We start from the raw sequence: 72,089 nt of genomic DNA on the forward strand, positions 1-72,089 counted from the left end.
CAGAGGTGATGCCATAGAACTTTTAAAGCTCCCATATTCTCCACTGTCCAGAGATTTATTTTGTGTCTTGAGGTCCATTCAAAGCTGTGTGTGTGGTGTCATGAACCAAAAACACTCTCAATCCATTTCTCCACGTTCATTTTCCAGCATCTCTCTGAGCCTTACCAAGAACAGGCCGTTTCTGTCGCCGTGTCTTTAAGGCTCATTAATATTAACGACCCCTCTGTTCCGATTGGCTAACCGTTTCGAGAGCGAAACGTGAGACGCCGCGGCCCGGCGGCTACAGGTAGGGAAAACTCTCCGGTAATAAACGATGACGACCGCTCGACCGCTTTGAAAAAAACACTTTGTTAGTCTATTATTTCTTACAGAAATGATAATGAGCGAACCTTTGTGACGCCACAAAGTTACGGAAGTCCAAACGGCTCGTTTAGAGGCTCGCTTTTCTAATATGGATTGTGTGGATTTAGTTTTGATACTTTCACCATGTTTAGATACACATCCAACTCCTTTATCATCACAGAGGAGAGGGGAGTCCTGCTTTACATCATATGGGACATTTAATATCCATATATGGTTCTTTGGGATATTGAAAGGTTCTTAATCCTAAGTTATTGGACGGTGGGTGAAGGCATAAATGTGGAAAATAAACAAGCCCCTCCATAGTTTATATTGTGTAATTGCGAATGAGGCTAAACAAGGACAGATAAACAAAAACAGAGCAGAAACGGTTCTTTAAATAACCAGAAATGGTTCTTCTATGGCACCGCTCCAAAAAACCTTTTTCGGTTCCAGTTCGCACCTTTATTTCATTTTTCTCTTCACCCCGACTCAAAACACTCGCTGCATCTGCTGCCTGTAAGTTCCCATGTCTCTCTCTCTCTCTCTCTCTCTCTCTCTCTCTCTCTCTCTCTCTCTCTCTCTCTCTCTCTCTCTCTCTCTCTCTCTCTCTCTCTCTCCTCTGCACTCGGTCAATCAAGGCACATGTAAAGTCTTACTGTGAAGCACCTTTGCAGCCCGGCTCTGTTATTATTATTATTCTTATAGTCTCAAAATGAGTTCATAGGTTGTTTCTTTCCTTTTTTTTTTATATATTTTTTTTTCCTTTTGATGAAGACTTCTTTCAATAAATAACACAAATATATTCATACATCATATATATATATAGATAGATAGACATGTATAAACTACATGCATTTCATATAATTTAAATAATTTATATGTACAGCCCCCCCCAACACACACACACACACCCCAACCCCCCCCCCACCCCCCACCCCCACCCGACCCCCCCCTCCCCTTCTCATCTCAAAAAAAAGAGTTCTTCCAAAACAGCTTGAGTTTGCAGCACAACTACATGACATATCAGTTAAATGGACCCAAGATCGATCTCCTCAGTAGAAGTATCATTTTATAGCAGAAACGTCGCTCCAGCGCCGCCGTGTCACATAATCCTGCGGCGGGCGGGGAGGAAATAAAATCCTATACAGGAAGTAGAATCCCAAACACGACCCAGAAGTCCCCAGGAGGGCTCCGCCGAGGTTTCGTTTGTTTTTGTTCACGTCCTGCGGTGTTTCCGGGACAGCGCGCAGACGCAGGAGGTGTCGATGCGTATCCACCTCCATCCCACCGCGTTGCGTTCCCGCGTCAGCGCGCGCACGTACGTCTGCGACGTCTTGCACTGCGAGTTCCAGTGCTTGTCGTCGATGCCCCTGCAGCCGCTCTTGGAGGGCTTGGCGGTCCGACAGCGCGTCTCGTAAAAGTACTGTTTCGCCTCCTGCGTGCCGGTGGTTTTAATTTTGGCCATAACGGTGACCGCCTGCCCCCGGATGTCCATGGCCTGGGTTTTATCCGTCACCCACTGGCTCTCGCTGTCGCACACCGAGTATTCCCCGCGGTAGCTCTTGTGCTCAGCGTAGCGCTTCTTCCGCGTCTTGTTCCCCGCCGCGCCGCCGTCCGGGCCCACGAAGTCGTCCATGAGGTACAGCGGCGGCGGCTGCAGCGGCGGCCGGTCGCTCAGCAGCACCCGGGGCGAGTTGTACCGCTTGTTCTGTCTGAGAAGGTCCGAGTTCAACAGGGTGACCGGCTGGTAAACCGCGGCGTCGGCGCGACCCGTCCCCCGCTGCTCCGCGTCGCCCTGCTCCTCTAAGGGGAGGTTCGCCCCGAGCGGGCCCAGAGGAGGCAGCGTGTCCCGGGGCTCGGCGTCCCTGCTCCTCCCCTGCTGGCCCTGGTTCCCCCGGGTCTTTCCTCTCGTCAGGTCGGCTTGGAGCAGCTGGATGATCAGAGAGTTCAGGGGGTCCGGACTCGGCTGCTGCTGCTGCTGCTGCTGCTGTTGCCCCTGGTGACTGCTGTCCATGTTGGTTGCCTGGATACCATAGAGGTACGCGAGGACCATCACGTACAGCAGGATGGACATCACTAGATTCACCTGTAAGATCTGCAAAGACAGAGAGGAGAGAAACTATCAGTTATGAGCAGGGGGATCGCATCCTCCTGGTTTCCTTCTTTCTTCCCCCGATTTTAGAGTTTCATTTTCTACTAAAGCTTCAAAATCAAAACTCTTTAAAAATCAACTAGAAGTCACTCAGTAGAGTGTAAAACTCTGCCAACGCTGAACAATTCTCCAACTTGCAAAGCTGCAAGAGGTGATGATCACAGTTTGTTTTTTTTTGGTCTGTATTTAAGGTTAAAGTTTGGCATAAGGTTGCTGATAAAGTTATGGTCAGAGTTTAAGAGTATTAGCAGCTTTTAAGGCAGAAATCATGTCAAGTTAAAGTTAAAGTAAAAATTAAAAAGAAAATACAGTTTTACCTCCCCACCACCCCATTTGTTAAATGAGAAAAAAAAAAACCCACTTTAAATAAGATCATTAATTAGCATTTTTATCACTAATCAGCCAGATGCATCTCCTCATCTGAATACAGAGGAGGAAAATTGTCAGTTGACAGAAAAATTTGTTGATCAAACATTATCAATTAAGACGCACAAACAAAAAATAAGTCTTTTCTTGCCAAATTTGATTCCCACTTGAGTCTCATTTGATTAAAGTTCAGAAAATCTCCCAGTCAGTGTGGGAACCTCTGGCCTGGTCTCCCTTACCACAATGTAAATATTAGCAGCAGTGTGTGTGTGTGTGTGTGTCCTGGTGTGAACACAGAGTTATGGGAACTAACGTGCTGCTACATGCACAACAGACCGTGCGGCAGGAAAGACTCATAACTCTTCAGACCGATACATGGGAACGCTTGGCACGCACATTTCCCCGTGTTCCCAGATGATCTCTCTCTCACGACTTAACGGCATCAATTACTTATTCAATTAAGAACGTGAAAACATGACCGTCTGAACTCACAAATTACATTAGTATGGAATTGAAAGTAACAGGTAGGAGGAGTCTAGTTGGTAGAGAAGCGGGTTTGTGAGAGGAAAGGTCGCCGGTTTGAATCCAACAGTCTCGGAAAAATTCAGTGAATTGAACGCAAACTCTGATTACGTGTTGTGGACACAAATATTATGAAGATTATGTTCCTTCACCATGAAAGGATTATGTGACAACAGCGGGAACTGGACTCGACATTTTCACCTGTTCATCATGTGAAAAGGTTCGCTAATTGATCGCTAATTGGTCATGATTAGATAAGAAAAACTTTCGGTAACACTTTCTATGAAGCCCGTGTCTATAATACATTATAATCATACTTATAACACATTATAATGCCATCATAATGCATTATAAGTATAGTTATAATCATGCATAGACAGTTATAATGTTTTATAACATTACTCATAATCTGTTATAAAGCTTTTTCATTTAAGTGGTAATGAAAAAGCTTTATAACAGATTGTAAGTAATGTGTTTATAATGTGATAAAACATTATAACTGTCTATGCATGAAAATATAGGTGTGCAGCAAAGTAAATAACCTGAGAAAATAACTGAAAATGGCTTTAAAGTATGCTATAAAAATAAATTAACCGTTTTTAGCCACTAAATATTAGCAAAAGTTATTATTATAATAAGTGAGTGATCAAAAGTAACCAAAGGCCAACAAGCTGTCAATTAAAAAGGGTAAATATAACACTTCTGTTTCCTTCTATCTAAATCTAAACACAAATCTAACAACTCTGGTTTGTACAGAAAGTCGGTCGAGGGACATTTGAAAACGGAAATATTTAAATTCGGAAATTCAAAACAGTTGAATTTTAATTGACAGCAGCCATCGTTAACCTGCTGAAGCTGTTTTTTTGTGCGATGCTTTATTGATCCGCATCAGGAAAGTCTTATTTCACCTGCCCGCCCCTCCACAGGGAGGTCAGAGGTCAGAGGTCGGAGGTCGGAGCTCAGCATCAAGTCACCTTGCTGTGTAATTTGGCTCCCAAGGGCCCCCAGCTGCCCCACAGTGACATTTCTCCTCTCATCTTCTATACAGTTTCCTGGGCGTGACCGACGACCCGATCTGCTCAAGCCTAAACAAGTTCCAGCATTGCGACTGCGAGTTTGTTTGTGTGTTTTCAGTCCTTGTGTTGGGGTGATAGCCACTCCCCGAAGAGCTCTGCAAGTCACATGACAACACCTCATGACAGAGGGAAGTTTTTAATGTCAAACCGAAGTTTAAAAACGGCTCGCTTCATTACATTCACACCAAACGTACATGATACAGGTAATATTTCAGAGGGAATACATGATGATAGCTGAGTTAATTCTGTGTGTGTGTGTGTGTGTGTGTGTGTGTGTGTGTGTGTGTGTGTGTGTGTGTGTGTGTGTGCGTGCGGTTGCATATCTGGCTTCATTGCCACATGCTTCTTCCCAATCAGCACCCTGTGATTTATGGGGCTGGGAATTGAAAGTCCGGGTCAGGATGTGCAGGCGGTGTGTTCCTGCCAGGAAATCAGCATCAGCATGTTGTGTTCAACTCCCAGTCCGCAGAAAAGCTGGAGTTTTGAGATTTTACTTTTTTTTAATTTATTTTTTTAATCTTTATGTCCTTAGGGAAAGTTGACTGAGCACCTCCCTGCTTTTCATTCACACAGTTCCACACATTCACACCTTGCAGCTGCCCAGCACAGCCACAGTCTGGCTGTCGGCCATATTGAACAGCTTCATGTGGGGTTCAGTGCCTTGCTAAAGGGAACCGAAGTCAGGTGTTGAGGGAAAGGAGAGTGTTTCTCAATCTCTTCCCCTGCACAGACTTTCTAGGGATTTCTCTAACCTCTAAACGTATAAAAATAAAGCTTTAAGACAGATTATTTCTGAGAAAATGCTCTGTAATACAACCTGTACATTAAAGCTCAGAGCCTCAGACCCAAATGAGAAATTGTAGTCTTTCATCCTGGGACTCTTTGGGAACTTATTGGTCTCCTGGCCACGTTAAACCGAGCTCAAGTTCAATCTGCTGTGACCCAATCTGGGGCCCCGGTGCCATAATTTAAGAAACAGCTGCACTGAAAAAAAGCACAGAGAGAGAGAGAGAAGGAGGAGAGACAGATATAAGTCGTGTTTGAACGTTTCTGTCCTCCTCCTCTGCTCCTCCACCGCCGCCTGGCTCCGCCCACAGAGAGAAATGTTTGGAATCCGGCTGCGAGTCGCTCTGGGGAATCTTCTGGCTCGCAACAATGCGACCACGCAACTTCTCCTGCGAGCTCAGAGAGGAGAATGTGATGATGAGAGTTTCAAAGGAGACGCTGCTGTTCATGGCATGAATCAAGTGAAATTTACTGAAACCAGACTCTTATTTTAGGATTTTTTTTAGTGAAATCATCTCACTGCACTGACTAATTTTACCGGTTTTAACAAATTTGACTTTTTTTTTTTTCCAGGAGAATGTAACTTGTTTCAGGACATTTTCTTGGTAAAAGTGAAATTGTCTTGGAGAAAGTTTTTTGTTTCCAGATTTTCTTCATTGTTTTATGATGATTTCTTGACAGAAGACATATTGGCATGAAGCAAGTGAAATTTACTGAAACCAGCAGATTATCTAGTTTAGTTTTAGTTTATTTATTAAGTTTATTTGTCAGGGACCATGTGCAAAAGAGAACATTGATCTCAGAGAAAAGAGAAAGAGAAAAGATGCTTTGCACCAGATTATAGCTATTTGCTAATTTCCATCTGCAGTCCCAGGGCAGGTCTGCCAGTGCAGTGAGAGAATTTGACTAAAAATATCATGAAATAAGCTTGATAGGTCTGGAGACAAGATAAAACCACTTGACAAGTCATTTTTTGCACCATGGCACTGCAGCCTGGTTCATGATTCACGGGGAAACACACATGCAGGAGTGTGTGTGTGTGTGTGTGTGTGTGTGTGTGTGTGTGATCAAATCAGAGTTGAGGTCTAAATCACTGGCTGTCGGCTGCATTTGGGAGTGTTGTGAGGTTGTGGACCAGCTGGAATCTGAAACAACGCGGACGGAGCCGCTGTTACATCGACGTTTCTCTGTCAGGGATTGGCTAATAATTTCCTAGAAAGGAACTGTTCATTTCTTGGGAAGTTTCCTGGAAAGAAGCATGAAATGAAGCAGCAGCTCTGTAGAAAGCGAGAGTCGATACTGAACATTTCTCAAAGAGTTTCCTGGAAAGAACTGCAGAACTATAAACTATTTACTGGAAAAATAATAGGCAGAGGTCATTTACCAGAAGTCATTATTCATATGATTATTTAATATAGTTATTTGTTGAATTCTTAATTCATTTTAGTTCATTTCTAATTTTCTACATAACTACCGCATAATGTCATGGTTCTTTCCAGGAAACTTGCTAAGAAATTCACATTTCCTTTCTAGGAAATTATTAGGAAATTGTGTAATTGCGGAAAATAAAGCGTTACCGGAAGAGGAACCGGAGCCGTGTGATTTGTGAGGATTTGGACAGTTGAATTTTACTACAGCAGCAGTGAGACGTGTAAAGACTGTGTGAAGTAACTCCAGCCGGCAGATAAATGCAGTGGAGGAGAAAGTACAAGATCTCCCTCTGAAATGTAGTGGAGGAAAAGTAGAAAGTCTCACAAAAAGGAAATACTCGAGTAAAGTGCCAGAACCTCAAAACTGTACTGAAGCAAAGTACTTTGTAGAATGTACTTTTAGATCATTTCCAGAGAGAGGAACCAGGACCGCTGGGAATAACTTAAAAAAAACAAAAACCACCAGTATTGTCCTTTAAAAAAACTCTATGCAGCCAACGATAAAGTCAAAGAAGCGTTTCTCTAAACGAGACTCCAGCTGTTGTTGTGTAATGGGTACAGTGTGTATGAGCAGGTCTAATGTGGATTTGATGTTGGTGCATTACTGCTGAGTGAGCAGAGCAGGCTGCGGCGCTGCAGGAGCCCGGGTGCTGCAGGAGCCCGGGTGCTGCAGGAGCCCGGGTGCTGCGGCGCTGCAGGAGCCCGGGTGCTGCAGCGCTGCAGGAGCCCGGGCGCTGCAGGAGCCCGGGTGCTGCAGGAGCCCGGGTGCTGCAGGAGCCCGGGTGCTGCGGCGCTGCAGGAGCCCGGGTGCTACAGGAGCCCGGGTGCTGCGGCGCTGCAGGAGCCCGGGTGCTGCGGTGCAGCACGCCGTAAAGACGCATTCACTGCATGCACGCAAAAACTAACAGGGTTGAAGAGTCTGAGAGGAGAATGGAGGTCAAGGATGATAACAGACTGACAGATTGGTGCGAACAGAAAGAGGTCAAGCTCCTGGAACACATAACTACCATTTTATTGGACTGTGTGTGTGTGTGTGTGTGTGTGTGTGTGTGTGTGTGTGTGGCAGTCAGGGAACACAGCGTTGATCAGAGTGACTCATTCCCATTAGCAGTAATATGGCTGGATGATTCAGCTCTCAACAGACTGATGAAGGGATGGAGGAAGAGGGGGGGGGGGGGGTGTTCAGCAGCAATGTCACCTTACAGTCAATGGCTCAGAAAACACACACAAACACACACACACACACACACACACACACACACACACATGCAGTGCTTTGTCATCCCCAAATCATAAAAGCTCATTTCTCTCCAGGTGTTGCTGCAATATTGGAAAACTGCAAAATGACACACAGGTGGTGCACACACACACACACACACACACACACACACACACATTTTAGTGTTGTTCTGGCTGAAATACTGTCATTTTAGCTCCTGTGTAAGACTTTGATCAGACTCGACGGCTGGGACTGGTGGATTGAACTAATGATTGTCTGATTAATGATTATTGATTAACTGATCAGGACTGAACTCTCAGTCTCTTGTCCCTTTAACTGCGTGTCACAGAGAAGAGGCGGTGCGGACGGCTGATTGTAATCGTTCAGGATTGCACCAATCACCTCCTTAATTAGACAGACTTCTCAGCCAATCACATCCTCGTCTGGAGGACCCTCGGCAATCAGCCTATGAGAGGCTGCGGAGGTTGTTGGATGAGACGTTTTCTCTTTAAATGTCTGTTTTTCTGCCAGTTCATATAACTCAACAGTTACAATCCAAGCTCCGCCCCCACACTGTTTGATTGACAGGTGATTGACAGGTGGTCTCTGGGAAGTGCAGCGCAGAACCATAGAGACATACTGGGATTCAAACTGGTGACCTTCCAGTTACAAGTCTCTAACTGATGATCATTTCAAAGAAAATTATGAAAAAAATATGAAAAAGTTATCTGTAAAATCCATAATTTCAAGTCTAAGTAGAAACGTTTCCACTAAATTCTGATCAAATCAACACTAACCACTTATTCTGACATTGAGACAACTTTTGAATTTCACATCACAACTCGGATCCGGCTGTTAAATGGAAACGTTCGCTCAGGAGTGTCTCTCTCTCTCTCTCTCTCTCTCTCTCTCTCTCTCCGGCCGGTGAAACTGCACCGCAGCGCTCAGTCAGACAAATTAATTTTCCCTCCTGCCGCCATAATCGCCGCCATAAAAGCTCTCACTGTGTTTTATGATGTTGAGATTAAGGCTGGCGGAGGCTAACGGCGGGTGAGCGCTAACTTGCTGAGTGGGCAGGGTGATAATGGGACGAACGTGTGTGTGTGTGTGTGTGTGTGTGTGTGTGTGTTGTTGTATTTCTGTGCTTGTTTCAGGACCAAATGTCCTCACAAGGATAGGAAGATGAGAAAACTCCTGCAACGTGAGGACATTGATGCAGGTTCTCACTTCTATTTTTATAAGGATTTAGGATTAGGATTTAGGTTTCGGGTGAAGATTCAAATTAGAACTAGGTTAGGGTTAGGATAAGGTTTATTTATTTATTTATTTAGACTTTATTTTCCAAGGAAGTCCTGGCCAAGAAATGGCAGCAGGGGTCACACACAGTAGAAAAATACAAAAATATTAAAATATGTTAATATGTTTAGGGTTAGGGAATGAATGTCGTCAGTGGCCCTCACAAGTAGAGTAATACGAGTGTGTGTGTGTGTGTGTGTGTGTGTGTGTAACAGAGAGTGAGAGTGATAAAGAGAAAAGGTTGAGGCGGACAGATGTTAATGCTCCTGAAACATAAAATACAATAAAACATAATAAAACACAACGGAGCGCCGCCTCAGGCTGACAGGAGGTGATGAGTCCTGCTGTTTCAGAGGCATCGAGGTGAATCTGATTACACACACACACACACACACACACACACACACACACACAGTCAGTCTGTCTGCCTGCAGGGCTTAAAGCATTCATTCTGAGCCTGAAATGTTCCTGACTGATGGGTGTGTGTGTGTGTGTGTGTGTGTGTGTGTGTGTGTGTGTGTGTTAGTAGTCGGCACACTACACTTATTTCTCTATTTCTCTATAAAACTAGTCCAATAACAAGAACAATGAAAACAATTGACACATTTCTGTGCTGAATGAATGAATATTCAACACACAGCATTATTAATCTATAAACCTAGTGCAATAAGGAGAACTGTGGAGGCCCCCAGGGGTCACCTGGTACAAAAAAAAAATGATGCGGAAATCAGTCGGCACGGTTTTCTTACAATTTACTCCTAAAGTGCCCACGGATCAGTAAACCATGCATCAGATTTGTAATATCTACGTTGATAACATCAAAGAGAGACTTTTAGGCCTTTATACAGTGAGCCAGAGCCGTTACACACTGCTCGGCATACATACAGTGAGCTGTAATAACCGTTAGGCACCTAGGCCATATGTGAACCATAACCATTGATTAATCACATCAGTAGGTCTAAGTTATGATCCGATGTGTGTTTTGGTGACAATATGAAACCCATTTACTCCCTATAAATCATGCTTGTAGAAAAAAGCATGTTAATTAAAATTTATATGCAACTCTGTGGGCCGCTGTGGTGTCTCTGTTTGATGTCATCAATATATATATTACAAATCCATGTGCACGCTCTGCTAATCCGCGGGCATGGTTTACTATTCCGTGCGCATGGACCAATCGGTGCCCGTATGGATTTCCACATCAATTATTTTTTTCTTACCAGGTGACCCCTGGGAGTTAACTGTCGCTCCAGTGTGGTCAGATCAGATATCAGAGTGCAGCACAGCGGCGTTGTGACGCGTGTTTCTTCACCAGCTTTCAGAAACTTCCTTTCCATATTTCAGCTGTGCTACACCACGGAGTCGGTGCTACATGGTGATAGAAAGCAGCTTGCTGTTCATTGGATGAAAAAAAAAAAAACTTGCTCGCATTCCATTGGTAAATGTAAAATATTGCTTTGCTTCGCTGAATATGATTGGATAAAACGCATCAAAAACAATAACCCACGTGGAGTGAGTTTTTTTTTTTTTTTTTTGTCGAAAATAGTTTGTGAATCTAAAACGTCCATATGCCGGAAATCCGGCACCTGGCCAGAGGTCTTTAACCCCTGTGCCTGTCTGTCTGTCTGTCTGTCTGTCTCTCTGTCTGCCTGTCGTCTTTTCTATCTGCCTTTCTGTCTCTCTGTCTGTCTGCCTGTCTGTCTCTGTCTGTCTGTCTGTCTGCCTGTCTGTCTCTGTCTGTCTCTCTATCTGCCTGTCTGTCTGTCTCTCTATCTGCCTGTCTGTCTGTCTCTCTATCTGTCTGTCTGCCTGCCTGTCTGTCTGTCTCTCTATCTGCCTGTCTGTCTGTCGTCTTTTCTATCTGTCTGTCTGTCTGCCTGTCTGTCTGTCTCTCTATCTGCCTGTCTGTCTGTCGTCTTTTCTATCTGCCTTTCTGTCTCTCTGTCTGTCTGCCTGTCTGTCTCTGTCTGTCTGTCTGTCTGTCGTCTTTTCTATCTGCCTTTCTGTCTGTTTGGCAGCTGAAAGTTTCCTGATTCAGATTTTTTTTCCCTCAGATCTGATGTTTTCTAATCAGTGTAAACAACACTTTATCACTTGGATACGTGGTATAAATTCGACTTAACACCGAAATCAGATTTTGTCAGCGTTGCCATGACAATAAGCAAATCTTACATCATTCACCTGAAACACCTGTGGCAGTATTTTCTCCCACAGCTTCTTGTGTGAGCAGCGTCGGGACGGAGGACAACGAGACACAGCAGGGGAAAGGAAGACAAACAGCGACTTGACTGATATTTGGGGAGAAGTAACTGAAACTGAAATGTGTTTGTTTCTACATCTCTGTCAGTTCATATTGATGTGAGATACGGGTTACATCCTAGAATAGATACAAACAACGTCTAAAAAAATCAGATATGAGCAGCGATCTGGATTTGAGCATGAAGTCCTGCAGTGTGAACGGAGCCGGCGATCCGTCTGTTGAATCTGCTGTTTGTGTGTGTCAGTCCAGCTCTGATCGTACAAATCACTCATTTGCAACGTCATTTCCACTGCTTTCTATCACACACACACACACATACACACACACACACACTGTACCGGTGTAAGGAAACTCGAAAAACCTCATATCTCCAAAATATCAACTTTTCAGGAACTAGGGAAAACATCCAGTGGGGTTTTGAAAGCGTTTCGTAACACCAAACGCTCGGAGAGTTTTCCCAAGCCACACAGCAGCATGTGATCCATCGATTCGCGTGAAAACATAATCGCCCACAACTGGATTTACGAGGCAGCTATACATATAACAGCTATACACTGTGTTTTCACGAGGTACAAGAAATAATTACATACATGTTTGTTTCCACTGTCTGTCTCTCCTCTCTTGCAGCCTAATATGAAGTTTAAAGGTCGCCGAGAAACAGTAATTTCACTGATGATACGGTGCGATTTTTTTTTGCAAAACACTGCTCCGAGAGAAACCGCTCGGAAGCACAAAGCCTGCACTGCCTCGCGGCTCCTGTGAGGAAACACACAGTACGCACACTGTAAACTTCTAAAAGCAGCAAGTTTGGGCGAAGATAAAGATCTGAAGCCTCGGGGAAACTGTCGAAGGATTCCTCACATTCACATGCAGATTCTGCAAAGTTCTGCTCAGGATAGGAAATGCACAAATAGTCACCGGGCTGTTTTAGTTTCTTTTTCAGTTTCTGAAATCTTACAACATTCTGAAACTGCATTTTTTCCCCCTCAACAAAGAGACTGTTATAAAGGGAGCAGCAGTCGTGTTTACGAGGCGTTCACGGTGGGCCTCCGAGCGCCGAGCTTCACACTTAAATGGATAATTGCTCAAGGAAAATTATTTTTTCATGTGATATTCAGATGGTTCTTTGGCCTGGAAATAGCCCAGCAGCGGGGTGAAACTGGAACGCGGGGGGTTCGCCCCGCCCGCATCACCCACAATCCCCCATGTGACTCCCATTAATTTAATTTTTTTGTCTGTTATAGTTCTTCTGTATAGGGGGAACTGAAAATACTTTTTTTTTGTGACCAAATTTTTATTAATCCTTTTTTCAACATTGTGTGGTTAGACCATATCAAACAATATACAAAATAAACGATGAAGGGAAAGAAAGAAAGAAAGACAGAAGGAGAGAATATATATAAACTGAAAAGACAAAAGAGTTTCCCATTGGAAATTTGCTGCCATCTGAAACTTTCTGGTAAAATGCAAACTGAGTCTGTGTGTAAATAAACAAGTTCCACAAGGATTTGGTTTAGCGAGTATGAATCTTAGGCAAAGTTACGATACAAAATATGACATGAAACACCACAAAACGGACAGGATCCTGAAAACCTCTACTGTGACACATCTTTTGTTCATTTTCAGTCCTGGCGCTCCGTGTAACACGAGCCCAAACTAAAACCAGCTGATGCTAATGAGAAATTGCCGATGACAGATGTTCCACAACACTTCAGCACTTCTGAACCTGCCTAACCCAAACAAATCAGCGAGAAATTCGACCCGACCAAACTCAAGTCTGCTGCGTCCATCAGGTTCAGATAAAGTCGTCCTGACGTGAAAAACATGAAAAAGCAGCGACGTTTTTTTTTAATTATCTGCACAACATTCATATTACGCAAATGGCAGAAAAATGTGCAACAGTGCAACCAGAGAGTTAAAGCCACCCTGCCAACATGAACTCCAGCTCAACCTCAAATTAATTTAATCTTTATTGCTTTCACTGGGAGGTTTTAGTTTCACGAGATCTACTCTAAAACACTTTATAGGCCCATGCTCAATCATTTTGTTTGCCTAGTGTTCAGCTCAGTTTTCAGCATTTTTTGAATCAGCATGGTGATTCATATCGGTCTGGTCCAGTCCACCACTGATTCACTGACAAAATTTCTCATCTCGACCGATTGGTTGGAGTTAGTTGTCAGTTATCAAAGTCTTTGACCAATCACAGTAGCAAAGCAGACTGACATAATCTGGAAACGCCTCAGAGCGACAACAATCATGGCGGCGTTCACTTCCGAGCTTTTAAACAGCTGATTGTTCCTGTTTTAATTCATCGATATGATGTAAAGCAGGACTCCCCTCTCCTCTGTGATGATAAAGGAGTTGGATGTCTATCTAAACATGGTGAAAGTATCAAAACTAAATCCACACAATCCATATTAGAAAAGCGAGCCTCTAAACGAGCCGTTTGGACTTCCGTAACTTTGTGGCGTCACAAAGGTTCGCTCATTATCATTTCTGTAAGAAATAACAGACTAACAAAGTGTTTTTTTCAAAGCGGTCGAGCGGTCGTCATCGTTTATTACCGGAGAGTTTTCCCTACCTGTAGCCGCCGGGCCGCGGCGTCTCACGTTTCACTCTCGAAACGGTTCGGCCAATCGGAACAGAGGGGTCGTGAATATTAATGAGCCTTAAAGACACGGCGACAGAAACGGCCTGTTCTTGGTAAGGCTCAGAGAGATGCTGGAAAATGAACGTGGAGAAATGGATTGAGAGTGTTTTTGGTTCATGACACCACACACACAGCTTTGAATGGACCTCAAGACACAAAATAAAACTCTGGAGAGTGAGAATATGGACCTTTAAGTTTTAAGGACTGATGAAATCTCTAAATCAAACTTGCTATCATCTAGTTCCTTTGCTGGCTGCCATGTTGGTAGTTGTTGTCGCTCTGTAACACTTGTCATAAGGAGGTTTGTCCCGCCTTCATCCACCATCCAATCAGGTTTGTCGGAAAGTATCTGTCAGTATCTGTCACATTGTCAAGTTCAAAAAGTGAAGGCTGAGGTGAATTATGGGGCAAACAGCTCATTTCATCTTTCCTCTTCCTGTGTTGAAGCCTTTGCCAGCTCCTCACTGACAGCTCAGTGTTTCTCCTCCTCTGATTGGCTGCGGCTGCTGGAGGACAGGTCAGGACCTGAGGAGGCGGCTTTAAAGTGTCAGCCAACAGGACCTTGTTTCTTTATCCGAAATGTCAAAATCATTTGGATAATCTTTTTCACTTCAGGGAATGGAGAGGAAGGAGGAGGAGGAGGAGGAGGAGGGAAGGAGTCTTGAAGGAGAGGAGAGGAGGGGCTGAGACGAAGGAGGGAGGAAGGTGTGAAGGAAGCGAGGGAAGGAGAGGAAGGAAGAAAATACAAGGAGGTGAGGTTTGAGTGTCTGATGACCAGGATGAATGAGATTCTTCGTGTAATGTGCACTGCAGTTAAGTGTTTTTTATAATTCTGGTTTACATAAAACTGCATTTGAATGTTTTGTTTGTTTGTTCTGTGAATGTGTGTGTGACTGTTTTATGTTTTTTTGTGTGCGCTGGCTGTGAACATGGATTTCCTCGAGGACAGTAAACTAAATTACACAACTTACAAAGCTGAAGTGCTTGTTACAAAAAGAGTCACGTGTGAAAACTCACATGTGAATTCAAAACGTGTTTTTTTTTGGAAAGATTTTTCTTTCACATTGTATTCTGACATCATATGTGACGATTTTTACTTCACACGTGAAAATTTCAATTCATTCAAGTGTTTTTCTTTTCAGCATGTGAACATTTTTTCACATTTTCACGTGACAATATTTGCATTACATGTGAAAACTTAATTTCACATACAAAGTAAATAAATCGCAGATGAAAATGTCATTATTTATGTATTTATTTATTTATGGTTTATTTGATCGGGACAGATACAATATACATAGACAAACTGAGAACAGCTATCCGATGCAAGTATCATAGTGTTTATAGCGGATGCTAATTTGCAACACCCGTCCCATTTTCACATGTGAAATGGGGAAATTTCCACGTGTTCACATGTGAAAACCAGCATGTGGGGAAAAAAGCACATGTGAATTTACATTGCGTTTTCACATGTGACTTGTTGGAAAGGAATATGACAGCTACACATCATGACACAGACCGCATGCTGTGTTGAACACGTTAGCTCTTCTTCTTCTCTCAGCAGCGTATTAATAGTCAAACCACATGAGCGGCCGGCCTGGTTCGAACCCGGCGGCAACACATTCCTCCAGACACAACTCTATTCATGCTCTCACATACTTGCTTGATTGCCTGTTTGCTTCGATACTTATCTACTTACGTACTAATTTACTTACTTGTTAACTTGTTTATGTATTTATAGCGCTGTCACTTCTTGAAGTGCATTTTCAGTAGTAAAATAAAGTAGTAAGAAATCAACGGGGACACAACAGGGGGAAAAACACGGGAGACGAAGCTAATTCCAGGCCAGCAGAGGTAAATTTAATAATAATGATAATAATACATTTTATTGGTAAAGGGCTTTTCAAAGATGCTTCACAACAAAAAACAATGTCCAAGCTACAATTTGTGTCTGCTTCCATACTACACCTGACCACTACAACATAGACATTTTAGGTATTTTTCAACCAAATGTTCCAAATATGATGAGTGTTTTCACCAAAAATCAGCATATCAACAGAACAAAGTACGGGGTAAAATACACTTCATGCCACTTCATGTTTAATTTCACGCATTTATGAACATTTCTGCCTCCATTCAGAATCAGAATCAGAAATACTTTATTGATCCCCGAGGGGAAATTGGGTCATTTCAGACCCTGGTACTCGGCAGCTCCAAAGACCCGTATTGTAAAACTAGCATTAATTTAAAATGCTGATACACCTCAAAGGGCAGTTTCATGCGTTATTTCCTTGTGGTTGTGCATGTCTTTTGTAAAAAACAAACCGCACATTCTGTATATGTATAAAAATAATGAGAATGATAATAACAATAACTATATGCAAAAACATATCTTTTCAGCTTTTAAGTAGCCTTAATTTTAACTGTTTAATTCAGATTGTGTTCTATTAATGCAATTCACTTGAATTAAAAGAACATATTCTTTTTATTTTTACTTGATTTTATTCTTTTAATGCAATTCATTTTGCTTCTTTTTAATTTGTTTGCCTTCTATTGATGTAAAGCAGTTTGTTGTGTATGAAGGGTGCTTTACAAATAAAGGTTATTATGATTATATTATTATTATTAGTAGTAGTAGTAGTAGTATTATACTGTATATGTACAACACATTTCTTAATAAAGATACAAAGGGATGTGAATGTGTGAATGAGACAAATACATGAAGAAACCATCAGTGATAAGAAGGGAAGTCGCTCAGCTCAGCAGAAATAACTCCAGACTGTGTAACAGCATTTAGACTCAGGATCTGATGTAACTGTCTCTGTGCTATTTAGGATGGGAAGCTGCTAAAAACCTGGCTGCCATGATAGAGGAAACACACACACACACACACACACACACACACTCACACACACTCTCAACAACATGACAAGCACTTGATACACTTCAAAGTCAGGTGGTTTGGAGACTGTCAGGCTGCGTTCAACAGCCAGCATGTTCTGATCGGTTTCTCTGAACTCCGCAGTGTTTCCTCCCTCAGTTCAGAGGGTGAGAACGATGACCTTTGACCTCTGGTGGCACCAAATAACGGCAGCGAGAGTCTCAGTCCTCCGAAACCGCCCATGAAACACAAGGGATTATGGGTAGAAGGAGACGGACGCAGGTTCCTCATGCTTGGAAAGCCTAGCAGAACAAAATGAAGTCTGGACTGATGCTCATATTCAGATATTTCTTCATGTGTTCTGAACACCACAGAAGAAGAGACAGACAAGTCCGGCATGCTGAGATAAAGTTACAGGAACTACGGATTTGTTTTGACTTCCCTGATGCCAAAATCTCTCACCTGGCAGGACGACCGGTCTCCAAAACTCTGTCCAATAAACAAGCTGCTTGTTAGTCATGTGACTTTTATTTACAAGCCCTGGCTGGCTTCTAATTGGTCAGTTTGAACCTCAATGAACCAAATACAAAAATGCAACAAAGTGAACTTTTCCCTCTGGTTCCAAACAAAGAAATCAAACAGTAGTTGTGATCACACTGTAAATTGCCCTTAGATATGAATGTACATGTGCAAACCCCCCCCCCCCTCCCCCCCCTCCTCACACACATAGATGAAAGATTTATTTATGTCCACATAAATACAAGCATACAAAGGACATAAACACTATTAATGCAGTCAGATACTGAGTCATTCAGTTACATAAGTGCCTAATTGGCAGCCACACAGGATGAAAACAGTGGCAGGTGGAAGGATAACAGACAGGATAACAGACAGGATAACAGACAGGATAACAGACAGGATCCACTTCATGGGTATAAAAAGCAACGCCTTCTCCATATTGAGCGGCTACCAATGATAGCAGATACTGAACAACACCTCGCTAACTGCTTGGCCCTTCTCTTAGGGAGACCGGCCATCTGAAGGCCCCTCACAACTAGCTTGTGCACATGACCCAGGCTGTCAAATATGAAAACTAGAAGTTTACACTTGTAGCCTAGCTGTGAAATAGTCTGCTCCAGCTGTTGATATTTCAGCATCTTGGTTAGAAAGGCTTCCTCTAGGCTGCAGTCAAAAGTACAGCCGACCTCTAGAACGAACACCTCTCTAAGATCTTCATGGACAACAACAACATCGGGGGTGTTAGCTGTAATATTAGAGAACGCTTCTGAATCCTCACTACACAGACTGAACATGCTTCACAGTATAATGCTTATAGAGCATTATAGAAGACCTGAAAATAGATGTGATTTCATAAAACAACAACTTTCTGTCTTGATTCCAGAGAAGTAAGTTAACATGCCGACAGCAGAATTTAATTTGGGCAAATAGGACGATAACTCACTTTGCTGGTTTATTATTAAAGAAATATTTTGTCTAGTGCAACATTTCTCAACACGTAGGATGTGATGTCACTGTCCCTTGTGCCAGAAAAATCGAATTAAATTCCCTTATGAGCCTGTTGTGGCTGGCAAATAAAAGTGAAAGAGTTCAATATCAGGAATGAAATGATTCAACAACCTTTTTCCTCCAACATTACATCACTCCTCTCTCTCTCTCTGTCTCTCTTTCATCTCTGTCTCTCCATTTCTCTGACGGCACATAAGTCTTTTTTTTCCCCTCACAGACAACACTGCTCCAGACCAAAAGCACAAACTTTAAAAGCAGTATGCCAGGGAGGAATGCAACAACACACACACACACGTACACACACACGCACACACACACATTCAAAGAGAAATCAAAACCCAACCCCAACTTCAACGAATCAACATCACAAGACCCCGGTTATATAAAACAGATAAATGAGGGAGTTCCAGGCGCTTCAGGTCAAATCTAACAGATTACTGAGGGAATCTGAGAGGGAGCGATTGTGTCCGGATGAAAAGAAAGCCTTGTTGTCCTGATGGAAGCAGAAGTGTGAAGTTTGATATTTTCAGAGGGGGAAAAAAACACTGAATCCAGAGTGTTTGGTTTGTTTACGGTGGGGGACTTTTCTTTTCTTTCCCCTCTGTCTTCATCTCTCTCTCTTTCTCTCTCTGTCTCCTTCCCTCCCTCGCTCCGTACCTTCAGCTTGCGAGGCTGAAGGTCCATTAAGTCGGTGTAATAACTTGCTGCCCTCTGACCCTCTCATCTCCACACCAGACATTATCCCTCCTTCATCCTCACTTCACTCCTTTTCTCCTTATTCCCTTCCCTATCCGCTTGTGCCTTCGTCCTCCTCCTCTTCCTCTGCGCTGCCCTTTTCTCACAGAAATGCTGCTGTTATGTGAGAACCTCAATGTAATTAATGAACGATTTTACAATTTAGCAAAGAAAAATGTGAAGTTGGCACCAAAAATCCTCTGGATTCCACTGCTGCTTCTATTTTTGTGACAGGAGGAAGAGAGAAATCATTCATGCGTCTAATGGTGCGTTCAAGTGCTGGTGGGAAAGTCCGACATCCGGGATTTCCAAGTCGGCCGCTAAACAGCGTTGCGTTCATGTGTTATTTTGTCGGAAAATCAAACCCGGACGTCCTGCAGCTTAACAAGTTCATTTGACAAACTACAAACTTGCAATAAAGCTGCATTGGTTTGTGTTTTCTTCCTGGTGACTGACACAAAACTTTTTCGCCTTGTTGAGAAGGTTAAAGGTCACCGTTGTGTCGTGACTCATAAACTCAGGCGGCAAAATTTCCTGAGTTTCCGACTTAAATATCCGACTTTGGAGGTGAAATCATGTGACATTTCCAAGTAGGAAATGTGTTTTTCCGATATATCCGACAGCACATGAGTACACAGTAAGAGGAGAAGAAGAAGAACAAATTGAGTGCCAAAACCAAACTGGCTAAAATTACTGCAAATTAGATTTTCACAGGATTAGTAGTGTCAGGAGACGTCTATTTTCACCAGATTACGGAAGGTGATTTGCGCTGGAATTTTTCCTTTTATAAATTAAGGAGACGGCTGATTTGCACAGGATTAAAGTCAGTGACAATCTCCGCAATTATAACATATCATAAAACACCCCCAGGTGATATTAATCCCATGCAAATAGAGATTATGTGTGTCAGTGTGTCTGTATGCATCTATCCAGCCTTCTAAGCTGTCCCTGTCTGTCCCTCTGTCTGTCTGAAATACCTGTGCTAATCATTCCCTAGAGAGGAGAGCCGGGTTCGCTGCCAAGATCCTCGCCTCACCCCGTCTCCATGCCGACTGAAGGTGTTAATCTGTCACAAGTTTGTGTTAAAGCAAAGCTTATCGCTGCTGCAGAAAACACTCAAACACGCAAACACACACAGGTACGTATGAGCAGACAGCAGACAGGGAATATACGGTGGAAGAATCGCCCGAGGAAAACAAAAAAAATCCAACGCACCCCTAGGTACAGAAGACACACAGAGAGCCTGGGAGGGGAGGAGCAGGCTTATGCCCTCTGAGCTTTTAACTCCTGCAGGATTGATCTGGCTAATCAGCCTCAGGAACACAGCGGCGTTTCCTCAGCAGCCACGTGCGGCGGCGGCCTGGAGCGGCAGATCTGAACCGAGAGGCTGCAGGTTTCATTCCAACTAAACACTGCAGCAGCTGATTTTCACTGACTAGCAGCTTCACCCCGAGAGGAGGAGGGGGGACTGGTTTGTGGAATCAGCTGCCGCAGTGTTTTGGTCTGAGGGAAAACCTGCAGGCTCTTGGGCCTCGGTGGCTCATGGTCATCGGTTTGAATCCCGGATCTCAGACCGTCTGGGTGGTGGGAAGCGAGCAAAACAACCAGCTGAACGGCCTTTGAGCAAAGCGCTCGAACCCCCAAAGCTGCGTTCACACTGCAGTAAGGAAGGAGAGTCGATCACGTTGATTCTGAGAATCGGTTTTACTAATAAACAGAATTGGAGTCGACTCCTGTTGCAATCTTCAGTCCAAACTCTGGAAGAGAAGGAACCGTTTAAATGATTTGTAATTAATTAATTCTGATTTAGACCTATCTATACTCATCTGTGTTTGATTGCCTCGGTCTGATCCATTTCACAACAAGTGGGGAGGGGGGAGGGAAAAATTCAAGGCTTGTGTTGATTTTCATTTGGAATCGGAATCCATTTAGAATCGATTCCATCAATTCCATTACAAGGAGTCGGAGTCAGGATCAACTCCAAAAAATGTGGAATCCCTACACTGCAGACTCAATTCTGAATTGCTGCTTACACCGTTTTTTTTTTTGTTTGTTTTTTTTGGATGATGGGAAAATTATCAGACCTTTCAAACTCATTGGATAAACGCAAAACTACATCATCATCAAGTTGTAAACAAAGTTGTTTTTCTTAGTTACAGAAAAGTCAACATTTTGGAGATACAAGGTCTTCACCTGACAGCGACAATATATGAGTTTCCTTAGAGCAGTACAGTGTGTGTGTGTGTGATAGACAGCAGTGTGAATGACATTGCAAATGAATCACTTTTAGATCAGAGCTGGACTGACACACACAAACAGCAGATACAACAGACGGATCACAGGCTCCGTTCACACTGCAGGACTTCATGCTCAAATCTAAATCGCTGCTCATATCTGATGTTTTGGATGACAGTTCATATCTACTCTAGGATGTAACTCATATCTCATGCCTATATGAACTGATTGTGATGTTGAAAAGACGCATGGCAGAGCAACAATAACAAAAGACGTCACATCTGTTTTTGTAGCTTCTCCTGCTCAGTTGTGGTATTTGTCTTCCAGCTGTCTCCATTAATGTCAGTCAAACTACTACTTTCTTTCCTTTGTTGTGTCTTGTTGTCCTGCATGCTAACGCTGCTCAGCCAGGCGGACAACAGTATGACAACTGTCTCAGGTGAATGACATAATTAAGATTTACTTATTGCCATGGCAACGCTGATAAATTCCGATTTGAGCATTCAGATACAAGTCGCCCTGCAGGTCACATGCCACAGGATCCAGTTTTGTTCCACATAGTTTGTTCCACGTTCCTCTAAATTTTGTATAAAAAAAAATGGGACTTCATGCAGCTTTTCACTGTTCAGATCGATTAGAAAAAACATGAGATCTGAGTCACAAAATCTGAATTGGGAAACTTTTCAGCTGCAGTGTGAACGGAGCCAAAGTGAGTGCCTCGGGATCAGGTTTTGTCCCACACGTGATCCAGATCAGAATTGAGAACAGAACTGTGACTCATGCAGCTTTTTTTTTGCTGTTTACTCTGATGAGAAAAGGGAAAAAAATCTGAATTGGGGAAACGTTCAGCTGCAGTGTGAACGGAGCCTGAGTGTCCAGCAGTACAGGACTGATCGTATTAAGCAGCTCTGAGGTGTGAATGTGCAGCCACTACCCCCCCCCCACACACACACACACACACACACACACACACACACACACACACCCCCACCCCCCCCTCTCAGGCCGATGCTTAGGCTCTTAGGCCCCAGAAAAGCTTCTATCTCTTTATTTAACCAGGCAGGCTGACTCTTCCTGCACCTTCCTCCTCTGTCCTCTCCACCTCTCTGCTATTCTTACTGCTTCCTCTCCTTTCTTATCCTCTCTCTCTCTGGCATCATCACACTTACTTAGTCTTCCATTCGGTTTTACTCTTCCTCTGCAGAAACAATGGGAAGACAGTAGAGCTGAACAATTAATTGAAAAGTCGAAATCGCAATATGAACTTCTGCAAATTCCAAATCTCAGAGGCTGCAGTTCATTTCTTCAGAGAGAGTTTGGTCCAAACTGGATTTGTGAACAAGGAGTTTTAGAGCTAATCTTTGGTCCATCAATCAAAACCTTTCATCAGACTAAATCCCCAACACTGACATCTATTTGGTTTTTAATGAAATCACTTTTCTTTAAACAATTTTAAAGTTCTGTTATGACAAGAAAAACTCAAACCGCAATTAGATTTTTTTGTCAGTATCGTTCAGCCCTAGAAGAAAGTGCAAACTGTGCAGTAAAAGTAAAGATACAGCTGTGCGAGCGTTAGGCTTTGTCTTATTCATAACTTTGAATCTACAACTATTGCATCACAAAAGCTAATCTTTGAAGTTATGACTCTTATAACATTCATTTCCACCATCTGACGCCAAAAAAGTTTGAATTTTCTGAACAGTTCCTCTCAGAGCTGCAGCAGTGAAGTGTGTTTACTTCTGATTTTATCTCTTGATGTTTCTAAATGAAACGTTTCACCACAAAACAGGAAAACGGGACTAAAAGCATCTGAAAAACTCACCGACTCCCACAGAGACACACACACACACACACACACACACACACACACAACAACAACAGAACGGATACACCACAGTCTAGAGAGAGAGAGTGTGTGTGTGTGTGTGTGTGCGTGCATTCTTCTATGTTGTTCCCAGTGTAAATTTGAGCAGAGCCTGTGGCAATGTAAGTCAGATCATGTCGGGGTGTGTTTGTGTGTGTGTGTGTGTGTGTTTGTGTGTGTGTGTGTGTGTGTGTGTGTGTGCTCTTGAGTGATGCGGCCCACCATGAGGAATGTAAACCCAACACACATGGAAGAAATACTTTGAGCCGGTGGCCTCGGACACGCTTGTTTAAACTTGTAACAGAGGAGTGTGTGAAGGACACCGGGGGAGGAAACAGAGCGGATTAGTGTGTGTGTGTGTGTGTGTGTGTGTGTGTGTGCATAATGTGTGTATTTCTTACATGTACATGCGTGTTTATGTGTGAGTGTGCGCACCTTCTATGCTTGAATCTGTACCAAATGTTTATCAGAGCTGATGCCAACTTAACCATAAAGTAATGAATCAGAACTGTGTGTGTGTGTGTAGGTGTGTGTGTGCGTGTGTGTGTAGGTGTGTGTGTGTGTGTGCACGTGCATCTCTTACTACCTCTCTATGTCTCTCAATATCACTTCCATAATTGTAAAAACAACACTGCAGTCTGTGTGTGTGTGTGTGTGTGTGTGTGTGTGTGTGTGTGTGCATGGTGGATAATGAAGTGAAGAATGAAGTGTTGCGGTCCAACTCAAACAAACTCTGAACCGAAACAGCGAAGTGTCCTCTGACATTCGATCGTTTATAACGATCAAATATCCCAAACATAGAGTAAACTAAATAATAGAGATAATTATAGTTTTAAAATATATCATTTTTCATGTTATAATCACTTATAATGGCATTTTATGAGCTGTGTGTGGGAGATATGCTTTTTTTAAAGGGGCAGTAAGTAATCCATGACCGCTATCAGCCTCTCTGGGTGATCAATAGGAACTGCGACAACATTGATTGAGTTTTTCTCCTCCTGCAGTCTCATAAGCCCCGCCCACTCCTCTCCCCTTCAGCTACGGTGGCCTGTGACGGACACACACAATAAAGTCTCATTTTCAGAGACAGAGACGAGTAAACCAGCTTTTTAAAAAGGTTTTTTAACATCTTCATTTAATGTGGGATTTTCTGTTTTGCTTAGTATCTTCTTTAAAATCTTTTTATAACATATTTTAATCAAAATGTCTTTTAACACTGTCATGTTGTGTGTTTCAGCTCCTTCCTGTGATTACACTTGTACTGCTTGCTCTTACCTTTGTTTTATTCCTTTATTTATTATCTATATTCTGTGTTTTAATGTTTTTATTAAATTTTTTTTCTTCTCATTTGATTGTAAAGCACCTTGTAACCTTGTTAAGAAAGGAGCTATGTACATAAAGTTTATTACTATATATTAGAATTAGAGCAGAGATTCAAAACAGTACAGGCCAGAAAGTGAATTTGAAACGCAGTAAAAAACATATTTATTGCGTCTTTTAAAGGAAACAAGCCTAAATGAAATGCTCTACTGAGAGAATAATTCAATTTTGTTTATATTGGCTGTGATTTTGCCTTCTGATGATCACTGACTGGAGGTTACAGTTAACACATCTTTTTATTTACCACTACATCACTGGCCACTGTATAGCTGTTTAGAGTGTGATACCTGCTTTAAACACTGTAGAACAGGTACAGTGTGTGTGTGTGTGTGTGTGTGTGTGTGTGTGTGTGTGAGAGAGAGAGAGAGAGAATGTAATGTGAATGTACTGGTTGATCGGAGATGACATCACCCTAATTGGCACAGATGAATAAACACGCCGCCTCGCCCCAGACTCGTTAACTCTACATTTCATTAAAAAAAACAAAACAGGTGAAGGAAAAGTTGGTGTTTACCAGCAGAGCAGCAGCAGCGTGACAGGAAGACAGACTGACTGATTAAACACAAACTGATTACAGACGCAGGAGGCAGCCTGCTCATCGACTGGCAGAGAGGCAGCGGAGGGAGAGCCAACCAGGAGGAGGAGGAGGAGGGGGGGGGGGAGGAGGGGGAGGAGGAGGAGGGGGAGGAGGAGGAGGAGGAGGAGGAGGAGGAGGGGAAACAGGAGGAGGAGGAGGAGGGGGGGGGGGAGGGGGAGGAGGAGGAGGAGGGGGGAGGAGGAGGGGAAACAGGAGGGGGAGGAGGAGGAGGAGGGGGAGGAGGAGGGGAAACAGGAGGAGGAGGAGCAGGAGGAGGAGGAGGAGGAAGGGGAGGAGGAAGACTAGGAGGAGGGGGAAGAAGAGAAGGAGGAAGAATAGGAGGAGGGGGAAGAGGAGAAGGAGGAGGGGGAGGAGGAGAAAGACTAGGAGGAGGGGAAACAGGATGAGGAAGAGGAGAGGAGGGGAAACAGGAGGAGGAAGAGGAGGAGGAGGAAGACTAGATAGAGGGGAAACAGGAGGAGGAAGACTAGGAGGAGGGGGAAGAGCAGGAGGAGGAGGAGGAAGAGGAAGACTAGATAGAGGGGAAACAGGAGGAGGAAGGGGAGGAGGAAGACTAGGAGGAGGGGAAACAGGAGGAGGAAGAGGAGGAGGAGGAAGACTAGATAGAGGGGAAACAGGAGGAGGAAGAGGAGGAGGAAGACTAGGAGGAGGGGAAACAGGATGAGGAAGAGGAGAGGAGGGGAAACAGGAGGAGGAAGAGGAGGAGGAGGAAGACTAGATAGAGGGGAAACAGGAGGAGGAAGACTAGGAGGAGGGGGAAGAGCAGGAGGGGGAGGAGGAGGAGGAGGAGGAGGAAGAGGAAGACTAGATAGAGGGGGAAGACTAGGAGGAGGGGAAACAGGATGAGGAGGAGGAGGAGGAAGACTAGATAGAGGGGAAACAGGAGGAGGAAGGGGGGGAGGAAGACTAGGAGGAGGGGGAAGAGGAGAAGAAGGAAGAATAGGAGGAAGAGGAGAAGGAGGAAGACTAGGAGGAGGGGAAACAGGATGAGGAAGAGGAGAGGGGAAACAGGAGGAGGAAGAGGAGGAGGAGGAAGACTAGATAGAGGGGAAACAGGAGGAGGAAGACTAGGAGGAAGGGGAAGAGGAGAAGGAGGAGGGGAAACAGGAGGAGGAGGAAGAGGAGAAAGAGCGAAGGTGTAGAGGAGTGACGTGGGACTCTGCTGCCAGTAAGACAATACAACTATCAAATACTGTAATACACCCAGAGGAGGAAGAAGAGAAACAGGAGGAAGAAGAGAGAAAGACGAAAAGAAAGTGCTGGTAATCAACTGTCAGTGAGGCGATATAAGGAGCACCAACGCTGTAATACAGCGGTTCTCAACGTGGGGTCCGGGGACCACCGGGGGTCCCTGAGGGGGTTCCAGGGGGTCCCCAGCAAACTGATGAATCGTTAAACTTCAGCATTACTTCATTTCCAAGAAGTGAACACAGTTAGAGAATGTAGAAGAATGACTGTTCTGATCATAGTTTCTCTGTTTTCTCTCTACCTGCAATACAGACAGTCATGGAGTTCTGGACAAAATCATATCTGACAATAAATATATTCTCAGATTTGGGTCCGAGAGACAAAATCTCATCAAATGGGGGTCGTAATGTGGCTCTAATGTGGACTAAATTAGGGTCCTTGATATGAAAAAGGTTGAGAATCTCTGGAGTGTGTTACTGTAAGCAGCACCAAACTGCTGTAATACACAAGGGAGAGAACGTAGAAATAAATGAATATAAGAAAATAATGACAAGATGGAGAAGACCAATAACAAATCATCGGACCTGATATCATCTGAACTCATTAATAAACAACTGAATTAAATAATCCAGGAGTGGGGAGAGGAGGTAGGGAAGGCTAAATAAAAAATAGGTGAAGAAGAAGGTATTTAAAGACGATGAGATGAAGAACACCTCTGACCTCTGAACTGATTTCACCCGGGACGCCGGCCCGGGACGCCGGCCCGGTAATCTACTGGCACTGAAGCACTGACAGGCGAGCTGCTGCGAAACGCTATAAGGGGAAGGAACAAGAGGAGGAGGAGGAGGAGGAGGAAGAGCCCGTGTTTCCCTTAGCGCTCAGAAATCGATGAAGTCTAAAGGTTCGTACACAAGAAATAAGTCACGAGGCGTCGTATAGCGGTCCAACTTCATCCATTTATCCTCCCTCTATCCTACATTAGTGCTGCTGTCAACTCTACGCACCACTAATCCCTTAAAATAACCTTACATCTTCATTCATTTACATTAATTCACCCCTTAATTCATGCAAAATCCCCTTCAAATGATTTAAGGGAGTTATTAATGGAGGAGATCCCATCAAAACCTCCGTAAATCTTGACTCCTTACTTTCTAATTTAATGTAAAATGCAGGCAGACAGGAACTTTCCCTGTAAACCTGCACAAAAGGCATGAAAAATCCCTTAATTACAAGTGTCTCCACAAATCAACCCATGAATAAATCCCTTATAAACCCATGATACTAATCTTAATTTTTTAAAGCTGTTATTGTTAATGGATAATTCATGTTTATGTAATGGAGAAATTAAGGACATTTCAGGGATAAAATTAAGGGGTTTGGATTCATAGTGAAATTCTTTCTTTATTGTGATACAATGCTCTGCATCTCTCAGCCAATTTAAAGCCCTTTGCTGTAACTTTTAAAGGATAAGTTCGGCTATTTTGGACCTATATATAAGTCAGTATTCTCTGTTGGGTCCAAGTGCTACAGGTATGTAAGGGACTAATTATATAAAGGTCTAAAATCACCAAACTTATCCTTTAAGAGTTCAAAACAGAGCAGAACGTGTTTTTTTTTGTCAAGCCTACCAAAATAATCATTTACTGCACTTTGCCTTTGTTGTGCAGCTTTACTTGGAACCACAAATGGGTCGTCGGTCTATTTTCTGCTCTGTCCACACCTGATAAGACCATTAGTCCTGTCTCACTGACCCCGAGTCCAAGGACGAGCGGCTGCACTTCTCTTTCGCCCGCCGCCGCCGCGAGGACACCCGCTCTGAGCTCATTAGCGATTCAGCGTTGCGTGTCGAGCGAGAGCAGACCCGCCCTGACCTCCGGCCGCACAGACCCACCGGCCCCCGAAACTCACAATTAGCCGAGTCGTCCCAGTAGGAGCAGAGCGGCGGGTCGTACGTTTACGTGCGACAGCTGACTTCGCACAGCTCGTCCTAAAAAAACAAACCCCGAGCGTCGCGTGAGAGGAGCGAGGAACAGAAAACAACGAGCGAGCGATTGTCTGAACAAAACCACACGAGTCCGTTTCACGTGTTCAGGTGGATTTCCTGCGGTTTCATGCACTGTAAAAAAACAACAACAAAAAAAAACAAAAACGGTCGAACGCTTGGCAGCACAGGTTGACAAACGTTAACCGTAAAATTACAATTCAGCTTAGTATATTTAAATAAGGTGATTTTTCTGTGAAATTGCACTCATGTATGTTAATGTCAATGCAAATTCTAACTGTAGTTTTACAGTTAATGTGTGGCAGCCCATTCTGCAACATTTTACTGTTTTTTAATGGGATATTATCTGTACTTTTCAATTACAAACAAAAAGCTGTAAAATAACTATGACTATTATATTGGTCGTAATTTTATTGACGTATCTTTGTAAAAAAAAAAAAAAACAATACAATGCTGCTTGTAAAATTAGCACTATTGTCTTTTAAAATAGAGAATGTCGTTACTTTTCAACAAAGGATATAACTCGTGGCAATTACTATAATTTTAATGCAATTTTACAGTTTTTGAAAAATACATGAAATCCTTACAAATTAATTAACAATTTACAAATAACAAATTACAATTTTTTTTTTACAGTGTGTGTTTTTCTTCTGTTATTATTACTATATTACAGACTGTAGAGGTTGTGCACTCTCTCTGACAGATGTGACTAAACGTGCACATGTCTGTTTAGGAGTAATTTTTCGTTGTTTCTGCTTTATTGGAAAGTCTCATATCTTTTTTCTCATATCTTTTTTTCGTTTGCACTCCTCAGTATCGGTTGCTTGTTGGTGATCTAAGCGACTGAAGCTTATTCTACTCTTACTCTACTGTGATTGTAAGTCTCTCTGGACGACAGCATCAGCTTAAAGTCCCCATGAAGTGAACTCCCATGACTTTTACTTCCTGGATAAAGGGCGTAAACAAAAATTCCGACCAATAAAACATCCTGTTTCAACCGGAAACACATGACATCATCGAGGAAGTAAATGGGATCTTTAACGCCTGAAATGTAAATGTGATGTGGAATGGGAAGGAGAAGAGAGGAGAGGAGGAATGTGACTAAAGAGGAGAGAGAGAAGATAGACTCTGCCTCCTGACCACACAACACACACTTCATCACATCTCTCTCTCTCTCTCTCTCTCCCTCTTTCTCTCTCCTCCTCCCTCTTTCCCTCTCTCTCTCTCTCTCTCTTCTTCCCTCTCTCCCTCTCTCTCCCTCCCTCTTTCTCTCTCTCTCTCCCTCGTTCTCTCTCCCCCTCCCTCTCTTTCCCTCCCTCTTTCCCTCTCTCTCTCTCTCTCTCTCTCTTCTTCCCTCTCTCCCTCCCTCTTTCTCTCTCTCCCTCGTTCTCTCTCCCCCTCCCTCTCTTTCCCTCCCTCTTTCCCTCTCTCTCCTTCCCTCCCTCTTTCTCTCTCCCCCTCCCTCTCTTTCCCTCCCTCTTTCCCTCTCTCTCTCTCTCTCTTCTTCCCTCCCTCTTTCTCTCCCCCTCCCTCTCTCTCTCTCTCTCTCTCTCTCTCTCTCCTTCGTTCTCTCTCCCCCTCCCTCTCTTTCCCTCCCTCTTTCCCTCTCTCTCTCTCTCTCTTCTTCCCTCCCTCTTTCTCTCCCCCTCCCTCTCTTTCCCTCCCTTTCCCTCTCTCTCTCTCTTCTTCCCTCTCTTTCCCTCCCTCTTTCTCTCTCTCTCTCTCTTCTTCCCTCTCTCTCCCTCCCTCTTTCTCTCTCCCTCTCTTTTTCTCTCTCTCTCCCCCCAGAAAATGGTCAAAATAAAAATGTTGTTTAGCCGAGAAAACAGTTAGAAAAAGACGACATGCAGACCAGCAGCTGAAGGTCTTGTGTGTGAGTGTCAGCAGAGTTTTTATCTCCACACTTTGAGACGCTATCTGTCCAAATGAAGTTCAGGTGTCAGGTATGAAATCTACTTCTCCACACAGGAAGAGACGAATCAAAACTTCAGAGTGAAATCCAAACCATCCAAGATATTTTCCTCTCTCATCTCTTTGGTTTCCTTTGGTATAAAGTAGGGGTCATCCGATATTCATCATTTTTTCTAATTATCGAAATCGTTATTTTGTCTGATATGATTGCCGATAAAATAAATAGGAGCTCCCTGCACTTTATTTTTCAAAATATAATGTTGAAATGTTTTCTAGTATTTACAGGAAAAAAACAGTGTTTTTAAACAGTAAAATGTAGCTAGAAAACAGAAGATTTCAACATTATATTTTGAAAAATAAAGTGCAGGGAGCTCCTAGCAGCATTTCTTGTAAACTGAACTGAAATTTTAAATAGATAAAAATAATTAACTAAATAGCTCCCCGAAACAGGCACATTTGATTTGTTTACAATGTTAGTCAGGTTTTTTCCTGTAAATACTAGAAAACAGAACTCTAGTATTTAATTAAACATACATACTGTATGTTTAAAGGCATTTAAAGGAAGTTTTGTCTGTAAATTTTCATTTTTACTGCAAATGTATATCGGTTGTTGGTCTCCTTGATTACTAATAATCGGTATCGGCCCTGAAAAAACCATATCGGCCGATATAAAAGCATCATATATAAAGCATCACAGACCGGCCGGGGTGGTGAACAGCTGACTGACCTCGCTGCACGGGATTTCTGGGTAATGAAGTTCAAATTTCTCAAACAGTTGCCTCTTGCTGCTATGTGGAGCTGCCAATATGCAAAGTTGCCTAGTGCTTTTTTTTTAAGCGTGACTATTGAAAACCTGTTTGAAGTGTGAAGTTTAGTGTTTTTCACCCAGCTGCCGTCTGTCTGGACCTCCAGCAGAGTCTGACCCAGTTCCCCCAAAACACTTTCTAAACCAGTCGGGAGCCGTGCGAGGCCGACGGTCTGCAGGTTTTCATCCCCACCAAACTGATTTCACTCATTAATTCCTCTAGTTGTGGTCTGGTCAGTGAAATCAGCTGCTTCAGTGTTTGGTTGGGATGAAAACCTGCAGACTGTCGGCTCTCTGTGGGGCTTTTGGCACAAAGACTACATTTCTTGCCAAGTGACATAATCCAAAATTTAAAAAAAAAAAAGACCAAACTGCCAATATTGGTCTTTTAGTAAAAATCAGATATCGTCCAGTCAGTGTTTTCTGCTTCCAATATGATGGAGGATGAAATATGTTTTTATTTATGTTTTTTTTTATTTATTTATATTGAAGTTGGCTGACCAGAGAAATCTTTCCAAGGCTGTGTCAGGCTGTAAAAGCTGTAATGAAAACCGGCCTCACTCTGACTTAAAGAGCTGCAAACCTTAAAATAATTTACTTAGTCTGGCTCTCCGGCTCTTTTAGTGTCCCATGATGCTCTAAATCCTGTTCCAGAGGCTTTTCCACCCCGATGAGAAGAAGCTCCTGGGGAAAACACTGAATACTTGTCATTTCTGTGGGCTTGAAATCAAATTTAAGGATATTTTTATTTGATCCAACTCTATCCGAAGCTGGCTATAATCGTAATCGGATCCATCGGTGAGAACTTTCCTCAGTAAAAAGCGAGGAGAAGCCGCCAGCTGTAGAACCGCTGAATGTGTCAATTTGGGACCGTGGCAACGGATGGTGTGTGTTGCGGTTACCGTGGAGACCCCAGTGATGATGCGCTCAGGGTGCTTAGTGATGGGGCTTAGCGGGCAGTGTGCCAAACCAGCAAATCCACCAGAGGGATTTTCACCCGGCAACGTCTGAGCCCTAATGCCGTCCAATTGACTCCAGATGTTACAGCAGAGAGAGAGAGAGAGAGGGAGAGAGAGAGAGAGAGAGAGAGAGAGAGAGAGAGAGAGAGAGAGAGAGGGAGAGAGAGAGGTCTACAGCTGGGTTTCCATCCAAATTATGATGTATCAAATTAGAAAACCTAAATGAAAATGGCAAAATTTCCTCAACAGCGCAGAAAAGGTTTTGCGTTTGCTTGAAGTGGAAACATTTTTTTTATCAATAAAGAAGTTATGTGGTACGCAGCGACATGTGCTTGGCGTGATCGACCTGATGATCGGCTCAGTTTCACTACACAACAGTTCAAAAGTGGCTTTGGACGTTTCTGAAAGGTCTGAAGAAAAAAATCTGTAAAATATCTGTTGCGTCAGCTGTTTCTGTCTTGTCTGCCTTGTGGTCGCGTGACTGACGCTTGGTGCATTTCTTTGTCTTCATCTTGTAAATATGGCCAACATCAGCTAAAACTAAAGAACAATAACAACTTTTCCAATACTAACAAACAATTCTTTCCATTTTTTCTGGTTTTTCGTGTTTTTCTGACATTCAAGGAAGCCGGTTTATTGGCTTCGACTCAGCTGAAACTGCTGCACTGCACCAAATTCACATTTTATTTTCTGCTCTGCATTTGAAAAGTTTGTGTAAAAATCATTTGTTGACAGTTGGATGGAAACATGGCTTCTGTGTTTGTGCCTTTGTATGTAAGAGAGAGAGAGAGAGAGAGAGAGAGAGAGAGGAGGTGCATTGATCTCTCCTTCAAGACAACTCTCTTTATTTCTAACTCTTGATCTCTCTTCCTCTCCCTCTTTCAATCTCTCGCTCTTTCTCAATCTCTCCTTCTCCATCATCCACCATCTGGTCTGGTTGAGGAAGAGTGAGAGAGGTTTTGCAGGCTTTCTACTGGTCACTGAATTCCTAGAATATCATGGAATTTAGAGAGATTGTAATCGGGAATTTTACAAATGCGTCGCTTCACAGGAACGTATCAGAACGTCTTTTCTAACTTGCATCAGATGCTTTTCAGCCCAACTGGAATGGAAACCAGACTGGAAAACAACATTAACAAACCGGGAAGGAAGAACAGTTTTTAGCTCATGGAAGCGTTCCTGTTTAGTTATGGAAAGTCGTGGAAAAGTGTTGGAATTTAACATCAGAGCCACGGTGGGAAACCTGGTTTTGACGGGAGAGGAATCCACTAAATATGAGCGTTTTACATTGTGTAGCCTGCTAAAGATGTACGCCATCTGTCTCTCTCTTCCTCTCTCCTTTTCCCTTCAGCCTCAACATTATCTGACTTAAATATGAAGATTGTCTTTAATCCCTCCGCTCCCCGGCTCCTCCTCCCTCCTCAGGGCGTCTGCAGGTTTCAGAAAGACAAATTTAAGACGTTTTTAATGCCACCTGGAATTGAATTTAAGACATTTAAAGCTGCGCTAAGCAACTTTGCACGTCGGCCACTCCCAGTGTCAATGAGAGGTAAAAATCTTGAACTTCACTACCCAGAAACCCTGTGCAGTGAGGTCAGTAAACCGTCTGTGATGCTTTACACCAAAGGAAACCAAAGAGACGAGAGAGGAGAAGATCTAACGCTGGTGAGTCCAGCTTTCTCTGCTGCTGTTCAGGAGACGTTTCCATACTGACACCAGAACTTTATTTGGGCAAACAGGGCAAATCTACAGGGTCTCAATTTGCGGGGATAACAATCTAAAAGCCTGGTGCAGCTTTAACACTGTCAGCTAAAAGAGACGTGACACAAGAGTTTAATTTGGGCCAACAGGGTGAATCTGCAGCCTCAGTTAGTGACGACGGGACGCTCTTCTCTGTGATTTAGGTGGATTTTCATATATAAAATCTTGCCTACTGCAGCTTTAATACTTACATTTAGATTAAAACCGCTTCTACCCACCAGTCCCTCATGCGGGTTCATCATTACAAACTCATGTTTCACGGCCAAGCTTTGTTCAAACCCACAGAACTTTATTTTAAATTCTAGTCAAGATAACAAGGTTTCCAAAGACACCAAACATGTCAGGCTGAATTACAGGGAAATGTGTAGAAAATGATAAACAAGACATATAGATTTTTTCCATTTGATGTAACGGTGCAGCCATATAAAAAATGGCATCTTGGGTTTGAATATTTCTCTCAGTATCAGCAGCTGGAGCTTCAGTGAAGCGATGGAACAGCAGATACACAATATGGATGGATGAGACGTTCAGTACAGTATGGAAAACATGTTTTCTCTAACTTTGAAGCTACTTAAGGGGAAATTTAAGGGGAAATTTAAGGGGAAACTCGGGGCGCGAGGTGTTTTCAAGACTTTTTAAAGAACCCATGAACAAACCCTCCTCCTCCCCCTCTCTCCTTTATCCCCTCCTTCCACCTTCTTCTCCTCTCCTCCCTCCTCATCCTCTGCCACAGCCTCCCCAACATCTCCCCCCCCCCCCCCCCCCACTCTGTTTTCACCCCCGGGGCGGTGTGGTGCGGGACGGGGCGGTGCGGGGCGGTGCGGAGCAGAGGAAAGGGAAGGGCAGAATTCCTATCATAACAGTGAATTACCCTCTGAATGTTTCGCCGCCTCGGGCCGCTGACTCATCTGCATTCACAGTTATTATCCCTCCAGAAAACTAGTTTCTACGTCAGTGTGTGTGTGAAAGAGTGTGTGTGTCAAAGAGAGAGTGATGTAAAAGCGTGTGTGTGTGTGTGTGGTGTGTGATGAAGGCTGGTGTGCACGTGTGTGTGTGAAAGAGAGAGAGAGAGAGTAAGCATACATCTTTGTGGTGAAGGTGTGTGTTTGAGGGAGAAAGAGACAAGTGTGTTTGAACACGGCATGACTTTGTGATGTATGATGTGATAATTGCTGGTGTGTGTGTGTACATGTACGTACACATGTACATACCTACAGGTACACATTCCTCCGCTGACAGGAAGAACAAAACAGGAGAACACACACCTCGCAGCGAGTCTGACAACATCGACCACAGACCCGAGAAAGAGAGAGAAATCTCCTGAATATTCCTGTCTGCTCCATAAATACATTACAGTCCAGTCAACCATTACTGTTCCCAAGGTAGTAATGCAATTACATGAATCGTAAATCATTTTAACTCTGACAGAAACCAAACAGAAGGGTCTTTGGAGCCTGCAGAGCGTGCTGAAACATCAGAGGGTTTTCACACTACGCTAAAAACTACAAAACAACATGAACAGAAATGAGCAGCTGCATGGGTCAGGGATTCCCCAACATTTCCACGTCAATTAAATAGATAAATAGTTGCACATAAGGCCCCCATTGGATAAGAATCGTTCAGAGCAACCCCCATCTGATTGTTTTGATGTTCAATGTGATTTGATACAGAAATGTACGACTGTAGGGAGAAAACTGCAGTCATTCCTATAATTTTCTCTCACTTGTCCAATCTTAATATGAAATAACAGTGAAACTGTGCTCTTCCTCATATTCCTGGGGAATAATAATAATAATAACTTTATTTATATAGCACCTTTAAAAACAGAGTTTACAAAGTGCTTTGACAGTCAAAATAAAAGCAGAATAGTCAAAATTTGAATTTAAAAAGCAATGAAACAATAAACAGGGATTCAATTCAGATAGGAGGACAGAGGTGGAAAAGAGCAACATTCAAGTAAATAGTGGGATAACCGTAAGATGAAAACCAAAATAAATGGTATGGATGAACTAAAATCAAAGTAAGATAAAATTAAGATAAAGGTAAAGATAAAAGATGATAAAAAGACGATAAAGATGATAAGATGATAAAAAGACGATAAAGATGATAAGAAGATGATAAAAAGACGATAAAAAGACGATAAAGATGATAAGAAGATGATAAAAAGACGATAAAGATGATAAGAAGATGATAAAAAGACGCTAAAAAGACGATAAAGATGATAAGATGATAAAAAGACGATAAAAAGACGATAAAGATGATAAAAAGACAATAAAGATGATAAAAAGACGATAAAGATGATAAGAAGATGATAAAAAGACGATAAAAAGACGATAAAGATGATAAGAAGATGATAAAAAGACGCTAAAAAGACGCTAAAAAGACGCTAAAAAGACGATAAAGATGATAAGAAGATGATAAAAAGATGATAAAAAGACGATAAAAAGACGATAAAGATGATAAGAAGATGATAAAAAGACGCTAAAAAGATGCTAAAAAGACGATAAAGATGATAAGAAGATGATAAAAAGACGCTAAAAAGACGATAAAGATGATAAGAAGATGATAAAAAGATGATAAAAAGAAGTGCTGGGACCCCGGGAAGGATCCCTGTGGGACGCCGCGCCCCACTGAGGGAGCCGCTGTCGTACACCTGTATCACCTGTCAGCGGAGCATCCATCAGCTAAAACCCGCGCTGGAGCCTGAGAGCCTGGCAGCCCAGCGCAGCTCGTACCTGTGAACAACACGGACGAGCAAGCCGGCTCGAAACAACCTGAACTCTTCCCCCGAGGAGTGATGTCACTTACACCTGTCAATCATCTTTAACAAGAGCTGCGGCTTCGTGCTGCGGCTTCACACTCCTGCTGCAGACAAATCACTCTGGGAAAAAGGTGATAGAATACGGAAAAAGGTGATAGAATACGATTCAAATATTTAAAAAAAAAAGCGATAAAATTCAAACATTTAAAAACACAACTGGGGGGAAAAAAAACTATAAATTAAAGGCGACTTTGTACGTTGACGTACAAAGTCGAGAGGTAACTGTCTGAATTTGGAGGACTTCACTACTGAAATCTCTTTTTTTCCTCTCTCTCCCTCTGTCTCTCTCTTCCTCTCTCCTTTTCCGTTCAGCCAGTCTTTAACCAGAATTTAACATCAGAGCCACGGTGGGAAAGGAATCCGGAGAGAAATCCACTAAATATATGAGCGTTTTACATTGTGTAGCCCGCTAAAGATGTACGCCGTCTTGGATTATACGCCTGCTTTCTGAGTTGAAATCTCTTTTTCCCTCTCTCTCTCTCTCTCTCTCCCTCTGTCTCTCTCTTCCTCTCTCCTTTTCCCTTCAGCCTCAACATTATCTGACTTTAATATCGTGATTGTCTTTAATCCCTCCGCTCCCCGGCTCCTCCTCCCTCCTCAGGGCGTCTGCAGGTTTCAGAGAGACGCATTTAAGACCTTTTAAAGACGTTTTTAATGCCACCTGGAATTGAATTTAAGACATTTAAAGCTGCGCTGAGCAACTTTGCACGAGAGTTAACTGTTTGAAAAATCTGAACTCTAATTGAATCAATTAACTTTGTGATTTAGACTGATAATATTGTATTTTTACCTAGAAATCTTGCCGAGTGCAGCTGTAAGCTTGACTTAAATTCAAGGTAAATCCAGCCTGTCCCGTGCAATCTGTCTTTCAAAGGCGTCAAGCTGCACATTGCACTGAGAATTCGGTGCAAATGTGCAGCTGATTAACTTCAAACCAGAGAGGAGGAACTAATCAGTGAAACCTGTTGCTGTTGTGTTCGGCTGGAATGGAAACCTGCAGACGCTCGGCCCTCAGAGACACATGGCTCTTCCATAAGCATGAGTGCAGCACTGTTGACACACACTCGTTCTGTGTGTGTGTGTGTGTGAGAGAGAGAGAGAGAGAGAGAGAGACAGACTGTATCCATCTCCTTATTACACAACAGGCCCGGCCAAACACAACACCACTGGCCGCAGCGGTAGACAGATTTCTGTGGTTTTGCCCAAAGAGAAAAAGAAAAGAATCCTTTATTTCCTTGATGTGGTTTTCATTCTGACCTACATGTGAAAGCGCGCGCACACACACACACACACACACACACACACATACACACGAGAATGTATTGAATAACAACACAACCTGTGTAAAAGATGTGAAGGATTTCATCCCAAACAGCATTTTGGAAAGCGAATCACCATTTTATCTTTTTTCAGTGACCCCTCGTTTGCTTTAGCTTCACGCCAGCAATCATTTTATCATTTGTCTTCATATAAGTCACATTAGTTTAATGCGACTTACTATGATGTATACTTTGAATACTTTAGCTCATAGAGATTCATGTCAGACGATGAGAGGGAAAACTCTTATTCCTGCAGATATGAAGGAGGGTAAATTGAGTTTAGGTGGGTTTGCCTTCCACTCCTCCTCTGCCTGTGAGAGACACTCATCTTCATGAACATCTAAAAAAAAATTACAAACAGATTTGGCTGAAATTTGGACAGATCGCTCTCGGCCCAGAGATCAGCTGATTAGATTTTGGTGGTGATCTGGATCTGGGATTTCCACCGTTAGACGATTATTTTTTTTTTTAGCCGTAACTACGATGCTGCGTTCATGCGCTGCTGGGAAAGTCTGACATCCGGGACGTCCGAGTCGGCTGCTGAACAGCGTCGCATTCAGGTGCTATTTTGTCGGAAAATCAAACCCAGAAGACAAACGGTAAACAAACATAAACCGTTGGCAGAATGCCTTCCAGTCGCCCTTGTCTTGTTTTTTTCTGTCCTGTTGTCTCTAGAGGACATCCTGACAAATCTGTTTGTTAAAAGTGCTCTAGAGATAAATTTGTCTGGAGTTGACTCGACACTGCAGAATAGCAAAAATAAAATAACCAAACAAAATAAAACGGCAGACAATGGACATCGTCAACATGCCATGCACTGTATAATATGCAAGTATGATATTGTATGTGGAGATAGCATGGATTATTAAAGGTCCATCTGGTGTAAAGCAGGACTCCCCTTGCCTCTGTGATGATAAAGGAGTTGGATGTGTATCTAAACATGGTGAAAGTATCAAAACTAAATCCACACAATCCATATTAGAAAAGCGAGCCTCTAAACGAGCCGTTTGGACTTCCGTAACTTTGTGGCGTCACAAAGGTTCGCTCATTATCATTTCTGTAAGAAATAATAGACTAACAAAGTGTTTTTTTCAAAGCGGTCGAGCGGTCGTCATCGTTTATTACCGGAGAGTTTTCCCTACCTGTAGCCGCCGGGCCGCGGCGTCTCACGTTTCGCTCTCGAAACGGTTAGCCAATCGGAACGGAGGGGTCGTTAATATTAATGAGCCTTAAAGACACGGCGACAGAAACGGCCTGTTCTTGGTAAGGCTCAGAGAGATGCTGGAAAATGAACGTGGAGAAATGGATTGAGAGTGTTTTTGGTTCATGACACCACACACACAGCTTTGAATGGACAGAAAGACACAAAATAAAGTAGAACGCACATAAAGACTGAATACAGGAATCGGTTAACAACACGCCTCGGCTTCCTGAAAATGTTTGGCGAACCATGATCTGTATGTGTGTGTGTGTGTGTGTGTGAGAGAGAGAGAGAGAGAGAGCAGTAATAGGTTATAATAACCAGCCTAAATCAGCCCCAGAGATCAGGGAGGCTAATCCAGTGCCAAGCCTAATAGAATCACAGACACAGGAATAGACTGCAGAGTTAGACACTGGCTTTGACCTTGTGCCTGTGTGTGTGTGTGTGTGTGTGTGTGTGTGTGTGTGTGTACTTGGGTATGAGTGAGTGAGAATGCCCCAAGTGTGAATATATGTGTGTGTGTATGAACTCGTGTAGGAGTAAGTGAGCATGCATAGTGTGTGTGTGTGAGTGTGGATATGTGTGTGTGTGTGTTACTATTTCCTGGATTAATGGTCCAGGAAAATCCTCTGCTACGGAATAACACAGGAATCCAGATGTGTATTTGTGTGTGTGTGTGTGTGTGTGTGCGTGCGTGCACGTATGAGTGTGTGTCCAAGTGTGTGCATATATGTAGTGTGTTTTGTGTGAAAATGTGTGTATGCGAGATTGAAAGAAAATGTTGTTTATCAGTGTATTTTATTACTGTGTTTTAATGACGTGTGTGTGTGTGTGTGTGTGTGTGTGTGTGTGTGTGTGTGTGTGTGTATCTCTGCTGGCATTACAGGCATTTAGCAGTGAAAACCAGAAGCATGTGTGAAATGCAGCGGGTAAATCTTCTCCCACCATTCATCAGTTCAGCGCTGCAGTGAAGCCACAGGGTTTCAACAGTACGGAGCAGAGTGTGTGTGTGTGTGTGTGTGTGTGCGGTGTGGATATAAAGCAGCAGTCGAACAGCAATAACGTGTGTGTGTGTTTTGTTTGCATGTGGCTCTGCGAGTTCGAACCCTACGTACGTGGAAACCCCGTTCAGCCGAGCCACATCAGACTCTCCGGTTCATCAAACGTTAGATACTCATAAACTAACCCAGATAATACAGAGCGGTGAGTTTCCCCTAGTGGATGCTACACACTTTTGAGAGAGGTGTGTGTGTGTATGTGTGTGTGTGTGTGTGTGTGTGTGTGTGTGTTTGCTCTTGTCATTCTATTCTTGTGAGGACATCTGGTTCTCACAAAGATAGAAATACTCAGAAAATACTCATTTCTTTAAGGATCTAGTTTAGTGTTAGGAGTTGGATTTAAGATTAAGATTAGAGTTAGGATTAGGTTTATGTTAGGGATGTAGTGGCAGTCAATGAAGGTCCTCACAAGTATAGTAGTACAAACATATGTGTGTGTGTGTGTGTGTGTGTGTGTGTCCCACCAGGGCCAACAGTGCTAAAAATGTACGCACTAACCGTACAGTCAGGCACTTTGGATATAAGCGTCCATGAAATGCATGTTATGTTACATGTCTGTGCACGTGTGTGTGTGTGTGTGTGTGTGTGTGTGTGTGTGTGTGTGTGTGTACACTCTGAAAAACGTTTGCTATCTCAAATTCATCAATATTTCAAAACAGACGATTCAATTCTCAAAAACAGAACAATTTTGAAAGCGAAGGTCTTGAGATGACTCACAGCTGTTTCACCTTCCTGCCAGCATCACATACTGTATGTGTGTGTGTGTGTGTGTGTGTGTGTGTGTGTTAAAGCTGCTCTAGGTCAGATTGTTCTATAAAAATCTTCTCTACGTGTCTCCTAAACAGCGATGAGCGAGCGGAAGCTGGACTCACCAACAATGTCTGAACCTCTTCAGCACCTCGACCACACACACACACACACACACACACTGACGTCCCATTACATGATTTCTGGGTAATGAAGTCCTTCAAACTTTCAAAAAACCAAACAGTTACCTCTCGCTGCCATGTGGAGCCGCCCAAGTTTAAAGTGATCTAGTGCAAAGTTGTCCAAAACGCCACAGAAAACAAATCCTAACCTGAAACTTTATCATACAATATCAATATAGGTACGGTCTTATCAGCCTAAATTACAAAGTGGGGGTGCAACAGAAAAGAGTGTCCCATCCCTAACTCAGACGCTGTAGATTGGCCCTATTTGCCCAAATCGGAACGGTTTCTGGGTAATGAAGTCCTTCAAACTTTCAAAAAACCAAACAGTTACCTCTCGCTGCCACCTGGGGCCGCCAAAGTGCAAAGTTGCCCAAAACACTACAGCAAATCCTCAGCTGAAGCTTTATCATACAATATCTGCATCATTTAGGAGGATCCATTCAGTAAAAAGCGCTAACATTTTGTCACTCAACACCTTCGTTTACGTATTATCTTTGCGTCATTTGACGTCTGATTTTGGAAGTGAAACTCTTCCAAGTAAGTTTATGTTTCCTCCTGAACGACATGGATATCCGACACCAGCCCGCATCGCATGATGTACCGGAAGATAACCGTCTGCCGCCGAGCGTCTGGCCGCAGGTTTCCCCCTTGCTCGCGGTTTGGCAAAGGGGCGAATTTCTATCACTTGTTCGTTCAGAGGTGTCGGCTTTCACTCCAACACAAATAAGAAAGTGTTGACAGGACGTGGTTTCAGATATGAAGGATCGCATTCCAAAACACTTCGCTGTAAATCCACTTTGAAAAAAATAACTGTATATTCACTGGAAAACATGTGGCACCCGACACTCATCAGTATTTCAAAGCGGACGATTCTATCCTCGAAAACTGAACTATTTTTTTGAGAAAATGTCCTAAGATGGTAACTCTTACTCTCGTCTTATGACTTTATAACTTGATGTAAACAATTTTAACCCTTTATACTCTGCAATAGAAGCCTACACTGGTATTTTTGTCATTTTTTTGAGTATCGTTCAAATGTTTCATATCCCTAAAATCTGCACAACCCAAGCTACAAGGCTGTGTAAATCAATAAACCATAATAACTGGAAAAAATATTGAAATTGTGCCATAAATTAAAACAAAATTTGACATGTTTTTTGACTAAAATTTGCCAAATACACACACTAAACATATTTAGCCAGAGAAATTGTAAACGTAAGGAACATGGGCAAAATATTTCTCACACAATGTACATCTTTTAGTTTTTGAGATATGCTCATTTTTGTGAGAAGAGTGCAAAGGCGTTTGTGTCAGTTTTGTCCGTCCCACCCCGGCGAAGAGGGTAACCGATGTCTGGACGACACCCTGTTGCCTCTCTGGCCGAGAGAGACACGTTAGCATGTGACTAGCCGATATTAGAAGCTGGCTTGCCGATATCAGCAGTGGCTAGTCAACTGCTGATGTTTTTCCAGACATCGGTTATCCATCGGTTATCCTCCTCGCCGACAGTCAGGCTTCCTCCTCGGTCAGACACCCGGGACATTAGCGCCCGAAACAGCCTTTCATGGACCTTTTCACCAGCAGACATGGGCGTGGTACAACGTGATGACGTCATCAATGACATATACAGAAATGGATGCAACATTAGATCTCTAGAACATACCTAATCCGCAACTCAATAGATTTTACCTCTCGTAACTTGACATGCAACTTTACAACTCTCCGCAGTTTGTTTAGAGTGAAAAAAAAAACATGCTACAGGGGTTGCATGGGCTTGCAATGAAGACAGAAGTCTTAGCTTTCAGATGCAAAAAGAATTATGATACTAGCTACTATGGTTTCGATTTTAGAGCCGTCTAAACAGCATGATGCAATTTAGGCCGCAGGAGGCCTCTCCGAGTTTAAATTAATAGTTTCCTTTACTTTCCAGCCAGCAATCGTGTTGCAAGAGTTAGATGTTCAATGTTTTCAAATGGTGCAAATCTCTTTTTTGGAATGAAGCTCTTCAGGTGCTTTTTGCTCTTGCGTAAAGTTGCAGCAGAGTCTCTTCCATCGAAACATGCAGTTGAGTCGTCTCCTGTCCCGTCACGAGGCGCAGCGTCTCCCTTCATGTGTGCCAGGCCGAACCTTTGATGTCTGGAAGGAGTATCGGATGGTGCAGCCAATTTTCTCTCATCAGATTTAGAGTCTGTGACAGTTCATGAGTTATCGTCTCAGGTTAGACTCCTACCACTTCTCCCTGTGTGTGTGTGTGTGTGTGTGTGTGTGTTACAGTCTATATGCTTGTGTCCATGGTCACGCCGGGTCTCTTTATGGCTCCGTTCACACTGCAGGCCTTCATGCTCATATCTGATCTGGAGGACTGTTCATATCTATTGCAGGATGTAACCCATATCTCGTATCAATATGAACTGATAGTGATATCAAAACAATATCAAAAGACGTCACATCTGTTGTTTCTATACTTTTCCAGCTTGTTTCAACACATTGTGGTTAGGATGTGTGCAGAAAACATCCATCTTAACGAGTCATTCAGTCTCATATTCAGCCTTCAAATCTTATTTTTATTAAACCAAGAGAAACTTTCTGCAGTGAGGAGAGATAACTCCACTTGTTTCCAATGCAGGAATTTTCTAGAAATGAGTGTCAGTCTGTTGAAACAAGTCAGAATAAGACAGATCACTGCACTGCTATCAAGAAAATAACACAAAATTCTTGAAAAAAGTTGATTTGCATTGGAAACAAGTGAAATTATCTAACGCCACTGGCAGATTTTTTTATTTATTTTAAGGAAATTACGATTTTCTGACTCAATAATCGACTAAATGACTTGCGGTTTGAGTTCTGACTGAACCGAGGCGTCTCCTGAAATGCCAATCAAGTTGCTAACTGTCTTTCTTGTCACTGTTGTGTCTTGTTGTCCTCCATGCCGACGCTGCTAAGATTTACTTATCGTCGTGGCAACGGTGACAAACACAAGTCGCACGCAGGTGGCGTGCCACAACATCCAGCTTTGTTCCACATATCCATGTAGTCACAAAATCAGACTTGGGGAAACTTTCTGCTGCAGTGTGAACGGAGGCAAAATGAGCGGCGTGGATTTCACAAAAACTCAATTTTTTCTCTCAGATTGCGATGGGATTTTCACAAACTGATACGGAAGCGGTCGCATTTTGATCTGGATTCTGCGTAGTCTGGACGGTTTCCAGCCACAGTCAGCACACAGGCGATATAAAGAGATGGAAAGGGGGAGCGGGGGGAGAAGTAATGCAGACGCAGACTTAAGGAAAAACAGCGGCAGGAGACTCATAACAGCCGTTTCCAGGTGAAGACACACAGCAACACGATCTCACAAAAAGCATTCTTTCTGCAGCCGTCGCTTCTGTCTCTTCTTGCATCTCTCTCTCTCTCTCTCTCTCTCTCTCTCTCTCTCTCTCTCTCTCTCTCCGGCTTCTTTCTAGGGGGTTTTCTAGGTTCTAGTGCACACAGGCGCCTGAGCAATGGAGCAAGTGGAATGAATGAAATGCATCCCCATTATTCAATTAGGGGGGAGCAAAGTTATGGTTTTGCTACCCCACTTTTTGTCTTTTTAAAAATAAACTTATCATCATACAGTCCCCGCAATCAGGTGATTATATTTAAGCAGCCTATATCAACGATCATTTTACTATTTTCAGCAACTGACAAAAACAAGTAATAAAAAAATCCCTTTGAGTTGGTTCAGTCGAACCCGTCGCTGATCGTTTGCCACAGCGTGCTTTGGCTGTCAATCACAGTCTGTCAGTGAATCCACACACAGGAGTCTGTTATTACAAAGGTAAGACACATGCCATTTATCTAACTGCGATCATTGACTGAAAATAGAACCTATAGGGAAAAGATAGGCGAGCGTATGTTGGATGAACCTGCTTGGCCCACTGACTCCAGCCAAACTTTAAACTAGCTAAAAGTAGGATTGTTCTGTCGCCGAAATGCCGAACCGATTTGCGAGTCGACGTTAGCTAACTTTCCCAGCCAATCAAACATGTTTAATATTATCAGAAGGTAGGTCGCTCTCTCCAGCACCAAACAGGAAGCAGCAAACCGGGTAGTTACTTTGGTAACGGCCAAAAAAACTCCTCAAATACCTCAACCGGCACTTATTTCAGTGAGAAATCTAATTTTTGAAACGGTTCGCCTCTCATTCCCGCGGTCTTCTCCCACTAAAATAGCTAACCAACGGAGGCTGGTAGCGAGTTGAGGCGACAAAATCCAAAATGTAAAGTTTGTACAGAAATACAGTTTATTTTTATGGATTATATTGATGCCGAATTGACAAGAAGACTGTCTACATGTGACGCCTTCTATCTTGTGTTTCTAGAGTTATGTGTTTTTACGGACATGTAAGGAATTGTTAATATGTCATATTTCTTAAAGGGAGTTTGGCGTAATATTTTCCCCGGAGAGCGCAGGGAGCTTCAGTTTAATTCAAACTGCTAATATGTATATTTTTTAACGTTTTGTCACCACTACAGAAACACTAGGTAACTGCTTAAGTATGATAAGGTTGTCTGACGTTGACTGCTGTTAGTTATTGGTTTGATTAATGGTTTAATAATGTGTGTTTGTATTGATTACTGACGGTGGCTGATCAGGCTAATTATCAGCTAACTGTACTCAGTTTGGCTGTTTCTTGACTTAATCCAAGAGGTTAGGTGGTGTAGAAATGCAGGAAATTTCTTTTAAATTCAAATTTTTTTTCTGGTTTGCTCCCCCATTTTAAAACATAACCAGGCGCCCATGCTAGTGCGTCATGTCGTGCCACCGAGTCAGATCCGTTCTACTTTCTAGCAGCAGATCTAGCAGCAGAAACTCTCAACGCAGCATGCAAATAGGACGAGAGGAGCGGAGCGGAGCGGGAGCCGACACGCCGGCCCGGGGCAGAGTCTGTCTGACGAGCTGCTAATAACCCGGGTGAAGATCACAGCGACTGCCGGGTGGAGAACTGTAAATCAACAGGCTGTTTGATGCAAAGTGCCACGATTTTAACAATTTCCTCCCATTTCCCATAACTCCACATCCTCCACCTCCACTGGCATGTGTCTGTTTTAAATGTGTTTATTTTAATTGTCCTTCCTATTTAAGACAATACTTAGCTCCATATAGATCCTCCTACACACTTAGACTCAATATCCACTTGTCTTTGACCCCAAAATTTCGAAAGAAGCTTTCATATGTTTGTTTGATTTTTAAGTGCTTATGCATGAAAATATACATGTACATTTATTCTTGTATGTTTCTGCTGTTGGTGTAATTTAATCACCTTATCACAATTGTTATGTTTCCTTATTGTCATTTAGTCCATTATCTGTTTTTTTTGGTATATACTGCAAAAAAATTATAAGTTTTTAAGTGATTTTCTCTCACCTATCAGCTTATTTCATGATATTTTTAGTCAAATTCTCTCACTGCACTGGCAGATAATCTGCTGGTTTCAGTAAATTTCACTTGATTCATGCCAATATGACTTCTTCTTTCAAGAAATCATCATAAAACAATGAAGAAAATCTGGAAACAAGAAACTTTCTCCAAGACAATTTCACTTTTACCAAGAAAATGTCCTGAAACAAGTTACATTCTCCTGGAAAAAAGTCTAATTTGTTGAAACCGGTAAAATTATCAGTCAGTGCAGTGAGATGATTTCACTAAAAAAAAATCCAAATATAAGCTTGATAAGTCTGGAGACAAGAGAAAATAACTGAACAAGTCTGTCAGTGTTTTTTTTTGTTGTTTTTTTTTGCAGTTTTTGCAATACATCCTTACTTGTAATTTTTGTTGTTATATTATAGATGTATTTGTGTTTACTCCTTGAAATGATTCATCTCAAGGGGTTTATCCTTTCAATAAAGTTCGATCATAGTTTTCCCAAAAATTAAATCGCCTCCTCTGTAATTTCGGGGAATAGATTCATCCCATGTGGATCATGTTTTGAATAAGTGCTGACATGCGATGGAAGCAGCCATACTGTTGTCCTGCAACACTCTCATGACAATTAACTATTGTTTACTGTATCTGTGCATTTGAATGAGTGCAGCGATTTGAATGGACGGCGGCGGCATCATTTGCTCTCACATGATGCGAGCAGCTGTGCGGCGGCGCGATCTTCCTCCTGATACAGCAGAATCCAGGTTTATCCCCCGCTTCACCGCTCCGGGTCCCTCTCTGTGTGTTTTGCAATGCTTATTAGATGTAAACACACTAACCGATACTGACGCTCTAACATACACACCGCAGCGAGGGGCGTTTCCAGACCTAAATATCCCTTTTCACTGCCATGGACATACTGAAAATATATAAATAAACAAATACATGTGTCTTATAAGCCCATGTGGTTCTGGGCATCTTCAGACATCATGACATCGAAAGAAATCAATCAATCAATCAATCATACTGTACAGTAGGGCTGCACAATTAATTGAATCCAAAAACACAATATGTACTACTTCAATTTTCAAATCGCATGAGGCTGCAATTACTCTGTCAGAGCCCAGTTTCTGGCCTATAAATTCACTTGCACAATGTAAAAAAAAAAAAAACTTTCATTATATTCAAACAGAGCAAATCTTTAAGCAAAAACATCTCAGTTTTTTTATTAAAAATCTGAGCTGCGGAACAACAAACAGAATCTTCAGAAACAGATTCTGAAGTTGATTCTTGCAGAATTTCATGAAACGAGCACAAACTGTTAAACGCTGCTGTGGACAAGAATAATGTGCAGATTAAGTTCCTCCACCGTGAAAAGATCATGTGACGATCGCGTGTCCAAGTCATGACAATAGCATGAATTGGACACGGCATTTTGTCACATGGAAATGTTAGTTAACGGTTATGTTTAGGCAACTAAAACAATTTGGTTAAGGTTAGGTTAAGGTTTTGGTCTTGCATAAAATAAAATACAAAAATTAGCTGAAAAGGAAGTAGAAAGTAGAAAACTTCTTCATGAGTTGGGAGTTGAATCCGGGTCGTTCTGATTCTCTCTGCTGGGAAACACATTCCTCTCTCTTTTCGAGCACGGAGCGCGTTATCTCCACCTGAACACATCGCGCTCGTTTCCTGACATCGGGTCGATCTGTCAGTGCAGGAAAACATCCTGCAGCACCGAACGCTGTCTAATGCAAATCCATACCGCAGGATGTTTGTCTGCATGCTGCATGTTTGTCTACCAGGTACTGGAACTTAATGCGTAACTTAATGACGCAGGACGGCCGGCCGTGTGGATTTGTACTGAAATCCCACTGTAATCTCTGGCATTAGAGTGTTTTGTACATCAGTAATGTATCCACACATGGAGAGAGAGCGCTCAGATGGACCGTCACTGAAGAGAGGTGTGACCGAGTCAACTCTGCTCGAGTCCCAAGTCAGTCTCAAGTCTTCAGGCACAAGTCTCAAGTCAAGTCTCAAGTCTAAATGTAGATTATCAAGTCAATTCCAAGTCAAGTCCATGTCATTAAAGTCAAGTCTCAAGTCTAAATGTAGAACAGCAAGTCAAGTCAGAACAAATCAAGAGTCCAGTATCAATTTAATATCTTAAAGAAAACTAAATATCTAGGACTTTTCAATGCAATATGGTTTTAATAGGATAAAAACTTGGTAAGAGCATCATGAGTTTGATTTCTATAATCAGTTTCAACTTCAATAAATTCAATCATTCCATACAAATTCAGAAAGTCATTTACACAAACACAAGATCTCAAGTCAAGACTTTAGAAACCTTTTCAAGTCATCAAAGTACAAGTCAGAGTCAAGTCCCAAGTCACCAGAACCCAAGTCAAGTCAAGTCTCAAGTCTTCTCTTCATGCATCAAGTCAAGACTCAAGCAGTTAAAACTGGGACTTGAGTCTGACTCTGGCTATTAGTTGCTTGCAATGTTGGTGAAATGACTAACATATAGTCGTAAATCACTGATGATCTTGGCGATGCTGCAGAAACAGGTGCGGGGAATCGGAGTTTGTGACATGAAAAACAAACATACTGAGCTCCAGCACTTCATCAACCAGCTTAAAACCAGAGGATACAAAGGGGAAAATACACAGGAGCTCATTTCCAAAACTGTAACGGAGACAACTGCTGATGTAATAACTGCTGTGTAATGTAATAACTTGTCAAAACGTCATAACAATTTCCCTCTAAATGACTCAAAAATGTGATAAATCTTCATATTGTACTATCTCTTTCCTCACAGTGTAACACATTATTAAATTAACCAGCAGTTATTACATTCTAAGAGGATAATCCTTTTTACAATTATTACGATATTTGCCATTTCATTGGTTTCATGACATCTTTGACCCAGTTCAGAGAGGCGTCTTTGACAGGTTATGACATCATCAGCTGCTGCACTTCTGCAGAAGACATGTGATCCGGTGAAAAGTTCAAACAGCAGAAACACTGAAACCGACTGAAACTTATTCCAAATAAGAGCCGGGACGCAAATTCCTCCGCAGCTTCCTGCGGTCTTAACTTTCAGTTGGCAGCGATGCTCTCTCTCTCTCTCTCTCTCTCTCTCTCTCTCTCTCTCTCTCTCTCTCTCTCTCTTGCTCTCATTTCTTGTACAGTACGCTAATAGTGTGTGTGGTCTCTGTGTGTGTGGTATGTGTGTGTGTGCGCTTGTTTTCTATCCTTGTGAGAGCCACCTTGAGTTTTACACCTTCAGAGTAAAGAACATTTTTCTGGTCTTCACCTCCTCAAGGGTTTTAGTTTAGGGTTAAGGTTTGGATTTAGGGTTAAGATTAGAATTAGGATTAGTCTGAGGTTTCATGATAAAACCCCCAAAATCAATGATTCTGTGATCTGTTGCTCCGGTAGAGCAGACTGGAGAATTGTGTTTTTTTTTCTCTCTCCATTCACTGCCATCGTCTGGAGGAACAGTCTGAAAATCACTTCTAGCACATAAAGGAACGCCGACTAAGCAGATTCTGACTATATATAAAAAACTAGTCCTGCTGCTGAATTGTTTTGAAGTGAATCTCTTTCTTTATGTTTATTAAACCTTTCAGTCTGAACAAGTGGAACACCGAAATCCGGTCGGATGGAAACTTATGATGATGGAACGAAGAAAATAAAATAATTGTAGATAGGCGGAAAAAAGCGTGAGCCAAAGCAGATTCTGCCAATATATAAAAATTTGTCTCACTTTTTTTTTGCCTATTTCCCCGTTGTTCATGTTCCTTTATGTGCTAGAAGTGTGATTTTCAGACTGTTCCTCCAGTGCATATTGTGTCTGTGTATGTGTTTGTGGCGTGCATACATGTGCGTGTATGATGTATGGTGTATGTATGATGTGTGTGTGTGTGTGTGTGTGTGTGTGTGTGTGTGTGTGTGTGTGTGTGGTTGGACAGGACACTGTATCGCCTCACAGCGGCGGGTTTGGCCCTCGGGCCGTCTGAACACCTGCCTGCTCGAATATCAAAGCCGGCCGCTGAACCCGACACATCGTCCTGACAGCCGTCGCCTGGAGGCGGCGCGCTCTGAGCGGAGGAGACCGAGACGGACGCTCGCTTCGGCCCGAGCCGTCTGATTGGTCGAAGACGGGGTCACAGTCGTTCCCTTTGTTCCCGTAAAGCGCGCCAAGCTGAGCGTCGGGGTTTGTTGCTGTGGAGTTTCATGCTTTTTTGCCTGTTTTATATTCATATTCAGGCTGTTTGGAGAGAGCTTGTCAATTCGATTCCACATTTTTTGGAGTCGTTTCTGACTTTGACTCCTTGTTTCCGAACAAAACTAATTCATTACATTACCACAAAATGGTACAAAACTCGGTACAAATGTTCTACAAAGTCTGGTTAGCTTAACGAGTTTTATAGCAACTGTCCAATTGATGAATGAATTAATTACAAATTTGTTTTAAATTAAAACTGTTTCTTCGATTCCAGAGTTTGGAGTCCAGATTGCAACAAGAACTCGACTCTAATTCTGTTTATTAGTAGAATCGACGTGATGGAGTCGACTCTCCATCCCCAGTAACACTATGAAACCAAACCCCTTAATTTTAACGCTGAAATTTCCTTAATTTCTCATTACATAAACATTAATTATCCATTAAAAATAACACAGCTTTGACAAAGTAAGGGTAGTATCATGGGTTTATAAGGGATTTATTCATGGGTTCATTGGCAGAGACACTAGAAATTAAGGGATTTTTCATGCCTTTTGTGCAGGTTTACAGGGTTATTAAGTGGAAATTAATGGAAAGTTCCTGTCTCCCTGAAATTTTCATTAAATTAGAAAGTAAGGAGTCAAGATTAAGGAGGAGTTGAAGGAGGTTTTGATGGGATCTCCTCCATTAATAACTCCCTTCATTCATTTTTTGCATGAATTAAGGGGTGAATTAATGTAAATGAATGGAAATGTAAGGTTATTTTAAGGGATGACTGGTTCGTAGAGTAACTTGTATAAAAGCCATATAAAAGCCAGATCCCGTGTTGTGTTTATAGTGAGAGTGAAGAACGACCTCTCTGGTGTTATTGCTGTGACAGATCGGGTCAGTGAAGGCACCGTCTGCGGCAGCGATGTAGGTCACACTGAGCGGGAGAAAAGACTCCTGGTTCTGGTTTTCCCCCCCTTGAAGATCTGCGACAGTAAAAACCAAACAGCACCGGATCTGTTTTCCTAAACACAGGCGGTGGGAGGCATCGTGGATTTAAATTAAGTTTGTAAATCTCCGCCAACGCTGAACAATTCTCCAACTTGCTGCTACACCCAAACGCATCATTCCTATCACTTTAAATTTTTTACGTTAAAATTGATTTATTCACCCTGCAAACATCCGCTTAGGATTTGGAATCAAGTCTCTATCACTTTTAGTTTCAAAATTGTGGCTAAAAAAAAACCCTCTAATGGCAGAAATCCCAGATCAGCATCAACTCCAAAATTGAATCAATTGCTCCTTGGCCTCAGACCGATCTGTCCACCAAATTTCATGGCAATTCGTTCATAATTTGTTGAGATATTCTGCTGACAGACAGACACACATAAGCTCCTTGGTTATAATTAAGTGGATAGATAGATAGATAGATAGATAGATAGATAGATAGATAGATAGATAGATAGATAGACCTCCTCTCCACCTTGTATTAACGTGCATCCTGTGTGATCGTTTTTTCATCAGATAGCACAAAAACGCATTATATCCAGGTGTGTAAACGCACCCAAAACACACTGAAGATCCAATCATCTCATTTAAAAACACATTAACAACAAAGTGTAAACGCAGTATGATGCCAGTCTACATACAGGAGCTACACATGTAAACAGAAATAAACTTTTGTGCACAAATCCATCCGGGAAACAGCTCAGATAGTAACAGTCAGTCAGGACACTGGTGGATGGAGAGCATGCGAGACGAGGCGTTCACTGTCCGTTTTAAAGTACGTAAATATTACAAGAGAAAGTTTGGTGCGTGACAAGGGAAAGTGAATTTCAGAGTGTATACCGGAGAAACATTTTAACGCCAGCTGTGCAGGAGGGCCGCAGATTCCCATCAACATACATACATAAACAAATATCTAGATTGTGGTCTATATAATCTAATCTATATAAATAATTAAACAATAGAAATCCATACAAATATCCACGGACGCACATAAATAAATTAAAGATGAATCGGCCCGTGCGGGAAATCGTCTCACTCTACTGTATATCAGCTGATCAGCTCTGATATGATTGCTGCGCAGATAGTCCTGCTATCAGGAGAGCAGAGAGCGCTCTGCTTTTTAATGGAGAGAGAGAGAGAGAGAGAGAGGGGGGGGGGGGGCAATGGAGAGAGAGAGAGGTAGAAAAAGAGGATGAGAGGGAGAGGGAAAGACGGAGAGAGAAAGGGGAATATATATACTGAGAGAGAGAGGAAAAAGAGGGGCATATGGATATAAAAAGACTAAGGAGAGGTAGATTAAAACTGAGAGAGCGAGAGAGAGAAAGAAAGAGGGAGAGAGAGAGAGAGAGAGGACAATGGAGAGAGAGAGAGATAGAAAAAGAGGATGAGAGGGAGAGGGAAAGACGGAGAGAGAAAGGGGAATATATATACTGAGAGAGAGAGGAAAAAGAGGGGCATATGGATATAAAACTGAGAGAGAGAGAGAGAGGAAGAGAGAGAGAGAGAGAGAAAGAGAGAGAGGAAGAGAGAGAGAGAGAGACATAGGGGATGAACTGTCATATGACTGGACTGCTGGGAAGTCAGGGCCTCACCTTGAAACCACATGATCTCTATCTGTATCTGTAAGAGTAGTGTGTGTGAGTGCGTGTGTGTGTGTGTGCGTGTGTGTGTGTGTGTGTATGTGTGTGTGTGTGGTGTATTTCTATACTAAGGACAGAAAGGTGAGGAAAATCCTCCAAGGTGAGGACAGTTTGGCTCGTCCTCACTTCCTCAAAGGGCTATTTTTGAATGTTTTTTTTTTTAACCTTTATTTAACCAAATCAAGTCAATTCAGAGCAAATGAGGGTTTACAGTGACGAGCTGATGAGGAACAAAAGGCCTTTTGAGGGAGAGTGTGGGGGAAAGAGGGAAAGACAGGAAGACGAGACAAGAGGCGTTTGTTAGTTTAAGGTTAGAATTTGGGTTTGGGGTTAAAATTGTGATTAGGTTTAAGGTTTCGGTAAAGATTATGGTTAGTTTAGGGTTGAGATTGGAAAATGGATTATAATGCATATACACCACCAGTCAAAAGATTGGACACACCACATTTTTCTTTATTTTTACTATTTTTCCACATTTTAGAATAACAGTAAAGACATCAAAACTATGAAATAACACAAATGGAATTATGCAGCGACCAAAAAAAGTGAAATTTTAGATTCTTTGCCTTGATGGAAAGGCAAAGGCTTTGGAAAGAAATTCATACATAGGATCAACTTCACTATTTATATTTGTCTAAGAAACTCATTTCAAGCATTTAAGCAGAAGAATTTAGATCAAAATGGATTTAAGAGAATGAAACACAGAACATTCAGTCAGGTGTCCAGACTGGTGACTGCTATGGTTAGAGTCATAGTTAAGGAATGAATGAAGTCAATGAAGATCCTCATAAAAGTGTGTGTGTGTGTGTGTGTGTGTGTGTGTGTGTGTGTTTCCGTTCCCCGGACCAGAGGAAACTCTCTGCACCTAATCCAGATCCTTTACGGTGTGTTTTTCTCTAACTAGCCATAAGAATGTGCGCTGTATAAACACTCTGCTAAATGTGTAAACCGTCTGGGACGAGGCAGAGCCGTGAAACTACAAACATATAGAAGAAGAAGAAGAAGAAGAAGAAGAAGAAGAGCGTGATCCACCCAGAGGAGTCTATTGAGTGAGTTCTACTCCCGACCTGCTCCCGACGAGCAGCTTTGAGTCTCTTTCAGTAAAGTAATACTAAAAATTACACTACGTGAGTTGATTTATGTGACATGAGACACAACTGGGGAGGATTTACTAAATTGTTTTGAATGTAGTGTAATGTATTGACCAATCAAGGCCGATGTGTGTGTGCGTCGGGTGAAGGTAAGATGCCTTTGCAGTTTATTTTCATGACTTTTTGCTGGGCCGTGCTTTTTACATATTTACTGTGTTGTTTTTCTTGGTTGTAGGTTGCATATTTAGCAATTGGCAATGAGTGATGATGGTTAACGGGACGTACGTTGCACATTTGTGGTGTGCATTGCGTAATGGTGAGAGGGACACGTAGTTTTTGGCATCTGGCATTGCGTAATGGTGACAGCATATGGCAATTTGGCAACAAAATACATGTCAGGAATGAAGTAAAGTGCAAAATTTCATAGTAGATGATCCTATTTTTCTAGTTTTGCATGGTAACGTTGTGTGTGTGTGTGTGTGTGTTTGAGAGAGCAAGAGAGAGAGAGAGAGAACTGATTGATGCTATGGGTCACTGTGTGGCAATAACAATCATATATTTATATAAATTGTACTCTTGAAACGGTTAGCCAATCGGAACAGAGGGCTCGTTAATATTAATGAGCCTTAAAGACACGGCGACAGAAACGGCCTGTTCTTGGTAAGGCTCAGAGAGATGCTGGAAAATGAACGTGGAGAAATGGATTGAGAGTGTTTTTGGTTCATGACACCACACACACAGCTTTGAATGGACCTCAAGACACAAAATAAAACTCTGGAGAGTGGAGAATACGGGACCTTTAAACCCGTATTCGTGTCTCACCACAGCGTCCAGCTTCACTAGAACGTTCTGGTGCATTTTGTCACATGGAGACCTGCTGGAAGAAGACACGCCCCCTTCAGGTGCTTTGACCCCCCATAGTCTCAGAAACACCGCTCGACACAAAACTATTTAAAAAGTACTTGAGTTGCACTTGACTTCACTTACAAGGCCCTTGACGCACTTTTCTCGCAAAGTGATGCTTCTGCTTTTTAAAGTGCTTCTCATGGTGTTGAGAGGCGGAGAGGTGGAGCTTCCTGTTGATTCACTCTCTCCCTCCACCTCTTCCCTGTAACATCCAAGCCAGCTTTCTACGTCTATAGACCCATCACCCTAAATAACACAAGGAGAATAACATCAGATCCTATGGTATGGTGTTTCTTACAATATCTGAAACACACAGATCTAGAAATCACTCAGTAGAGCTCAAACCTGCGCCAACAGTTCAACTTGCAAAGCTGCAGCCTTCATAACAGTTTTAGTTATTCTTTGTCTTCTGGGTTTGATTTTCCGACAAAACAGCACCTGAATGCAACGCTGTTTAGCAGCCGATGTGGAAGTCCCAGATGTCGGACTTTCTCTCCAGCACATAAACGCTGCACAATACTTACTTAAAAATGTCAATCGTCTAATGGCGGAAAACTCAGATCCAGATCAGCACCAAAATCGAATCAACTGGTCTTCGGACCGAGAGCGATCTGCCCTCCAAATCTGTGCGTAACTTTTTAAGATATCTTGCTAACAAGCAGACGTAAACAACCTTTAAATTTCGATGTTTTGACGTCACTTAGTCAGGGAAGAGTCGGCCGGACCGGCTGAACTTTTGGACGGTTTTCTGAGTTTCAGTGACTGGACCGTCTCGCACCAGTGGATACGATCAAATCAGATTTGCTGTTTGGGAAGATTGAATTATAAATTTGTGGATGTGGAAATGTCAAATTGAGATTGAATTACACTTAATGACGAGGCATGAGGAGAGGAGGTGCAGAAGTGTCCTGTCCTGTCCTGTCCTGTCCCGTCCTGTCTGTCCCTCTGGAGGAGACATGGGCCTGACTCACTGAAGTGTGTGTGAGTGATGGGAGACACCCGGCTGATCACCCAGTGACACACACACTCTCACCCTGCGCACCCTTTCCTGGAAATCGGAGGCTTCTGGCTGATGCTACAGAGCGCAACAGTAGAAGACGCTTCATTTCCTCGATCACCAGAGTTACAAGCAACCAAGTCAGTTAAATCACAGTTACACCAGATCTATTTGGTTTTTATTTGAACCTTTATTTGTCTAACTGAAGACTCTTTCTGCTCTTTTCTGCTTCGTATTCACAGTGGGAGTCGTCCAGTACAACCAGTCTAACACTCAAGAACCAAAACAAAATAGCAGCAATTGCGTGAAGCTGAGAAAATGAGTTCAGAGTTTATCTCCTGCCCAAACAAATGTTTTCTCTGGTACAGAAGTGGATTCTGTATCATTTAATAGCATTTATGGGTATATTTTTTGTTAAAATTACGTCTAAACCCAAGTTGTGACCTTTTAAAATGTACAAAAAGTAGTTTTTGTAGCCGCAGTTGGAGGTTCAGTGCCTTGCTCACTGGCACCTCAACATTAGCTATTAAGGGAATAAGGAGAGCGTAACTCCCAACCCACACTTTCCCAGCTGCTTTGAGGATTCAAACCAGCCCCGCTTTTGTTTTTGTTTTGTCTAAAATTTGTGCCGTTTATCTGTCTCGTCTGGTGTCGCCAAAGGGATAAATGACAGAGTGATGCAACATGTAGACGGAGAAAGAAAGAAGAGAACCGGTGCAACAAATGAAACAAATAAAGGAGAGGGAAGAGATGATGAGAGGAGAGGAGAGCGTGGCAGATAAACAGACTGCAGAGGAGAAAAACAGACAAACTGCAGTGGGCCTACAATGGGACAGCAGGAACTTTTCATAGAAACATATGAGTTTATTAAACCCCCTGGGAGCCATTTTGGCCCCTCTCGACCCATATCGACTTGAAGTTCTTCCCATGAGCCTTCCCTCATCTGTTCACACCCCTCGCTCCCCGCTTGTCTCTTAAAACACCCAGTGAAGCTGTAAACCTGAGTCCCTGCAGCTGCAAACTGCTGCGCCGCTCCAACTCTAAGCTTATCTCAGGCCGTTTCTGACTGAAGTGCCCTTTAAAGGAGGGAGAGGAAGTGAAAGCAGGGCTCAGAATGGAACGGGTCCCTCTCTCCTTCACTGCGTCCTAATTCCTTGTCCTCCTGCCTTCCTGCCCGTCAGAAGGGGCTCTGCGTCAAATCCGCCGCTGCAACAGCTGCTCCAGCGGCCTACGCGCGCACGCACGCACACACACACACACACACACACACACACACACACACACACACAGACGCATGCAAACACGCACACACACACACACACCAGTCGACTCCCACAGCAGCAGAAACGCGTCCAACAGGCTCAGGACGCCCAGTGATGCGCGCCATGACGCAAAGCTGCCCAGACCGATTTCATATCCAAGACTCTATACGATCCTGTTCCAAGGCCATTACCCAGAATTACCCTCCCATCATGTTGTTAGACTCACACACACACACACACACACACACACACACACACACACAGCACGTTATTACACTCACACACGGCAGGATGGATCTTAAGTATTTGGGCTCTGGAGCGGTTGCAGTCGCTGGCTCTCCTCCCATCACCAGTTCCATTAAACCACATTCACATTGTGGTTTCTGAGGGCAAAAATCACCTCGGAAAAAAACCATAACCAAATGTACAATCCATCCAAACACACACATCAGCACCCAGAGGTGCAAAGCTGTCGGCGCTGCAGACTCCAGCTCCATAAGAAGAAGAAACGCTGCAAAAAATGTCTCATCTGTCTCTTAAAATGTTACTTTTCTTTAAACACGTGAGAAAATCTGCCATTGTCGTGACATAATGCCACATATTTACAATGCAAATCAACTTGTTCCAAGAATTTTATTGGCTCAAGTAACATTAACATCATACTAATGCAGGATCTGCCTTGTTTCAGGATATTTCCACTTGTTCCAACAACAATAAATTACATATTTTTCCATAGTCTTTATCGAAATGACCCTTGCAGTGGATTATCCGCCTTCTCGGTCAATAGAAATGTTATTGGTCAACACAACTGAGACAGTAAGTGTGTGAAACTGTTTCTGTCTATAGTAAATTGAGTCTAAAAACGCACATTTGGGGAAGTTTTGCGGGAGCGCAGGAGGCGGTGGAGCGGGCCGCTGCGCGCACCGAGGCCGCTCACTGTCTCCTCCTCATGCACACACACAAACACACACATACAGCCTATATACAGTATATATATGCGCACACAGCCTATATATATATGCACACAGTACACACACACACACACACACACACACACACACATAGACACGCACGCATGCATACAGGGCGAGGGGCGCGCAGGGAGAGAGAGAGAGAGAGAGAAAGCAATTCAATGCATATAGTCCGCCTTTGTGCCGGGAGTCAACTGTGACAGATCGGCTTTCACTCCCACTAACAGCAAGCTGCGGGACAATTAGTGTTTCGGTAATCCAAAGATACAAGTTGAGCCACAACTGAACCGTTCCCCGCGCGCATTCAGCCCGTCCGGTTCCCCGCAAACACACCAAGACGCCTTTGAAAAGAGCAAAGCAAGGACTCAAGTGGCTTTGAAAACAGCAAGAGTAGTCTATAGTGTGTGTGTGTGTGTGTGTGTGTGTGTGTGTGTGTGTGTGTGTGTGTGTGTGTGCAGCAGCTTTAGAAAGGGACCAGCCCAACCCTTTTGTCTACCTGTGCAGAGAGAGAGAGAGAGACAGAAGGGGAAGAAGTGAGTTCGCTCGCGCTGGTTTGCCTCGAGGCAGCGCGCGGCGCATTGCGTTTCACATTCCGCTTCGTTTTACCTGCAAAACCTCAAGCTTAGAAGATTCAGTAACTGCCTCACCATAATTACTCATCTCCTGTTTCACACAAATAGAAAATACTTCATTATTTTTGCAGCAGTCAAACCTCCGAATTTAGATGAGACTCCGGTGCCAAATCCACTTTTTCCACAAACTTTTTTTTGAACAAATCGTGCAAGTTCCAACTCCACTGCCCCCAAAGCTATTTAACACACAATTTGGTTCAGTTAAAATCAAACTTTGACATTGTTTAGTCATCTTTTCTAAGCGGAGAACACCCGGGATCATCCTGTCAGCGCTGAGCGTCAGATTCCGCAGCAACCAGAGAGTTTTTTCAGCGGTAAAAACACACCGTCAAGTCAAAAACAGAAGCGTGTCCTACCGTAATAAAGGTAACCATAGCATCGGCGGGTTAGTATCCAACAGAGTCGACATGAAGGTGATGATTTTTAGACAGAATCCTTTGGCGAAAACTTCCCACTTTCTGAAGGCTGCTGCCTGTCTGTGCGCCACACTGCTTCTGCATGGAGAGGATAAAGTGTGTGTAATGCTCTCTCTCTCTCTCTCTCTCTCTCTCTCTCTCTCTCTCTCTCTCTCTCTCTCTCTCTCGCTCTCTCTCTCTCTCTCTCTCTCTCTCTCTCCAGACATAATCTATGCCGCTCTTTCTGTTACAGGACAGATGGCTCTTGGCGCATGTTGCTGCAAAGACCTGCATGCATGCTGCCACTATCTGTCAGCGGAGCAAGCCTGCTGACATGAATTAGGACACCGAATTAGGTGTGTGTGTGTGTGTGTGTGTGTGTGTGTGTGTGTGTGTGTGTGTGTGTCGCTGTGACTAACCTTTACGTCTTCATGTCATGCATTTGACAGGTTTCACGACATGATTTAAGACTGAGAGACTGAAGTCCAACAGGCCTGTTGTTTAAAAACTATAGTAACTCTGTGATACATTTTAGAAGAATACTATACAAATATCACAGCAATATTACAAGTTTATACAGGAATGTTATAGGAATATTATAGGGATACCAAAGGAGATAAATGACAAATACCATAAAGTATGTTAAAGTCAATACAAACTCACTACTAATTAGCACAAACATACTATAATCTCTATAGGGTTATTATAGGAATATTACTGTGATACCATAAAATACCATAAAGTACAATAAGGTCACTATTGAGTACCACAGACACACTATAATTCAGCAATATTATAGGGAAACCATAGGAGATTAAAAACAAATACCATTAAGTATAATAAACTCACTATTGAGCTCCGTTGAGACCCTATAAGTCCCTATAGGAATACTATAAGAATATTATAGTGATACTATAGGACTTAAAAATACTATGGCCTACTATAAGGTCACTATAAACTCCAGACACTCTGTAAGTACCTATATGAATATTAATGGAAAATTACATTTTCATTGGCAATTTATAAAGATGAAAAACTCTATAAAACTCTATATTGTTTCCTTTTAATAGTGTTATTTCATGTATTCATCTTTATGTATTTTATGTATGTAGTGCAAATGTAGCCTATGTATTCTACTTGCCACTTTGGCATGTGAACAACTTTCATTTAGAAGCTCTTTTCTGTCCTAAAATTCAATATTGGCTAAATAATGAGAGTGGCTTGTAAATTTATTTTTTAACACATTATCTAGTTACAGCAACAGCATGTGATTCGAACCAGAGACTTTCAGGTTATAAGTCTGAATCCTTCACTGGATGAGTGAAAAAAAATACCCCAAAACATATTTTATTGTATTTTTATGTCAAAATCTCATTACTTTTACTTCCTGGAAAATGTAAAATCTTCAGTGGTGACATCATCGTGTACCAGGAGGCGTAAATAAAAATTCCAACCAATAAAACCATCACAGATTTTTGAACAGTCCCGCCCCTCCGCCCCTCTGATCCAGTCAAACTGCCTTTCTCTCCCTGACTGATCTCCCATTGGTTTACACTTTTGTATGATCCCTCCCTGCGTTAAGTCCCGCCCCAACATCCTGTTTGAACAGGAAATACATCACTGGACTTGAACATTAATGCAGTGTTATCTACAGCTTCATACCACAGACTCATGTGATAAAGGGGTTTTCCATCTGAAGAGATACTGGCTGTCTTTGTTCTGTAGGTGGAGACAGCAGTGAAACCTCTGATCACAAGTCTTTCTCCTTGTGTTCACTTCTAGTGTATAAAGGAACAGAGAAGTCAACATATTTCTCGTTTTGCTGAGGTCCGTCTGGAAGCCCTTCAAGGACCCCTGGGAGTCCCTGGACCGCGGTTTGGGAACCACTGAACTCAGTCTAGATCAGTGTTTTCCTGTCAGGCTCGACAAGAAGACAGGCTGAGACGCAGACTGGAGTTTTAGTTTTACAAACATTTCTCAGAGGCAGAAATAATCTGATTGGTTGAGTTAAACCTCAGTGGGCGGAGCCAAAGAACCACAGTTTTTCTGGCTAAGTAACATTAGACTGAAGCTCAGTGAAAAAGACAAGAGGTAAGAGAGGAGGAAGCTAATATTATGAAGCCTAGCGCTCTGCTGCTAACTGAAAAAATACAATCTATCATACTAAGTTATCTAGGTTAGCTAGTTAGCTAGCTGACCTTCAACATCATGAATGTTATGGTCAGGAATGAATGAAAAAAATAAGTAATTGCCATTTATATTTTTTATTTATATTTTGACCAGGTTTCCTTTTTTGCCGTTGCAGTTTGTCAGTTAGCTAACTTGTGGTTCTCTGGCTCCGCCCACTGAGGTTTAACTCAACCAATGAGACGATTTCTGCCTCAGAGAAATACTTGTCTCTAATGAACCTCCATAATGGCGCCAGACATGGTTGAAATAGCAGTCTGGGACACAACATCACTCAACACCATGTCACTCCTACCACCTAGTGTGTGTGTGTGTGTGTGTGTGTGTGTGTGTGTGTGTGTGTGTGTAAGGTGGTTTGTTAGCTGCACATCTGGTCTTCTCTCTCCAACAACAACCGATGCGTCTTCTAACCTCCATAACTCCTCTGGTAAAAGTGAACTCCGCTCCAGAGAGCCGGACCGGCGGTTGGCGAAGCTGCAGGCAGAGGCTCAGAAAGTTTGGGAATCCCCAAAGAAGAGTCACGGTGAAATAATATTGAATTTAATCTGTTAGATATCATCTTAGAGATAATATTTCATTCTAAAATACTGCCAATTTTGGAAAGTTGGAATTTGGAAATCTCAGTGAAAGCAACAATCTGACATTTTCATATATATATATATCAATGTTACATTTTCTTCCATTGCTGATTGCTCTAACCGTCCACAGAGGCTCTGATTGGCTCGACTGTTTCTCTGAGCGAGAACAAGCCGCTGACGAGGGAAACACCAGACTCTCTGAATCACTCTGCAAAATCTGAAGAGTAGAGGGACGAGACTCAGGAGTCTGGAACCAGGATAGAACGAGCCTCGCCATTTCGCCTCGCTGTACTTGTGTTTTTTACCGTCCTGGTGACTGCAGGGTGTGTGATCGCTGCATGTGAAGAACCAGACAGTTCATCCCCAGCCAATATTAAATCTCATGGTGGGACTCAGGCTGCATCTTTTCACTGTGACTTGTGAACTTGTGCGACTCTGCTGCTTCTGTACAGTGGCAGCCAACAAAAAACTCTCCCATCCTGCAACTATCCTGCAACTATCCTGCAACTATCCTGCAACTATCCTGCAACTATCCTGCAGCTATCCTGCAGCTATCCTCCACTCCTGCAACAGCTGCAGCCTGTTCTTTCAGTTCAGTTCAACACTTTATTGCCATCTCAACATGGTTGATTGGGATTTGTTGACAGAGAAAAAGGCCCGTCCTGACCATTGCTAGGACCACAATGGAAATAAGTCTTCTTGACTTTATTGTGTGTTGAATTCCTCAACAATTTTATTATATGTGTATGGTTATGGCCTAAGGACCTTCAAACCTATGTGCATTTTAAAATCTGTCAAATGAAATCAATCAGTCAATCAATCAAAGGAGGTTAAAACGAACCACAAGATGTAAAACACTTAAAACGCATAGAACACAAGGTAAGACATAAAGTAGAAGCAATAAAATAACATGAAACTAAATACAATACCAATAAAATAAAATAAATAATAAATAAAATACCTTAAACTAAGACATAAAAACTGTATTAAAACAACCACTATACATGAAATATTGCACACTCACTCTAACAAATAGTCTGTAGTGCCTCAGTAGAAGTTATAGATATAACTGAATATTAATATTTTAACCTGCAACTCTAAACTTTCAAACTGCTACTTCCAAGATCATTTGCATCTTCTGAAAAGGGAACAAAGTTGAATTTTCGGACCAGCTGAGCAGCAGCAGCGGCTGCACCTGTGCTGCTTTCCGTGCGTCGGAAAACGTCCCGTCGCAGAAACACAATGGGGAACATATGTCTGCATGTTGTTTTTTCCTTTATGACTAAGCGCCAGCCGCACGCCGGCAGAGATCCCGTAATGCCGGCCTTTCCGTTCGGCATCATCACTCTAAAGGACGCCATCAATTTTTAATAAGGGGAACGGCAACGCACATCTCCAGCGTGTCCCGGGGCGCGCCACGTGACGCCACAACCCTGTGATTATTATCCCGGACCGCAGTGAAGTCATCAAATATGTAAGGAGAGAGAGAGGGGGGAAAGTTTTAGAGGAGGGAAGGTGATGAAGAGGGAGAGGAGAGGAGGATGAGGAGAGAGAGACGAGAGGGAGTGTGATGAAGAAGAAGAGGAGAGGGGAAGGAGAAGGAAACGAGGGATTGAAGGGGCAAGAATGAGAGGAGAAAGGAGGAAGAGATTAAAGAAGGAGAGGAGGAAAGGAAGGGAATGATGGAGAGGAGGATGAGAAAAAAGAGATGAGAGAGAGGGAGGGTGATGAAGAAGAAGAGGGCACAAATGGAGAGGGGGAAGAGAAGGACATGAGAGATAGAAGAGGATTGAGAGGAGGAACAGAGTAAAGAGGGAGAGGAGAAAGGGAAAGGAATGATGGAGGGGAGGATGAGAAAAGAGAGACGAGAGGGAGGGATTGTGATGAAGAAGAAGAGGAGAGGGAGGAAAATGAAAGGAGAGGAGAAGGAACGAGGGATGGAAGGGGCAAGAATGAGAGGAGAAAGGAGGAAGAGATTAAAGAAGGTAAGGAGGAAGGGAAGGGAGTGATGGAGAGGAGGATGAGAAAAGAGAGACGAGAGGGAGGGAGGGTGATGAAGAAGAAGAGGAAAGGTAGAAAATTAAGAGAGAGGGAAAGAAGGACGAGAGATGGAAGACAATTGAGAGGAGAGAGGAGGAACAGATTAATGAAGGAGAGGAGGAAAGGAAGAGAGGAGGATGAGAGGGTGATGAAGAAGAAGAGGAAATGAAGGGAGAGGGGAAAGAGAAGGACATGAGAGATGGAAGAGGGTTGAGAGGAGAGAGGAGGAACAGATTAAAGAAGGAGAGGAGAAAGGGAAAGGAATGATGGAGAGGAGGATGAGAAAAGAGACGAGAGGGAGGGATTGTGATGAATAAGAAGAGGAGAGGGAGGGGATGGAGAAGGAAACGAGGGATGGAAGGGGCAAGAATGAGAGGAGAAAGGAGGAAGAGATCAAAGGAGAGGAGGAAAGGAAGGGAGTGATGGAGAGGAGGATGAGAAAGAGATGAGAGAGGGTGATGAAGAAGAAGAGGAGAGTGGGAGATGAAGGGAGAGGGAAAAAGAGAAGGACATGAGAGATGGAAGACGGTTGAGAGGAGAGAGGAGGAACAGATTAAAGAGGGAGAGGAGGAAAGGAAGGAATGATGGAGAGGAGGATGAGAGAAGAGAGGAGAGGGAGGGATTGTGATGAAGAAGAAGAGAGGGAGGAGAAGGAAGTGAGGGGAAGGAGAAGGACATGAGAGATGGAAGAGGATTGAGAGGAGAGAGGAGGAAAGGAAGGGAGTGATGGAGAGGAGGATGAGAAAAGAGAGGAGGGAGGGAGGGTGATGGAAGAAGAAGAGGAGATGGAGGAAAATGAAGGGAGAGGGGAAGGAGAAGGAAACGAGGGATGGAAGAGGGTTGAGAGCAGAGAGGAGGAAAGGAAGGGAGTGATGGAGAGGAGGATGAGAAACGAGGAAGGAAAGAGTTGGAGAGGAAGAGGGAGGGAGAGAAGAGGTACAAAATAAAGGTAGAAAAAGAGAAGAAAGAAAGGGAAAGAGTGAGAGGAGGAAAGCAGGTTTCCACTCTCACATTCCATTCTCCATTCATTTTCATTAAAAAACTTTAAAGACCTTATTTTTTTTATTTTGCTCAAATCCACAAACTTTCAAGTATTTCCAAGGCTCCTGGGAAAGGTAGAAAAAGAGGGAAAGGAGGTGAAAAGAGAAAGTTTGGAAGAGGCTGAGAGGAGAGAGGGTAAGGAGGGAGAAGAGGAGAGGTTAAGGAAAAAGACGGATATTATTTTTTACTTAAAAACCTACTTAATTTTACTTAATGAAGCTTTAATTCCAGACTCAGAACTTATCGATTCAGTACAGCCGGTGTTTATCTTGTCACAAAATCAATGACGAAAATGCTCGTTGACAAATGTTTTTGTTTATATATAGTTAATGATGAGTATAAGTGGAAGACTTTGACAAAGCAGATTCTGCCGAAATATAAAAAACGAATCTCTCACTTTTTGCCGTCTATTGACTGCATTTTAAAGTGAAAATTAACATTGAGTACAAACTATTTTAACTCCCACCTCACAAGCCGTTCCTCCGTTTTTTTCTGAATTTGTTTTATTTGTGTCTTTTGTTTTTCTGCTTTTGCCTTTTCTTCGGGACAAATCTGTTCGTCCGGATCGCCTCATAAACACATTTCACTTCCCCTGACCGGCCCGGACGTCCCGACGTTGACTCTGGAGTTGTGAAACTCGACTCGACGCCACGTTGGGGGAACCATGGAAACGAGGAGCCGCAGCACTGCTCTGTTCTGACAGACTGAATCCACTCCAGATCACAGGCGACATCCTAAATTACATTAACCGCATTAGATCTGTTTTCACGTTAAATTCCTCGTTCCTTTGTGCCGGGACCCGGAGCGAGCGAGCGCGTTCAAAAGCGCCGCGCGGTCGTTCCTGTGTTTGCTCTGCGATACGAATCAGCAAACGACCCGCAGCAACGCCACACAGCGTTTCTGTTGAACGTATCAACAGCGTTTTATCGACGGGACGGCGGGTTTGTCACGGCACTTCCGAGCATAACGTGTGACCGGCGGCTCACTAAAAGAGCGTGGATAATTAAACACTGATGTTGACTGATGCACACACACACACACACACACACACACACACGCATGAATGCTCGTAATAAACAGATGGACAAGCGCACATGCTCACTCAAACTCCAATATGAAGACAAAAGCAAACACACACACTCGTAATAAATAGAGGCAGATGTGTGCCAGCACTCAAAACAAACACAACTGAGAGAGAGAGAGAGAGAGAGAGTAAGGGGGTGAGAGAGGAAGAGAAGAAATGGAGAGAGAGAGAGAGAGAGAGGGAAAATGAGTGTAAGGGAGTGAGAGATGAACAGAAGAATTAGAGAGAGAGAGAGAGACATCCAAAAGATTCATGTTGCTCTGGGATGAAGAACAAAGGAGGAAGACAGATGAGAGAAATGGAGGAAAAGGAAGAGAAGAGATGGAAGAGGAGAGGAGAGGAGGAGGATGAGAAAGGGCAAAGGAGACGAGAGGAGGAGGGAAGAAGTGAGGAGGTGAGAAGGAGGAAGAGAGGAGACGGTGAGGAGGAAGAGAAGAGGAAGGGAGGTGAGGTGGAGGGGAGGAGAGGAGAGGAGAAGGGGCGAAGGAGACGGGAGGAGGAGGAAAGAAGTGAGGAGAAGGAAGCAAGGGAGAAGAGGAGGAGGAAGAGAAGTGGAGGAGGTGAGGAGGAAGAAGAGAGGGAGAAGGAGAGGAGAGGAGGAAGAAGAGAGGAGGTGAAGAGGAGAAAGCAAAGGACAAGAGGAGGAGGTGAGGAGGGAGGGAAGGAGGTGAGGAGGGAGGGAAGGAGGTGAGGAGGGAGGGAAGGAGGTGAGGAGGAGGAAGAGAAGAGGAGGAAGAGGAGGTGAGGAGGAGGATGAAGAGGAGGTGAGGAAGGTTGCCGCTCTGCTCTGCTGCCTGCCAGACGTTTAGACAAATAAACACAGACAGGAAGCGTGTGTGTGTGTGTGTGTGTGTGTGTGTGTGTGTGTGTGTGTGTGTGTGAACATGGTTTACACAGGGAGATGGATGGATGTCTGTGTGAGAGCGAGAGAGAGAGAGAGAGAGAGAGAGAGAGAGAGAGAGGGAAAATTGGTGTAAACAAGGTGTGTGTGTGTGTGTGTGTGTGTGTGTGTGTGTGTGTGTGTAAGGTAATGAGAATGCAACCTGTGGCTTTGACAGACTGGGGACTTCCCTACACACACACACACACGTGCGTGCACACACACACACACACACACACACACACGCACACACACACACAGACCTCACACAGAGAACATGAAGGAAGTGTGAGTGTGTGGACACGGAGCCGAGCGAGGGTCAAACACACAGCGGCCTGCAGGGACGAGTGTGTGAACCATGGAGTGTGTGTTTGTGTGTGAAGGCGTCGGCAAGGGTGTGTGTGTGAAGTGTGAAGTGTGTGTGTGTGTGTGTGTGTGTGTATAAATGTTGTGTGTATATGTCTAACAGGCATGTAAGTGTTGTGTGTGTATGTCTGTGTAACAGTTTGACTCCATGTTTTTTAGTGTGTGCATGTAAGTGTGTGTGTGTGTGTGTGTGTTACAGACACATTTACGGTGATTAACAGCAATTTTTGCCCATTAATATTGTTATAATGCATTGGTAAATTTTGAGGTATTATAATATTCTGCTTCTATAACTACTGCAGTTTCATAAAATACATAAAACAACCATCAAAAACAACTGCAGATAGTTCATTTATACCTTTTACACAAGTACACTAAGCACAAAACGGCAAAAAAATTAAATAAAATGAACTGTTGTTTGTTCAAAATGACATTTTCTCTGTATCCAAAACACTTTTTTCCCCCCGAATTAATATGCAAACTTGACCTGCTGCTTTTTAACAAAAATATCTGCTAATTTTCAGACACTTTTTCTGATATCTTTTGTCTGTTCTCTTTTATGGGTTAGATTCTTTTTTTATATATATCAAAAAAATCACAAATCCCTCTATAAATCACCATCTATTTCGTTATTCACCAGAATGAAACCGGAAAATGCTCTCTGACTTTATCCACCGAGAAAAACGTGTTCTGCTATGCAAGTTCACTTATTTTTTATGAAACTTTAGCTAATTTTAAAGTGTAAATAATACAGTAAATAGAAGTCAAACTCACTGATTCATCCCCTCTCCTCTGCTCATTCTAATTCATCCCAAAAAAAAAAATCCTTTCTACATTTCATGTCTTTTCCCAGCTCTTCCCTCACATTGGCCACACATTGATATTGTTGCTTGTATCGCTGGTTGCTCTGGATAAGATTATACACTAAATACCTAATGTGGAAATGTTAACTGTAATGTTTTCCTTCCAGATCTCCTTGACATGAAGAAGAGAAATTGTTGGGTCTAATTTCAGAGTTAGTGGCTTGTGGTTCGGCCGGCTGTCATTCATTTGTGATTTGTGATCTCGAGGCCGGCCGGACGAGTTCTGACTGAGCCGGAGTGAATATCTGGCCAAGTATGTTGTTATGAGATGAGCGCCGCGTGTGTCACGCTGCACGCCGCGGACCCGTGCCGTCCGGGCGTGTTCCGGCTCGACCGCACGGGCGCAGAAAAGGCCGGCGCCGGATGGGGAAATCCTGCGGCCCGTGTTGAATTTTGGGAATGAAGTTCAGCTTTTGAGCAGAGTAATCGAAAAGAAAAATCTAAAATCGCAAAATATGAACTTCATGCAATTTCCAGATCTCAGAGGCTGCAGTTCATTTCTTCAGAGGGCGTTTGACACACAGACTGTAAACCAGATGCAGTAGTGAGTTCTTCACCCGCAGGTTTCTGAAGGGTTTTGAAGCCTAAAGATCGGGTTGTTGACATTTTTTGGAGCCGGAGCAGCCAGAGCGAAGCCGAGGGTCGACACAGAGCCACAGCTCCGCCTGCTATTGGTCCGTAATCGACGACCTGTCAATCACTAGGAAAACAACCGTTATATCCCGTTAATGACGCAATTATTTTAAAAATCTCCATAAGGACACACATTAGAAGAAGTGAAATTAGCCGCTGAGACCGAAACCTCTTGTCTTTATCAGAAGTTGGGTTGTGGTCTAGTGACTTGCATGGAGTTGGGAGTCTTTCTGGATCCGGACTCTAGCGGACTTCAGAGGAGCTGCAGGTTTCAGCCACTTCCTTATTGGCTTCAACATTCACCGGTGGTTTTGTCCGCTTGGTCCAAACTGGATTTGTGAACAAGGAGTTTTAGAGCTGCAGGTAATCTTTGGTCCATGAATCAAAACCTTTCATCAGTTTTTTTTTCTTCACAAAATCAGTTTTCTTAAAACAATTTTAAAGAAAAACTTGTGATGAACTTGTTAATCACAATCGTAATTTTAGTTTTTTATCAGTATCTTTCAGCCTTACTTTTGAATGATTTTGTAGACCAGCTGCTTTTCATATGAAGATTACATTAAGATTTACTGTGTCTTACACTGTCAAGATGTAACTACAAATGAGCGAGTGTTTGGTTTAGGGTTAGCGGTCAGGTCAGGTTAAAGTGGTAATCCGGTAAATATTGGCAACATCTTAATTAATTGGACTCGGAAAGGCCTTTATCACAAAGATTAAAGATGTAACGTGAGATTTAGTCTCCATCTTTGTTGCTCAGCCTCACTGTGGTGTTTCTGCACTGCACTTCCCACAGATCACCTGTCAATCAAACAGCGTGGGCGGAGCTTGAATTCTCTGTTGATGCAGTTTGAGTTTCTCAGAGCAAAACAGACATTTATTTATATGATTGTGACTTTAATATTAGGAGAAGGTTATAAGCTAGGGAATTAATGCAAGCCGTTCTGAGTATACTTGTACACACACTTGTATTTATAGTGTATACACATTTGTATATAATACAAAGTCATCTCCACTGACAGGCAGAGCACATTTCCCCAGGCCAGAAAGAAAAGTCTGAAAAAGTGAAAGAAAAAAAGAGATGGAGAAATCAAGCAGAGGAAGGAGCGACGATGATGATGATTATCAGAGCAGAACACTGCATTATTCATCCTGCTCTCTCAGGAGAGAGGAGGAGAGAGAGGAGGGAAAATAGGTGAAGAAGAGGAGGAAGAAGGGTGGAGAAGGAAAAGGGGTCAGAGGAGGAAGCGAACAGGAGGAGGGAGGCGAGGTTTGGAGAGAGGGGAGAGTTTTTTTAAGGAGGAGGAGTGTGGTGGAGGATGGAGGAGAAAGGACAGATGAAAGTTGAGGAGGTGAAAGGAAAGAGGATGGAGAGGAGAAAGAGAGAGGGAGAAAGTAACGCTGCGTTCTATTAAAAATCAGAAATCCGAAATTCCCAGCTGGTGGGTCGTAATTACAAACTCGATCCAGCGGTAAAAGAATAACGGACACGGTGAACGGACTCGTAAGTGACGAAACGGCAGCGCGCATTACCTTCCAACCTTTTGAGTTTCTAATATTTTCAAACTGCTTTCGTTAGCTGCTGTGTGACAGACTGCTGCGCTGCTAGCTGTACAGATGTCCCACAATTTAAAGCTCCCATATTCTTCCCAGTGTTTTATTTTGTGTCTTGAGGTCCATTCAAAGCTGTGTGTGTGGTGTCATGAACCAAAAACACTCTCAATCCATTTCTCCACGTTCATTTTCCAGCATCTCTCTGAGCCTTACCAAGAACAGGCCGTTTCTGTCGCCGTGTCTTTAAGGCTCATTAATATTAACGACCTCTCCGTTCCGATTGGCTAACCGTTTCGAGAGCGAAACGTGAGACGCCGCGGCCCGGCGGCTACAGGTAGGGAAAACTCTCCGGTAATAAACGATGACGACCGCTCGACCGCTTTGAAAAAAACACTTTGTTAGTCTATTATTTCTTACAGAAATGATAATGAGCGAACCTTTGTGACGCCACAAAGTTACGGAAGTCCAAACGGCTCGTTTAGAGGCTCGCTTTTCTAATATGGATTGTGTGGATTTAGTTTTGATACTTTCACCATGTTTAGATAGACCATCCAACTCCTTTATCATCACAGAGGCAAGGGGAGTCCTGCTTTACACCATATAGGACCTTTAAATTGAGAATTAAACTCTATTTTACCAGATTGGATGAAACTTTTTGGTTGGAGCTGCAGCACTGCGACCAGCCGTCTGGTTTCCCTGTCAGAGGTCACGTGCCAAACCCGGCCTCAATGACAGTGGATCAAAATTTAAATTTTCACAATCAATAGCAACAACACAGCAATAGTGCAGCGAACGAGCTGTAAAACTGCGTCTCCGTCTTAGAAGAAAGCGTACAGTGGGTGAACCTCTGCAGGTGAAAAGTTCAGCGCTGTTCAGTTTTTTTCTTGAGCATCAAAGTGTTTGTCGAGGCTCCTGCTGCTCCATTTATCTTCTGCTCGGGGTTTAGAGAGATCTCGTCACTGTTGGGAACCAAACCTCTGTACAGTACAAGTTGGTACAGGAATAATTAGAGGCACGATAGGTATGACAGTGGTCTTATGATGAACTGGTGTTTGAAAGACACTGATGG

General features: G+C 42.9%; 1 protein-coding gene across 1 annotated transcript; it reads right to left on the reverse strand.

Moving 5' to 3' along the window:
- Window positions 1-1,558: 1,558 nt before the first annotated feature.
- On the reverse strand, window positions 1,559-59,853 carry ntf3 (neurotrophin 3). The gene is made up of 2 exons (XM_078282095.1): window positions 59,759-59,853; window positions 1,559-2,437 (listed from the first exon to the last, which is right to left on the reverse strand). Exons 1-2 carry the CDS (start codon window positions 59,774-59,776, stop codon window positions 1,559-1,561), a joined length of 897 nt encoding a protein of 298 aa, XP_078138221.1. The 5' UTR covers window positions 59,777-59,853.
- Window positions 59,854-72,089: the final 12,236 nt, after the last annotated feature.

This window comes from Centroberyx gerrardi, chromosome 24 (genome assembly GCF_048128805.1).
Source record: "Centroberyx gerrardi isolate f3 chromosome 24, fCenGer3.hap1.cur.20231027, whole genome shotgun sequence".
Taxonomy (NCBI): domain Eukaryota; kingdom Metazoa; phylum Chordata; class Actinopteri; order Beryciformes; family Berycidae; genus Centroberyx; species Centroberyx gerrardi.